The 70,971-nt window shown below is 50.1% G+C and overlaps 1 protein-coding gene across 5 annotated transcripts; it reads right to left on the bottom strand.

Moving 5' to 3' along the window:
• Positions 1–33,550: 33,550 nt before the first annotated feature.
• On the bottom strand, positions 33,551–36,362 carry LOC308478028 (uncharacterized protein; the record flags this gene model as incomplete). Of its 5 annotated transcripts, XM_081007258.1 has the most annotated exons (5): positions 33,551–35,180; positions 35,361–35,412; positions 35,714–35,778; positions 35,898–35,981; positions 36,076–36,171. In XM_081007258.1, the coding sequence occupies 4 exons, from the start codon at positions 36,169–36,171 to the stop codon at positions 35,409–35,411; spliced, it is 249 nt and encodes an 82-aa protein (XP_080863384.1). In that variant the 3' UTR covers positions 33,551–35,180; positions 35,361–35,408. The 5 variants fall into 5 exon arrangements, 4 of the variants coding, with proteins under 4 accessions (XP_080863384.1, XP_080863382.1, XP_080863383.1 ...); XM_081007256.1 differs by adding an exon at positions 36,332–36,362 and having other exon boundaries at positions 33,551–35,778; positions 36,076–36,175; XM_081007257.1 differs by having other exon boundaries at positions 33,551–35,412.
• Positions 36,363–70,971: the final 34,609 nt, after the last annotated feature.

The raw sequence follows: 70,971 nt of genomic DNA, 5'->3' as shown, positions 1-70,971 counted from the left end.
CTAGGAAGCTGTGGTGTGACAGCATCTGGAATCCTGTGTACAGTTCTGGTCGCCTTGCCTCAAAATGGATATCGCAGAGTTGGGAAAGGTTCAGAAAGGGCCACCAGAATGATCCGGGGGAACTGTTCCATGATCACTGCAGATGGTGACTGCAGTCAAGAAATGAAAAGACAGCCTCTTAAAAAGCAGAAACATCACCTTGCCAACAAAGGTCCGTATAGTTAAAGCTATGGTTTTCCCAGTAGTGATCTATGGAAGTGAGAGCTGGACTATAAAGAAGGCTGATTGCCAAAGAATTGATGCTTTTGAATTATGGTGCTGGAGAAGACTCTTGAGAGTCCCATGGACTGCAAGAAGATCCAACCTCTCCATTCTGAAGGAAATCAGCCCTGAGTGCTCACTGGAAGGACAGATCCTGAAGCTGAGGCTCCAAGACTTTGGCCACCTCATGAGAAGAGAAGACTCCCTGGAAAAGACCCTGATGTTGGGAAAGATGGAGGGCACAAGGAGAAGGGGACGACAGAGGACGAGATGGTGGGACAGTGTTCTCGAAGAGAGAGGCATTGGAAGACAGGAGTGCCTGGCGTGCTCTGGTCTGGGGGGTCATGAAGAGTCAGAAATGACTAAACGACTAAACAACAAAAAGGTTGGCAGCCATCCCTGTCTCCTGTAGCAGGGAGTTCCACAGTTTAACTGTGTGGTGAGGGAAGAAGGGCTTCCTCTGACCTGTCCTGAATCTTCCAACCCTCGGCTTCTTGGCATGCCCACGAGTCGGAGTTCTTCAGCGGAGGTGCCATCTCTTTCGACGTTCGCTAGCATTCTCCGCTTGTCTCTTTGTCCACTGCTTCAAGGGATGAGCTGGCAGCGGGCTCTGGCCGGGGGTGGCCTTTGGCTTCCTGGCCCCTCTTCACCCCACTGCTGCTGCTGCTGGGGCTACCTGAGCCGGGCGGCCTGTTGACCGAGAGGCTCTCCTTTCTCCCTGCAGATTGACACAGCTGTGCCCTGGGCAAACAGATCCCGAGCCCAGGCCCCTTTTGTCTGCATTGATCTTTCAGATTAATGTGGGGGGAAGAATCGGCTCCAATATTGCTAAGCCTGGGAGGAGAATGGGGCCAGGGCTGTTTGCCAGCATTCTCTGCCCCCCGGAATCTGTGCGGGTGTTTGCTTCTCCCGGGGGTGGCATTCCTCACAATGCTCCCCCCTCGGCTGAGCCCTGCAGTTAATTAGTGCAGTGGATAATGGGGGGATTCGCCCAGAGATTACAAGCGCTGATCCCTTTCTCCAGCACACCATCTCTGTCAGGGCACCTGGGAGATGGGTCTGGCGAAGGGGAGGAGGAGAGAGGAAGCAGAACTGCCAGGGGTGGCCCCCTGGTCAAGGAGGAGTGAGGGGGCGCTAAAGGCAGGGGGTGCCCCACCTTTTGAGCAGAACACTAACTGCAGCTTCTCATCCAATCTCAAGTCTCAATTATATCTTTCTTTATTTACAATAAGCCTGAAACTTATGCGCATTTAACTTGTGTGTATCCAGCTTTAAAAACGTGGCAAAAAATATTTTCAAAATTAAAGGGAATGGAAAGGGGGCTGATTCTTGGGGAAATGACTTGGACATTCCCACCCATCCCTGAACCAGGTGTGTTTTGACAATATGTGGTTTTGGCTTTAGGAACGACCCCCGGAACCTAACGCCCGTAGAAGTTGTGGGCCTATTGTATTTCATGATGATCACTTATAAGCAGGTGTCCAAGAAGACCAGAGAAGGCTGTGCTTGTAGAATCACAGGCCACACATCAGGGATGCGATTCCTGCATAGCCAGGGGGTGGGCTGGATAACCTTTGGGGATCCCTTCCAACCCTGCAACTCTCTGCCTCTATGAATTCCTGAAAGGAAGGAAGGAGAGTCCTGGAGCTCGCCACCCCCTTGTAGCCCCAACAGTCCTCCCCTCTCCTTTTCAGCACCATCTGCTCCCCCCCCAAAAAACCCCCTCCCTCGCAACCCCTTCCCCCCCAAGGACAAGATAAATGCTTGGGACAGTTAACAGTGAACAACTTGTTAATGATTTTATAGCAGGTTAAATAAAATGGCCTGTATAAAACTACAGGAGACCTTCTATCGCCCAACACAGCTGTAAATGTGTATTAGCCCAAATGAAGCCTAGCTGAGGCCGGGGAAGAAAAGGGCATTGTTATCCCTGTGATGAAAAGGGGTTTTCTCCTCTTAGCTAATGAGCCCGGGCAAAGGGAGGCAGGAGGGGACCCATTTGCCTCTAAATGGCTTTATGGCATTTGCAAAGCAGGGGGTATTTAAGGGAGGCATCTGTGAGGCTGGGGGGGGGGGGGGAGTAAATAGCTTTATTCCTGGGATTCCCTTAGCTCCTCTTCTTCCAAACAGGGTGGGGAGGGGGAGGCTGTTGAGGCGCAAAGAGGCTGGGCATCTTCCCCTGATATGGCTCTAAGATGAAGGAGGACAGCAAAACAGGCCGCAGACCAGCTTGGGCTGCACGGAATTAAATTATGACTATACTTAGGAATTCCCAACAGCAAGTGGGATTTAGAAGAATTGTTGACTTTTTAAAATAGCCAGCGTCTCTAGAAGATTGGGTGGGGGGGAGGCGGTGTGATGCCATATGACGTCCTGATGTCATGCATGCGATGTCACAAATAGCCAGGGGGTGGAGCTGAATGTCTCCTGGAAATTGAGGGGGGCCCAAACCCCTCAAAACATGCATTTGGGGTGCCAAAACTGCCTGAGCCCCTGGGAGTCGACGTCTGTGCTCTGGCTTTGGAGCCTCTGCCCAGCCAGCTCTCTGCTTCTCCAAAAATACTGAGCTCTCTGGACCCAGGGTGTGTCTTTGGGGGTTTCCTGGGTTCTTAAGGCTGAGGGTGTGGGTCACTTTCATGGCTAAGTCCCCCACAAGTGATCTGGGCAGCAGAGATAATAAGATCAATAATTTTATTATTTGTACCCCGCCTATCTGGCTGGGTTGCCCCAGCCACACTGGGCAGCTTCCAGCACATATAAAAACAGCAAAACATCAACAGTTTAAAACTACCCAATACAGGCCTGCCTTCCATTGTGTAGTTCTTTATCTCCTTGATGTCTGATGAGAGGGCGTTCCACAGGGCAGGCGCCACCACTGAGAAGGCCCTCTGCCTGGTTCTCTGTCGGGTGGAGATGCTCCACCTCAAAGCCATCTAGGGCTTTCAGGGTCAGTACTAACACCTTGAATTGTGCTTGGAGAGGGACTGGGAGCCAATGTAGGACTTTCAAGACCTGTCTTACACGGTCCCAGAAGCCACCCCAGTTCCCAGTCTGGCAGCCACATTCTGGATTAGTTGTAGCTTCTGAGTCACCTTCCAAGGTAGCCCCACGGAGAGCACATTGCAGTAGTCCAAGCGGGAGATAACTAGAGCATGCACCACTCTGGCATGCAAAGAGATCTTTTCTGAAAACAGTTTTGAGGAACTAGATGGTGCAGAGACCTGGGGTGTTGGAAGCAAAGCCCCCTCAGCTCTCTCTGGCACCTGGACCTGGGAGGAGAGAGCACCTTCCATTGACCTGCCATGGACGCTTGCTTGCTTTGGGGCCCAGAGGAAAGCTCCCTGCCTCTGAACATCTTCCTATCTCTGATTGTAGAGCAGAGGAAACAATCGGGAAGCCATCCGGATTTGATTAGAGCCCTCAGAGAGGCCTTGAAGTCCCTGGGAGCAGTTAACGCACCGTGAAGTTTGCTTGCTGTTAGAACACATCTGGGAGGCACATTTTCTGGGCCTGCCCAGATGTGCGCACTGCTCAGCTCCTGCATTCCTGGCCTGTCGTGGCGTGTGCGAATCTCGCTGCAGCCGCTCTCAGAAATGCCCTTTCGGAAAGACTCACCGGAGACCTCAGACCAGCCTCTGCGGAAAAGCTCCCCTTCGGGGGACAGGAGCTGGTCAAGCGCAACATGTGGGGTTCAGGAGCGAGTGCAGAAGTGCCCACCTCTCCTGCCCTCTTGGGTGCCCCTTCTGCCATTATTCCCATGGAGACGTTGGCATTAAGATAACAGTCACTCGCAATCTCATTGCTACAATGAGGAACACGTTGCCACGGATGGCTCCATGCCACACTCCCCCCCCCATCAAAGGAGGGTTGGTGGCGGGTCCAGCTGCTGCCACCTGCATGGGATGTGATCCACGAGAGGTAGTCAAGTACAACATTCCTTGCAATGCTAGAGAAGACATGCAGGGGAATGTTTGGTCCAGCCAGTCGAAACTTCTTCTCCCTCCGGGCTGGAGCATCCTTCCTTTTGCATGTGATAGAACAGGGCTCAGCAACCTGAGGCCCATGGGACATCATTTTCATATAGTTCCCAAGATGAAAATTAATATACCACCAGGCCCACACTTTCTAGGCACAAGGCAAGTGGAAGTGTGGGCGATTCTTGAGATGGGCTCCCTTTGGGCCTGATCCGGAGCTGGGCTCTTCTGATGCTCTCAGAAGGGTCCTCTACTCAGAAGCAATTGTCTAACTATTTAGTTCCCATGGCAACATATCTCAGAAGCCCTGGTACTGAAGCCCTGGTACACCCCCCCCCCCCCCCGCCCAGCAACTCTTCTGACAGCCCAACTTGCAGAGATCTGATAGGAAAGGCACGGAACAGCTTTGAAAGAAAGACAAGACAACCAATAAATGCAAATGATTAATAGGCTTCTGGGCTCCGTCTCCAGATATGAGGAGATGCACCAGGCCTCAAGCTGGGAAGGGAGCACCGTCTAAATTGGGGAGGGGGCTTCCAGTGTCTCCTGCTATAACCCTCCGCGACCCACACCTACCTGGCGGAGCTGGGGCTGGTCGCAGGAGGATTCCTGACTCTGCGGGTGCCAGGAGAGGGCGAAGCTAGAAGGGAGGGTGCCCACATTTGGCACGACAAAATGGCCTTGAATAATCCCCACATTGTTTCCGACACAAAACGGCTTTTCTTCGGCAACAAACAAGCAGGCCGTTGCATCGCAACTCTTTGATATTTATCATGGCTTTGGCCTGGAAAATGTGACGGGGTGGGGGGCGTCTATCCCTGCTGGCAGGAGGACAGACCACTTCCTCTGTGGCCAAGCATGCAAGCCCCAAAGGTCTGGGAGGTTATCTCCAGGTCTAGACAGAGGAGGCTCCCAAGATCTCTTCAGCTCTGTGGGTTCTTTCTCTCTTAGCTGAGACCAGAGCACAGGAGCCAAGCCAATGGGTTCAAGCAGCAGGGAAGGAGATTCCAACTAAGCTTTCTGACTGTTAAGAGCTGCTTGACCGTGGAATGGACTCCTTAGATGGTGGTGGACTCTCCTTCATGGGAGGTTTTTAGGCAGAGGTTGAATGGCTTTCTGCCAGCGGTGTGCAAGTTGTGATCCCTACACTGCAGGGGGTTGGACTAGATCATGGGTAGGCAAACTAAGGTCCAGGGGCTGGATCCGGCCCAATCGCCTTCTAAATCTGGCCCGCAGATGGTCCAGGAATCAGCGTGTTTTTACATGAGTAGAATGTGTTCTTTTATTTAAAATGCATCTCTGGGTTATTTGTGGGGCAAAGGAATTCATTCTTTTTTTCTTTTCAAAATATAGTCCCCCCCCCCACAAGGTCTGAGGGACAGTGGACCGGCCCCCTGCTGAAAAAGTTTGCTGACCCCTGGCCTAGATGATTCCCAGGGTATTTTCCAGCTCCATAAGTCTATGATCATCATCAAGAACACAATTACCTCAAGTTTCTAAGGATATGGACAGGCTTGCCAACAATAATGGTTTGGGCAGGTGCCGAAAAGGCCACAGTGAAGGCGCCTGCTTGGTGTCCATAGGCGGGGAGTTCCGAAGTGGAGGCGCTGCCACACTAAACAATTGAGTTCTTACAAGCGCAGAATGAGTGTGCTGAGGCTCCTGTAGCCGTGCCAATTTCGCCAGTCGAAGCGCTTGAGTGGGCACATGTGGGGCAAAGTGATCTCACAGGTTAACCGGCCACAAGTTGTCTAGGGCTTTGTATACTCACAGGAACACCTTGAAACCTGGCCCAGTAGCAAATCAGCAGGCAGTGCAGACCTCTGAGCACAGGTGCTGTATGCTGACAAGCCCCCCCCCCCCGCCAGCAATCTTGCTGCAGCATCCTGGATCAAGCCTGACTCGAGAGAAGCCCCAGACAATGCACATGGCAGTAATCCAGCCTGGAAGCAGCCATGATGGTGGTGGCGGTGATAAACTACCTCTAGGCAATTTACAAACATGCTATAAAAACAACTAGACATAGTTGTTAAAAAGGTAAAGAGACCCCTGACCATTAGGTCCAGTTACGGACGACTCTGGGGTTGCGGCGCTCATCTCGCTGTATTGGCCGAGGGAGCCGGCGTGCAGCTTCCAGGTCATGTGGCCAGCATGACTAAGCCGCTTCTGGCAAACCAGAGCAGCGCACGGAAATGCCGCTTACCTTCCCGCCGGAGCAGTACCTATTTATCTACTTGCACTTTGACGTGCTTTCAAACTGCTAGGTTGGCAGGAGCAGGGACCGAGCAACGGGAGCTCACCCCGTCGTGGGGATTCGAACTGCCAACCTTCTGATCGGCAAGCCCTAGGCTCTGTGGTTTAACCCACAGTGCCACCCACGTCCCTAAGACATAGTTGTTAAAACGTTACAAAAAAGCAACAATGCAATGCAAGATAAGCTGCACAAATCTCGAAGGTGACATCCGCCGGTACCCAAGGGGGTTGCAGGCTCCATGGTGCCCCTGGCCTGCAAGCTTTCCAAGAACTGAGACAGGCTTTTGGGGGAGGCGAGGATCTGAGGACAGGAGTGGCGTTTCCTCCTGAGCAAAACAAGCCCGTTTGGCTTGCAAGCCATGCCTTCCCCCTGCACCCCAAAGAGATATTAGCCAGAAGTCCCTGATGGTATCATTTAAAGGTTGCCTTTGAGCTGCGCTGGGCCTTTCAAGCCTTGTTTATTTGGAGGGGGTTAAGGAGAAGCCCCCTCTCTGATATTCTGATGTGGATTAAGAGGAGAACTCCAGGCCGCTCTGGCAGAGAAATGATGGATGGCTTTCTGGCTTTGTGGTGCAGGCTGTAAACTCAGGAGGGAGGGCTTGGAAATTCTGACACGGGGTGTGGGAGGCTGTTTGCCTCGCTCAGGCCTTAAATCCTGCTGTCAGAGGAGTCCGCAGAACGGAATCCTCCAGCAATTAAGAACCAAAGAAAAGAAAATCAATTCCAAACGGGAGACAATCGTAGCATTTACCACAAAAGGGACAGCGGGGACTCCTTGAGGATTCCCCTCCCCCCATCTTTGCTGATATTGTTCGAGGTGTAATTGTGTGTCTGCTGCTTGCTGCTCCCGGGTTTGTGGGTGCCCTTGCAAGTGGGGGTTTTGTTTTACGTTTCACGCAAATGGGCCCTGAGACAGAAGCCCAGCAGAACTGCCTTCCAAAGAAAGCAAACAGACTGGATAAGGCCGAAGGAAGGCACGGTCTCGTGTTTCGGCAAGAGGTCTGCCTCCTCCGCAGAGAAGGAGGCCGCTGCTGGAATCACAGCGGGTGTCTGTGCCACCCAGTGCCAGGCTCTGAATTATTGGCAGCTGCCCTGGGGTGGAGGTGGGAGCAGCAGTTTGCCCACCCAGCCCCCATCCACCTCCCCCTTTGCTCCTCCCTGTCAGCTTCCATTGCACGACCTGCATTTGCTGAATCCTGCCCACAAAACCGCTGCCCATCCGGAGGCATCCCAAGAGGAGGCAGCAGCGGCAAAAGAGGGGCGAGGGGATGCCAAGTGGACCTGCTGCTCTCGCTGGGGAAGAGGCACTTCTGCCGGCTGGCCAGGCCTCCTGCTCCTCGGCGGAGGGGAAGGGGCCACTGCGCCGAAGAGCAGGCTGTAAAAACTTAATGAGTTCAGAGGCAGACCTGCCCGATTCCGGTCCAGCTGCGTAACCAGGGAGATTCGGTCCAGCACGCCAGACGCTGACATCAGCCCCACGCCCTTGCAAAAGGCAGCCTGTTTGATCTCCGAAACAAGATCTGGCTCCTCAGGGCTGCACATCCTGCTTCCTACAGATGGGAAAGCGTTTTCTTGACGGGCAGGAGAGCTCCTTGGAACGGCTCTCGCTGAGCAGCCGCCGCCACCGGGGCCGGTGCAGAGAAGTCGTCCAGCTGGCTCCCGTTTCCAGGCGGATCCAGCCACTTGAGAGCAGCAGGAGCAGGAGGGAGGGCCCTCGTAGACTCATAAGAGTTGCAAGGAACCTCCAAAGGTCATCCAGTCCAACCGCCTGCAATCCTCTACTTAGAAACCTCTAAGTAAGGAGAGTTCACAACCTCACAAAGGAGTCTGTTCCCTTTGTGCTTTTTCTGTCAGAAGGTTCTTTCTGGTGTTTGGTTGGAGTCTCCTGTCTTGTAACTTGAAACCATTGGTTTGGATCCTACCCTCTGGAACAGGAGAGAACAAGCTTGTTCCCTCTTCCATGGGACAGTCCTTAAGATAGCTGGCTGCCTATCTCCCCCTGGTCTCCTCTTTTCCACGCTAAACATACCTCTACTCATAGAATAGAATCATAGAATCATAGAGTTGGAAGAGACCACAAGGGCCATCGAGTCCAACCCCCTGCCAAGCAGGAAACACCATCAGAGCACTCCTGACATATGGTTGTCAAGCCTCTGCTTAAAGACCTCCAAAGAAGGAGACTCCACCACACTCCTTGGCAGCAAATTCCACTGTCAAACAGCTCTTACTGTCAGGAAGTTCTTCCTAATGTTTAGGTGGAATCTTCTTTCTTGTAGTTTGGATCCATTGCTCCGTGTCCGCTTCTCTGGAGCAGCAGAAAACAACCTTTCTCCCTCCTCTATGTGACATCCTTTTATATATTGGAACATGGCTATCATATCACCCCTTAACCTCCTCTTCTCCAGGCTAAACATGCCCAGCTCCCTTAGCCGTTCCTCATAAGGCATCGTTTCCAGGCCTTTGACCATTTTGGGTGCCCTCCTCTGGACACGTTCCAGTTTGTCAGTGTCCTTCTTGAACTGTGGTGCAGACCCTTGAACTGTGGCTTGCAGACCCTTGGTCATTTTGGCCCATCCAGCTCCAGAGACTGGGAAAATGAAGCTATTCTTCATGCAGTTAAACTATGGCCCTTGCTCCCACAGGGGAAGTTGTGGCCTTCGACTTGGATGCCTTTAAAAGAGGATGGTGATGCTCTGAAACCGCAGGAGGGGAGCATGTTCTTGTGCTTGAATCCTCTCTGTAGGTTTGCCAGAGCCATAAGAACCTAAGAAAAATTTGCTGGGTGAGGCGAATAATAATAATAATAATAATAATAATAATAATAATAATAATAAATAATTTATTATTTGTACCTCGCCCGTCTGGCTGGGTTTCCCCAGCCATTCTGGGCAGCTTCCAACAAAATATTAAAATACAGTAATGCATCAAACATTTAAAGTTTGCCTAAACAGGGCTGCCTTCAGATGTCTTCTAAAAGTCTGGTAGTTGTTGTTCTCTTTGACATCTGGTGGGAGGGTGTTCCACAGGGAGGGCGCCACCACCGAGAAGGCCCTCTGCCTGGTTCCCTGTAACTTGGGAGGGAACTGCCAGAAGGCCCTCGGAGCGGGACCTCAGTGTCTGGGCAGAACAATGGGGGTGGAGAAGCTCCTTCAGGTATATTGGGCCAAGGCCGTTTAGGGCTTTCAAGGTCAACACCAACACCAATGGCTCATCTAGTCCAGCATCCTGTTCTCACAGGCGCCAACCAGATGCCCTAATGGGAAACCCGCAAGCGAGACTCAAGAACAAGAGCCCTGAGCCCTCTGCCCTCCAGAGACGAGAGCATCTTCTTGGCCCCAGTCAGAGCAGGATGTTGGAGAAGGTGACCCCCATTTTCCTCTGAGCCAGCAAGCACTTAGGTTCTTATATAAAGACAAGGGACAGTAAGTCCTTCTTCGGGTTGCCCAGGCCCCCTCTGCCCCCAGGCAGGATAGGACCCCTGGGCATTTCTCATTAGAGAGGCAGACAAAGTATCTTTATCTTAATGGCTCCCTATCATCCTTTGGAAGAAGAGGCTCATTTTAAAAAAATGTTTTATTAAGAAAAGCAGGAGGGGGCCCCCGCTGGACACAATGGGGGAGACTTTGTTAATAAATCCCAACAGCTGCGGAAAGCTTGATGCAGCGAGGGCACCCAGACAGAAAATTAAAAAGCTAATAAAGTCCTCAGTGTGGGGCCCTCTTGGCATCAGCCGCCTCCCCTCCCCAAAACACCTAATGAAAGAGGCATTCCAGGGGCAGCAGCTCATCGGGAGGAAGCTGGCAGGGGTCAGTCAGGAAGAGTACAGTCTGGAGGGGAGGGGGAGAAGGGGCAAGGGGGGGTCTCTCTCTTTCCCAGAAGCATCAAGGGAAAGGATGCCAGGCCAGCAAGTTTGAGCCGTTTGACAGTGGCACAGACTCCCTCCGAAAGTGGTGGGCTCTCCTTCTGAAATATATGTGGAGTCGAGAGTGGATTTCATGCTCTTTATTCGGCTCATAGTGGTGAGGAGGAATGGAAGTTCTCCCAGAATGTCGGCTTTATATACATTATTTACACAATGGGCCCCACGTGATTGGCTAATTCCGGGATTCTCCTGTAGGCCAATCAGGTTGTGGAATCACTTCCACCTGGAGCTGGATTGGGTGGCTCCTGTGGACCAATCATACTGCTGCATTCTGAATCCTATTCAACTCAGTACATAACACCTTTGTTGGAGGTTTCTAAGCAGAGGTTGGACGGCCGTCTGCCATGGATGCTTCCGTTGGATTCTTGCATTGAAGGGGGTTGGATGAGATGACCACAAGCTTGACATGAGCCCAGAGTGTGATGCAGCAGCAAAGAAAGCAAACGCTATTCTAGGCTGCATCTGCAGAAGTCGAGTGCCCGGGTCGAGGGAAGTCAGAGTCCCGCTCTCTTCTGCCTTGGTCAGGCCACACCTGGACTACTGTGTCCAATTCTGGGCACCACAGTTGAAGAAGATGTTCACATGTTGGAGGCGGCCAATGTGATCCAGGGTCTGGAAGCAGCAGATGCTTGTGAATGTCAGTCACCGGAAAACACAGGCGGGGAGGGAGCCCTCTGGGATTCCGCTGGGGGGGTTTCCCATCATGGTTGACCACAGTGAGAACAGGAGGCTGGACGCGATCCAGAGATCTCCTCTCAAGTTCTTATGTTCTCAAAGGAATGCAAGGCTTGGGAGTGACCTTCTCAGGCAGGCGGGTGACTCTGGGGGGGGGGGACTGGGGGGAAACCCGAGGCCAGCTTCGAAGGACCAGATCCTTCCTCCAAGGCTCAAAATTTGCCAGGAGCCCCTATAAGCAGCCACAGGGGTCACAAAAACCCAAAAGAGAGGCAGCTCTACTCGAATCCTCAGGCGTTTACTCAGAAGTAAGTCCCATGGAATCCAGAGGGAAAGCTTCCTGTTTGTTTCCCTATTTGCCTTTGCATCCTTTTTCTCCCCCAGAGATGCCATCACATCCAAACTGGGAACGGCCACAATCCCGTCATCTTCCTCTGGCCCCGCTCCTGAGTAGACAAGAGAGACGCGCCGCGAGGTGGTTTGGCTCCAACCTGCCTGGGCATAAATTCCATTATTTGGATGTCAGATGAACAATTTGTTCCTGTAATGAGGTGCTTTAACCTGACTTCATATTCATTGTTCCGTCCCCCTTTGATTTTACTGTAAGTGGCTGAACGTGCTTCTGATGCCTTGCCAAGGGTCCCATAAATTCTGACACGCCAAAGGCGGAAGAATGTTCTCTGCGGCTCAAGCAGTGCACTGGAAGGCTGACAGCTGCCATTGCTTCGGCAAATGGTTGTGCTCTTTAATGTGCTTCCAGATTTCGGGGCAGGAACGCACTCAGTTGGATCGATAAGGGAGAGAGGGAGAGGAGCTTGCTCCCTTTGCCCAATAAATATTTCCTGGAAGGAGGGATGGGGTGGGGGGGGGCAGAGCTGCATATTTGGGGAGAAAGGGCAAAGAACTATTCTGGGGAGCCATGAGCCAGAGTCCCCGGGCTTCTTGTGCATGATGCATGTTTTCCACAATGTCACTGAGGACATTAAATTGCTGTCTGCCAACCCACACCCCACTTCAGAACTGGGTTTGGGGACCCAAACTGCTTGGATTGCACTGTTGGGTGGGGTGGGGACTCTGCTTCGCATTTCTATCATGATACACTCATTTCTGGAGGTTTTCAAATGTTCCTGATGTTCTCACCAGGAATAATGGGAATGAATACAAATCTGGTTTCTCCTTTGCAAACTGGCAGTCTGGGAGCAGTTTGCACACCTGGCCTGAGCTTTGTATTGTTCTGGTTTTGCCCTTTTTAAAAAACAGCAACAATAGCGCTACCTTCCTTTGCAGTCAGCCTGGGACAAAAGGGCCTGGGCAGAAATTGTCCCAGGCAAGAAGAGAAGGCGTGGAAGAAGGTCTCCTTTCAACAATGGCCTCCATTGTTCCTGAAACTTTCTGGCTCTCTGGGCTTTGCCAGGGGAAGCTGGAGAGGGGAGGAGGCCCTTGAGCAGGTGAGGATGGAGAAAAGGGGGTGGACGGACCCCTAGGAAGAAAGAGGGCAGCATTTGGGACTTACTTTGTTGTTGTTTAGTCGTTTAGTCGTGTCCGCCTCTTTGTGACCCCCTGGACCAGAGCACGCCAGGCCCTCCTGTCTTCCACTGCCTCCCACAGTTTGGTCAAACTCATGCTGGTCTCTTCGAGAACACTGTCCCACCATCTCATCCTCTGTCGTCCCCTTCTTTCCCATCTTTCCCAACATCTTTCCCCTCCATCTTTCCCAACATCAGGGTCTTTTCCAGGGAGTCTTCTCTTCTCCTGAGGTGGCCAAAGTCTTGGAGCCACAGCTTCCACGATCTGTCCTTCCAGTGAGCACTCAGGGCTGATTTCTTTAGAATGGATAGTTTTGATCTTCTTGCAGTCTCAAGAGTCTTCTCCAGCACCATAATTCAAAAGCATCAATTCTTCGCCTTCTTTATGGCCCAGCTCTCACTTCCGTACATCACTACTGGGAAAACCATGGCTTTAACTATACGGATCTTTATTGGCAAGGTGATGTCTCTGCTTTTAAAGATGCTGTCTAGGTTTGTCATTGCTTTTTTCCCAAGAAGCAGGCGTCTTTTAATTTCGTGGCTGCTGTCACCATCTGCAGTGATCATGGAGCCCAAGAAAGTAAAATCTCTCACTGCCTCCATTTCCTCCCCCTTCTATTTGCCAGGAGGTGATGGGACCAGTGGCCATGATCTTTGTTTTTTTGATGTTGAGCTTCAGACCATATTTTGCGCTCTCCTCTTTCACCCTCATTAAACGGTTCTTTAATTCCTCCTCACTTTCTGCCATCAAGGTTGTGTCATCTGCATATCTGAGGTTGTTGATATTTCTTCCTGCAATCTTAATTCCGGGACTTACTACTTTAGAGGAAAGGCGAGGATGAGGCGATGTGAAAGGAGTTTGTAGAATTCTGCCTGGAGTGGGGAAAGTGGATGGAGGAACATTTTTCTCCCACTTGTGTAACACTGAAACTGGGGGACATCGAAGGAAGCTGAATGTTGGGAGATTCAAGACTTCCTCAGGCAGTGCAGGGTTAAACTTTGGAACTCCCTGCCACAGGAGTCAGGGGTGGCCACCAATCTGGAGGGCTTTGAAAGAGGATGGGACAAATTCATGGAGGAGAAAGAGAGGGACATCAGTGGGTCCTAGCCTAGCAAGGAAGGCAGCAATGCTTCTGGGTACCAGCTGCCTGAAGCCACGCGAGGGGAGACTCCTCTTGAGTTCGAATCCTGCTTGCTGGTTTCCCCTTGGGGCATCTGGCTGGCCACTTGGGAACAGTCTGCTGGATTAGATGGGCCATCGGCCTGATCCTGCAGGTGCTCTTCTGGTGTTCCTGTGAAAGGGAGAAGTTTTTGGAACGGAGAGACAGCCCTGACCAGAGAAGAATGGCAAATCAAGTTGATGGGACTATGCCCAAATAGCAAAATTAACTGGGAAGCTCAGGAATCAAGAAGGCATTTTTTAAAAAAAAGAATAGGAAATGTTTATAATGTATATTGAAAATCATCGTAAAGAGGTCAAAACATTAGCAGGATTTTAAACACATTTGTAAGGTAATGGAACGTATAGATAACTTAGGAAGATGAAAAATTGGAGAAGTACTGACATGCAGCTGAAAATAGAATTAAAAGGACCCATGCAAGGGATGGGGGATGTCAGGAGATTTAGAGTCATCTCAGTATTTGGATTTTGTACTGTTTTATGTTGCATAATTGAAAAACAACAAAAAGGATTATTTTAAAAAGGGAGAAGTCTTTATCCCTCTCTCCCAACACTAGACGCTGTGGACATCCATTGGAGTTGAGTGTTGGAAGATTCCCTTCTTCCTCGCCTCTTTCACTAAACTAAAACGTCCCAACCTTCCTTCATGGGGGGGGGGGTGTCGCTCCACCTCCGTTTGGGGGTCAGGCCTTGACTCCCCTTCTCCCTCCCTGGGACCCATCAGGGTTTGCTCTTCCTCTTGCTCTCTGCCCCCCCCCCCGGCCACGGGCCACGCTCCTCCAGCAGCCTTTCTTGGCAGGCCTTGATAGAGCGCTGCGATAAATCCTTATGAAAATAAACATCGTCTGCTAGCCGGGTCGGTGCTGAGCCGGGCGCTCAGTCGGTCGTTCCCACAGTGATTAAGATCTGGGCGGGATCCGGAGCTGGGAGAGTGACAGCAGCCGGCCATGGCAGCCACAGCCTGCCTGGCTCCATGCCCATCTCCGCCCGGCCCTCAAGGCCAGAGGGAAGCCGGCCAAGGAGGAAAGATTCAACCCGGCAGCTGGACCAGCGCCCAGGAGTCAGAGGAGGGCCTCTGACTGCTGCACAAGGGCCAGGAGACGAAGGCAGGGCAGGGGCAGCCGGATGATCATGGCTGGAGGGGGAGAAAGAGTCATAGAATCCCAGAACTGTAGGGCCAGAAGGGACACTCAAAGGGCATCCAGCCCACCCCCCTGCAACACAGGAATTGCAACTAGAGCAGCCCTGACATGTGACCATCCAAGTTCTTTTTAAAGATCTCCACTGAATCATATGACGCAAAATATGGTCTGAAGCTCAACACCAAAAAAACAAAGATCATGGCCACTGGTCCCATCACCTCTTGGCAAATAGAAGGGGAAGAAATGGAGGCAGTGAGAGATTTTACTTCCTTGGGCTCCATGATCACTGCAGATGGTGACAGCAGCCATGAAATTAAAAGACGCCTGCTTCTTGGGAGAAAAGCAATAATACCTAGACAGCATCTTAAAAAGCAGAGACACCACCTTGTCAAAAAAAGCCCGTATAGTTCAAGCTATGGTTTTCCCAGTAGTGATGTATGGAAGTGAGAGCTGGACCATAAAGAAGGCTGATTGCTGGAGAACTGATGCTTTTGAATTCTGGTGAGATACTAAGAAGCAGAGCTGGAGCTTCTCTAAGGGGGCTTGTGAACAGTAGAGGGATCCCTTGGGAGGGGGGCAGCTGTGGGATGTAACCCACTGGGAGCAGTCAAATACAACATTCCTTGTTTTGCTAGAGTGGACATGCAAGGGGATGTTCGGTCCAGCCAGTCAAAAACTTCCTGTTCCTCCTGGCCTGTGACTAGTGGGTGGGCGTGACCTTTCCAGACCTGGTCAAAGCACAAGGCGTGCTGCCTCTCTCTCTCTTTTCCATCTTCCTTTCGACCTGGGAAATTCCCAAACTGCTAGCCTGCATTCACTAGGTAAATCTCCCTTATGGGGTGAACCGGTTTTTATATGTTTGCAACTTTCAGCCTTAAGCCTGCCTTCAGGGACCACACTCTGCTCTGCCTGGTTGTGAGTAAACTTTCTTTTTATTGCTTATGAATAAGAGTGTGGTGTCTTTATTCTTTTAGGAGGGATTCAAGGGGTCTTACCAGGAAAATACTACAACACATTTCAATCTGGACAAGCCAGATGGAATTGCATATTGTCTTAAGAAACTCACACGGCTTTGCAGCTAGTTTTCTGCTGTGTAAAGGGGAATGCCTCAACATCAAAAAAACTAAGATCATGGCCACTGGTCCCATCACCGCCTGGCAAATAGAAGGGGAAGAAATGGAGGCAGTGACAGATTTTACTTTTTCGGGCTCCATGATCACTGCAGATGGTGACAGCAGCCATGAAATTAAAAGACGCCTGCTCCTTAGGAGAAAGGCGATGGCAAACCTAGACAGCATCTTAAAAAGCAGAGACATCACCTTGCCAACAAAGTCCGTATAGTAAAAGCCATGGTTTTCCCAGTAGTGATGTATGGAAGTGAAAGCTGGACTATAAAGAAGGCTGATCGCCGAATAATGGATGCTTTTGAATTCTGGTGCTGGAGGAGACTCTTGAGAGTCCCATGGACTGCAAGAAGATCCAACCTCTCCATTCTGAAGGAAATCAGCCCTGAGTGCTCGCTGGAAGGACAGATCCTGAAGCTGAGACTCCAATACTTTGGCCACCTCAGGAGAAGAGAAGACTGCCTGGAAAAGACCCTGATGTTGGGAAAGATGGAGGGCACAAGGAGAAGGGGACGACAGAGGACGAGATGGTGGGACAGTGTCATAGAAGCTACCAGAATGAGTTTGACCAAACTGCGGGAGGCAGTGGAAGACAGGAGGGCCTGGCATGCTCTGGTCCAGGGGGTCACGAAGAGGCGGACACAACTAAATGACTAAACAACAACAACAATGAATCATAGAATCCTAGCAGCTAACTGGTTGAGATCAGATGTTTCTGCGTGCGCAGTTAGCGCAGGACCATCTACCCCTCTCCCTGGAATGCCACTCTTCCCAGTAGGGAGTCCCTAATGTGATGTTTCCGTGGTGGGTGTTCTGACCACTCCCATCCCCCCCTCCACTACCTTCCCCCAGGGACACGGGTGTTTCTGGGCATTCACATTCTCCATTCACTATTCTTGTTTTCCTCACAGGAAGCTCTCAGGGGCACAAGCCCAAAGGTTGCCAGCCCGTCCATGGGCACAGCGGGGGTTGCTGTGTTTTGGGGTTTTGTTTCTTGGTGGGGGAGTGAGAGCAGACACCTGGCTCGCCAGCAGTACATGGGGGAAAGGATCTCAGGATCTTAGTTGTTCACAAGCTTCACATGAGTCAATAATGGGATGCAGCAGCAAAAAAGCTAATGCTCTTCTAGGATGTTGTTGTTATTGTCCATGGAGTTTTCTTGACAGGGATACTGGAGTGGCTTGCCGGTTCCTTCTCCAGGTGGATCACATTTAGTCTAAACTCTTGGCTATGACCTGTCCATCTTGGGTGGCTCTGCACGGCATAGCTCATAGCTTCTCTGAGTTATTCAAGCCCCTTCACCACGACAAGGCAGTGAGTAGTGATGCATGGAAGTGAGAGCTGGACCATAAAGAAGGCTGGTCGCTGAAGAATGGATGCTTTTGAATTCTGGTGCTGGAGGAGACTCTTGAGAGTCCCATGGACTGCAAGAAGATCAAACCTCTCCATTCTGAAGGAAATCAGCCCTGAGTGCTCACTGGAAGGACAGATCCTGAAGCTGAGGCTCCACGTCTTTGGCCATCTCATGAGAAGAGAAGACTCCCTGGAAAAGACCCTGAAGTTGGGAAAGATGGAGGGCACAAGGAGAAGGGGACGACAGAGGACGAGATGGTGGGACAGTGTTCTGGAAGCTACCAGCATAAGTTTGACCAAACTGCGGGAGGCAGTGGAAGACAGGAGTGCCTGGCATGCTCTGGTCCAGGGGGTCACAAAGAGTTGGACACGACTAAACGACTAAACAACAACAACAATTCTAGACTGCATTAACAGAAGTCGAGTGTTCAGATCAAGGGAAGTCCCACTCTCTCCTGCCTTGGTCAGACCACACCTGGAATACTGTTTTGTGTGCCACAATTTAAGAAGGATGTTGACAAGCTGGAAGGTGGGCAAAGGAGGGCAACCAAGATGGAAACTAAGACTTATGAGGAATGGTTGAAGGAGCTGGGGATGTTGAGCCTGGAAAAGAGGAGACTGAGAGGAGATAGAAGAGCCATCTCCAAATATCTCAAGGGCTGTCACATGGAAGAGGGAGCAAGCTTGTTTCCTCCTGCTCTGGAAGGCAGGACCCGATCCAATGGCTTCAAGTTACAAGAAAGGAGATTCTGATTAAACATGAGGAATAACTTTCTGTTTGACAGTGGAATGGACTCCCTTGGAAGGTGGTGGACTCTCCTTCCTAGGAGGTTTTTAAACAGAGGTTAGAGGGCCATCTGTCAGGGATCTTGAGCTGTGATTCTGGCATTGTAGGAGGTGGAACTAAATGACTCTCGAGGATCCCTTCCAACTCTACTGTTCTGTGATGTCCATGTGGCTTCTATAAAGCATTCACACCCAGGTCTTGCACAAGACTGACATTTAGCTCTGCTGACGTCCTGATAAAGAGGTCTTGTGCAAGATCTCTGTCACAAAAGCATTTAAAAACAATAATAATCCTGGCGTATGTACTGCGGTTACAGTCTCCAAGGTAATTAATCCCCAACCTGCATCGAGATCTGGAAAGAGTGACTCCTTGGAGCGGAGCTGTTGAAATTCCAGAGAGCCTCCCACACGGCTGCCGTTGGTGCTAAGAGGAAGAGCTGCTCTCCTTTGGCAATGAAACCGGCTGGGCTGGGCTGGGCTGAGGAGGGAACGGCAGCAGGAGAGTGACAACGGAGGGCACCCACAGAAGCGTCACCACAAACACAACAAACCGCTCACCCCCAAATGGAATAAGAATGCGCTTCGCAGCTTCCATGCCAGCAACGGTGGCATGCCGTATATATTATGAATCAGAGAATCCTAGAATTGTAGAGTTAGAAGGGACTCCCAGGGCCAACAAGGACAACCCACTGAGATGCGGGAATCACAGCAAAAGTATCCCTGACAGACAGCCACCCAAATCGTGGGTGATTTCTGCGTAACAGTTTTTCTGCTCTAAGAAGGAATCCAGATTTAATGTAGAACAAAAGAGAGCAAAGCCTGGCATTGTGGTGATGATGTCATCATGTGGGTGCTGTATGGATGAGAAGCACCAACCAAGAACATAATAAGAGACCCAGTGTGGTGTAGTGGTTAGAGCATCAAACTAGGATCTGGGAGATCCGGGTTCAAATCCCTACTCACCTATGGCGCTCCCTGGAAGAGCTTGGGGGACAGTCACTCTGTATATAACTTACTCTGCATTCTTGGGCACTTGAGGCCGGGAAACCCAGGATGCTTTGGCGTTCCTCCCAATGGAAAATGTAGTCTCTGAGGCCAACCCAAAAACTACTAAAGGGCTATTTCCACCACCCTAATAATCCTGAATTTACATTACAAAAGTTATGCCCAATTCATATCAGCTGAGCCTTTGTTTATCAGGGCTAAACTGGAGGTTGTGTATTCGGAGACAATGCAGTGAATCGCTGTCTATTCAAGAGTCACATCAGGAGGGAAGAATCCCAGACCCTCCAGGGGGCAGAACTGAGCCACATCAAAACACAAGGGGCATCTTTTCAATGGCAAAGGGGGCTAAAGCAGAGGATTCAGTCAGGACCAATTCTGAGGGCAGCAAGGGCACACATTTGAGAACACAGGAAGAGCCTGCTGGGTCAAGCCAATGGCCCATCTAGTCAGAGCAATGTCCTCTTCTCACAGGGGCCCAACAGTTGTTTTCTTCCAGGAGTTCAAATTATTCTGTTTTTGTGATGTACAGAGTCTAAAAACCACCAAAGAACCTTTCATGCCTCCTTCCAAGCAGCTGGTGCACACGCATCCCTTGGTCTGTGCTTGGACACAGTTTGACCAGGCCTTTGCTGAGAAGCTCCTGCAGCCTGGCTCTAGCCAAGGAGCCTCAGGTCTCCAGCCTTCCAGAGACCACAGCTGGCGGGATGAGTTTGTCCTTTGGCACCTCCTTGCACAGCTTGCCCTAAGTAGCTTTGTCAAACAGAACCAGATCGCTCAACTTGCCTCTTACTTTCCCTTTGGACCACTTTATCCTCTAGTCTTTGCCGCCGGACTTGTTGACGGGGTCCTGGTCCTTCTTGGCTGACTTGGCTGCCTCCTCCTCCTTCTTATCATCCTTTGGCGGCATGGTGCAGTCGGAGCGGCTACCGCAGCTGCTTCTCCCTCAGCGATTTCCAGCCAGAGAGCCAGTGGCCCAGCAGTTGCCTGTGTGGAACCAGCAAGCAGGATTTGAGCACAAGAGCAACATTCCTGTGGTTTCCAGCAACTGGTATTCAGAAGCGTTGCTACCTTTGACCTTGAAGGCAGAGCAGAGCCATCATGGCTAGCGGCCGCTGACAGCCCTCTCCTCCTCCATGAATTTGTCTCATCCTTGGTGGCCATCTCTTCCTCCTGCAGAAGGGAGTTCCACAGTTTAACTGCATGAAGAAGGATGCTATTGGGGTGACACTGAAGCTGCCAGGTGAAATCTGAGAGGTAGACCACAGGATGCAGGAAGCTAATAGGTCTTCATAGCTCCATCTTTGTGGAGAGGAACTTTGTGTTCAGAGGAACTGCCCTGCATCTACCTTCCTCCTCCTCCTCCTCCTCCTTCAAAATGAACTTTTGTTTAAGACCAGTCCAACTGAGAGACCAGTTCAGTTCAGGGCTTCTGAAAAGAGAGTCCCTGGAGAAGGACTGTCCACCTGGAGGCCAGGCTTCTGAGCATCTTGGGGCTCATCATAGTTACTACAGAGTGGCTGGGTAAACCCAGCTAGATGGGCAGGGTATAAAGAACAAAAATATTATTATTCCCCAGTAGCAATGGAAAGGCACTCTGCGCCAGGGGTCAGCAACCTTTTTCATCCATGGGCCGGTCCACCGTCCCTCAGACCATGTGGTGGGCCGGACTATATGGGGGGGGTGGGGAATGAATTCCTATGCCCCACAAATAACCCAGAGATGCATTTTAAATAAAAGGACACATTCTACTGCGGGCCGGATTGAGAAGGCGATTGGGCCGGATCCGGCCCCCGGGCCTTAGGTTGCCTACCCCTGCTCTTCATGTTCACCAAAACACGCGGTTTCCCCTGTGGTGCCCTGAAGAAATGCAGCCTTGCTTCTCCTTGGACCGAATGGTGCCTGCTCTGTGTTCCTGGTCTCAGCAAAGCCTTCCCACTCTTTGTGGATCCAGCCAGGCAGCCCCAGCCGATAAATATCCAGCAGATCAGGCTCTCTTTCAGCCACAGAGTGGGGGCCAGGGAGGAGAGAGGCTGTTCCTGAGCAGGGATATCAAATCCACATTGCTTCCAGGGAGTCACTGCAAGGGATATCTCTGTTTACAGCAGCCAGATCTGCAAAGAGGCCCAGCCGCTGCCACGTGGCAGCTTATCTCTCGGCCCAACTCCATGGCTGACTTTGTACCTTATCACTTCCACGGGGGGGGGGGGGGAGAAGGGGGGGTCTTTGCTCAGGGTCTGCATCCTGCTGATGGAAGCAGCTGATAGAGGGCTCCTCCCTGGAAAAAGGGGTCCATTCATGCTTTCCTAGGGAACATCAACAAAGGCCTCCATCTCTGCTCCGAAAAGTCCCACGGCCACGTTGGGTAGAGAGGGCTTTGGCAAAGGGAATAACAGATTTGGCAGCTGGCATCTTGTGGGGGTTTTGGGGAATGTGGGGTTCCTTTGAAAGAGAGAGAGGGAAGCAGGATGGGCTTGGTCCTCTCTGCTCATCGCTACTCTTTTAAGAAGAGCATCTCCTGGATCAGGCCCATGGCACACCTAGCTCAGCCTCTTGTTCTCCCTGTGACCAACCAGGTGTCCCCAGTGGAAACCGGCAAGCAATATTTGAGCACCAGAGCCCCCTCCCAGAAACTGATATTCAGGGGCTTTGACCACACAGGTGGACCATAGCCATTGTGGCTAGTAGCCATCAATAGCCTTTTAAAGCCCTCTGAGTCAGTGGTCATACCTGTCTCCTGTGGGAGTGAGTTCCAAAGGTTAACTAGGTGCATTAGGCACAGTTAGTAGCGCACGTTTGCCCAAGCTGCTAGGCCAGAAGGCCTTTACGAGATTTAAGAAAGGTCCGAGGTGTGGCTGAGCACCCATCAATGCCACAGGGCAATGCTTTGTGCCACTGGAGTCTGCCCAGGATGCGACCCTGCCACTCCCTCGCCTTCATCTGGGGCCTGATAAGGGAGGAAGCCCCACTTACCTGGTCCATGAGGAATGTTAATGGACTGGGAAGTGGGGGAGGCAGACAGGGCAGCGCCATAAACACAGGGAGATCGGGTAAAGGTGGAGTCAGACAAAGTCCACCAGCCTCTTATCTCAGTGGAAGAAGCCGCAGGACCCAGAGCATCAGATGAGCATCTGCCGGATCAGGCCTATGGCCCATCTCCTCCAGAATCCTGTTCTCACAGGAGCCAACCAGATGCCCAGGTTGGGGAACCTGGGAGCAAATCCCTTTTCTCCACCATTCTCCCCTTTTGGGTTTGCAATGAGAGCCAAGGCTCTTCCCGAAATCCGTCACACACCTGTGTCGAAATGCGCACACTCAGCCCCCAGGCAGTCCTGCTTGATGGTCCCTGAGCTATGGCTCTTTGGCTGCCCCCCCCGCCATCTTCCTTAAGCGCACCCACAACAGCCAGTTTGGAAAGCTGCAGGTCGTGTGAGTGGCAATACTGGGAATAGCCGTGACTCCTGCATAGAACTCTACTGTTCTATGATTCCCAAATGCTCAGAGCTGACTGCAGAACTGCCTGAAGGTATTTGGCTGATTCTCTTTCCTTCTTTCTCCTAAATAGTCCCCCGTCCCCCCCCCATCCGCCAAAGGCAGCTCCTTTCCTGGACAGCTAAAGGAGGATTCCAGTCAACGCTGCCATGGGATGATTAATACTCATGACTCATTGCAGTCCAGAGTGCTCTGAAATCGTCTCGCTCGTGGCTGTATTCCTGCTCCCTTGCTGGCTTGCTGTTGGCAGTCCTCCTGCCCAGATTTGGGAGACCAGCCCACACCTGGACCCTTGTTCACCATTCATGGAGCACCTGGGGCCACCAGGCAGGAGGCCCTGCCCTCGCAAGGGGTTGGACTGGATGAGCCTTCCAGCTCTAGGATTCTATGAATGAGAGCAGGGGGGAAAGGGGGTGGAGGAGGCGTGCCTGGGAATTTAGAAAGAGCCCAGGAAGGCCAGTCTCTGGGAGGCGGGAGCAGGGGGGGGGTCTCCCTCGTGATGTGCTTTTCACATTGATTGATTACGTGTACACGGTACACCCCACTTTTCCTCCAGGGAGCTTAAGGTGGCCTGCGTGCTTCTCCTACCAATTTTATTCCCACAACAACCCTGAGAGGTAGGTTAAGCTGAGAGGCGGTGACCAAGGTCGCCCAGTGGGCTCCACAGCCAAGTGAGGGATTTGAACCCGGGTCTCCCAGGTCCTATTCCAGAACTCTAACCACTAAATCACACTGGCTATTTTATTTTATTTTATTTATTTATTTATTTATTTTTTCTTTTCTTTTCTTTTCTTTTCTTTTCTTTTCTTTTATTGGCACACTGGCTCTTATTACTGGAATCTGGACTGTAAACCCTTTGGGGTGTCCGGGGCCAGCCCACCCCAAGGGACTTATTTGCTTGCAGCTGAGCTCTCTGCGGGGATCTACTCCGCAATCTGAACAAAGATTGGAGTCTCTGCCTTAAGTCGAATAGTTTCGGGATTTTTAATGTGGCAATTCTTATTTTATATTTTATATAACATATTATATTTCCTTGATGTGTGTCAGGGTGGTTTTCCTTTGGATTTTCTGCCTCTGCTGCTAAAGCACTTTGAACATAAAAACATTTATTATTATTATTATTATTATTATTATTATTATTATTATTATCTGAATTTATATATTGCCCTATACCTGGGGGTCTCAGGGAGGTTCCCATAATAAAATCAAGCTATATTATTATTATTATTATTACAGTATTATTATTGCTATTTTTCTACAAAAAGAGGTGCCAGAACTCACCATGAACCCCCCTCTTGATCTCTTATAACCGTATTCCAGCGAGTTCCAGCTAAAGAAAGGCCTGATTGTTATTATTATTTATTAAATTTATATACCGGCCTTCATCTAAAGGTGTCAGGGCAGTTCACAAGATAAAGACATAAGTAGATTCCTTCTTGATGAGGCCAAAGGCCCATCTAGTCCAGCCTCCAACCCCCAAACAGAATCTGAGCACAAGAGCAACTCTCCCTTCCTGTGTCTTCAGAAGCCTTGCTGCCTCATGAAGGAGGGCAGAGCCCAGACATCCTGGCTGGGAACCATCAATAGCTCTCTCCTCCTCTAGGAATGCACCTAATCCTCTTTTAAAACCATCCCAGTTGGTGGCCATCCCTGCCTCCTGTGGCAAGGAGTTCCAGAGTTTAACTCTGTGCCTTATGTTTAGTTATTTCCACATTCCTTCCCACAATTCCCAATATTTCTACACCAATCCAAAATTCCAAAATTCATTAACTAACAGACAATCCTACCACATATGACTGTATGTTCCCATCACTCCACATTTCCTCCAGCAATTCTTACTTCCAGATTTTGTAATATGATATAACCTTATCGGTGTATAATACCAGCTTCAACCCCTGTTCCTGGATTATCCTAGAGGTTCTTATTACCCTGAGTAGTACTGAGTTAAAAACAAAAGAGGAATGCAAATGGGTAAAATTGATGGTAATTTCAGCCAGACAGGTTATAGCGAGTAATTGGAAAAATGCAGAAGAGCGAGGGGTGAACCAATGAAGGAAAAAACTGAATAATATTATAATTTTAGAATACCTAACTGTGAAGATACATAGAATGAAAGGGCTTAAGGTCAGTGAGAAAGAGGAGGATTGGTTTGAGAATCATGGCAAGAAAAATTGATGGACTATGCAGAACTGGCAAAATTGACATATAAGTTACGGAACAAGGATAACTGTGACTTTAAGGATGAATGGGAACCTTTTACAAAGTATTTGAAGACGCAACAAAGTGAACTGGACTCCTTGGCAGGTTTTGAATAAACATTCACAATTTTTTTACTGATAATAATTAGCTAAACAGTTTGAAGATCTACACAACTCTGTAACATGCAGAAAATAGTGTTATTGGAGAAACCAAAGACTGGAACTGAGGGAAGTCGGGGAGGGGGGAGGATGGGTTCTGTGGGGGGAGGGAGGAAAAATGGGGGGGGGATAAGGATATGTTTTTGGAAAATATGTTTTGTTATAACTTTGAATAATTTTTTTTTTTTTAAAAAAAAGAGAAGGTATTGAATTATTTGAGTAGGTTTAAACAATTTGGGGCAATTAAAATGTTAAAAGTTAAATAAACCTTGTGGAGGGAGGAGTGTTAAGGTATATAGAATTGTACATATGGTTGATTTGAATATGTTATTATTGAATATGTATATTATTGAATACTGTATACCCAATGCGGCCGAAGAATGGATGCTTTTGAATTGTGGTGCTGGAGGAGACTCTTGAGAGTCCCATGGACTGCAAGAAGATCCAACCTCTCCATTCTGAAGGAAATCAGCCCTGAGTGCTCACTGGAAGGACAGATCCTGAAGCTGAGGCTCCAAGACTTGGGTCACCTCATGAGAAGAGAAGACTCCCTGGAAAAGACCCTGATGTTGGGAAAGATGGAGGGCCCAAGGAGAAGGGGACGACGGAGGACGAGATGGTTGGACAGTGTTCTTGAGTTTGACCAAACTGCGGGAGGCAGTGGAAGACAGGAGGGCCTGGCGTGCTCTGGTCCAGGGGGTCACGAAGAGGCGGACACAACTAAACGACTAAACAACAACAATACTCAATGTATCAGCCGCCTGCGGGGTTTCACTGTGTTTTGGTGGTTGGTAAAAAAATAAAATATTTAAATAATAATAATAAAAACCTTGTGCCTTGTGAAGAAGTCCTTCCTTTTCTCTGTCCTCCACCTTCCAGCATCCAGCTTCACTGGGCGTCTACCAGCCTCCCAACTGGAGCATCTGCAGGCCTGACTTCCAGAGAGCCCTTGGGAGCGGCCGGCACCCATCCTGTCCAGGCTGCTCAGGGTGCTGGGCGCCAGCAGCCGCTCAGCTGGGAAGCTGAGCTCCTTCCCTGAATGGGACCTGCCAGCTGCTTGCTGACCTCCCCACTGGCTTCGGGCAAGCGTGCCGGGCGGCTCCTGGGACAAGTTCCTTGGCCGCCTTGAGACAGCAGGTGCCTCGAACCCGAGACGGGCCGTCGGGGGCTCAGGGCGGCCGTGGCCATCTCAGCAATTTGCTCGGTAAGCAGGGATCAGCGGCAAGACGATACCCTGGGCAGCGTCAAGGCAGACGGGATTAGCAGCTGAGGGCAAGGCATTCCCCAGGCAGGGTGTCGGTTTCTAGGGGCCAGCCCCACGGGACGGAGACTCGAGCCTTTGGAGACCCCGGCATCTTGCACAGTCAGGGCCTCTGCTCCACAGAGGGAGCATGGAATCCTAGAACTGTAGAGGGGGAAGGGAACCCAAGGGTCATCTAGCCCAACCCCTGCAATGCAGGAATCTCAGCATGTGTGAACCATTCTGGGGTGGGGGGGGTGAGGAAAGGGGGACAAATCTTCTCCCAAGTGCTGCTGGGTGGGTAATGAATTTGAGTGAAAATGAAAGGATTGTGTTTTGATAAACCCCTTAGAAGTTTTCTGACAATCAAGCAGTACAAGGAAGGAAGGAAGGGAGGGAGGGAGGAAGGGAGGGAGGGAGGAAGGAAGGAAGGAAGGAAGGAAGGAAGGAAGGGAGATGAAAGAAAGAAAGAAAGAAAGAAAGAAAGAAAGAAAGAAAGAAAGAAAGAAGGAAGGAAGGAAGATGCTGGGAGAATTAAATCTGGAGAAATTAAATTAATTTGACTTGATCTAGACATGAATTTTGGGGTGGGGCGTAATGAATTAGGGGCACAGAAGGGGAACGCAGGATCTGCTGGGGATTTAGTGGGGGTCAAACAAAGGGAAGAGGAACCAATATGATTTCTTTTTCAAAAAAGAATTACCTGTGGATAATTGGATAAGGAAAGAGCTGCTTGGCCTTCCGTGACATTTGAAACCTACATTTGGATCTATGCGTATACTTTCGCAAATGCAAATTGTATGCAAATGCCTGCCTCAGTGCCCCCCACTGGACATTTGTCACTGTGACTGTTCAAAAAGCAAAGCCTCTTGGGCCCTGGTGGCTGCAGCCGGGAGAGGCGGCTCCTCCGGCCGTAGGGGAGTTTGCAGCCTCTTTATTCTGCAAAGGACCTGACGAGATGCGCCACCTAAGCACCGGGCAAAGGGCCTTTCCATGCCAGGGTCCTTCTCCCTGGCATCTTCACTTCCTTCCCACATCCAGAAAGCAGGGAGGAGGAGCTTTCAAGGAAGCCCCCACTGCCCCCTGGATTCTGCAGCAATGCAGCTGCCCCACCCCAGTGACCTGGTGCAAAAGGAAAACCAGTCCAGGGTTGGGGCTCTGTGAGCAGAGCACCCGCATTGCAGGCGGACAGTGGCAGAGGGTGGGGTGGGCCTCAGGGGTGGCTGCCCCAGGCACAAAATTCTCAGGGGCACAAAAATGTCAGGACCCAGGGCTGCGTGTTTCTGTTGCCGGGCGCCGTTGAAAATGACTTATCCATGCGAACCAGGAAGCGGCCTCTCCTGACAATGGAACAACTCGTCTTTCTCTGTGGCTGCAATCTCCTGGGTGACCCAGACACCATTAGACAGTTGAATGCTCATGCGCACTCTGTGGGTTTCCCTCCACCCCACCCACCTCCGCACGGCCCCGGGCGCTGGCAACCCATGCTATTTCACTGCATGCAGAAGGCTCCAGGCTGAATCTGGAGAGTTGGAAGGTGCCCTGGGGGTCATCTAGACCAACCCCCTGCAGTGCAGGACTCTTTTGCCCAACCCAGGTCTCTAACCCACAACCTTGAGATTGGGTCTCTTGTTCTGCTGATTGTGCTATCCCAGTATCCCTGGCAGTGTCTCCAGATAAGACTGGAAATCTCTCCTTCCTGAAACCCCAAGTCTAGGCCAGTGGATTCCAAAGGGAGTGGCACTTCTTCGGGGGGGGGATTCCTTTGGGGGGGCAGTACAAGGCAAGGGGGCAGCAGGGGGTTGCTGGAGGTGTAAATGACTAGCAGACTTTGAAAAGCTGTATTGCTGGATCAATTCCATTTTGTGGACTTAATTAAACTAAGCAGTCTTCTTCCTGCCCTGCAGGGGTGTCAGGCTAGTGGACTGGGATTCTATGGATTTTTAATAAATGTGCAATTATTGTTACCGTTCTGAATCGGTGGGTCATGCAAACCACTGTTCTGAATAATGCTTTTTATAGGTGGGGGAGTTTATGGAAGCCAAGGGTGTCCCCACAAAACCCTAGGCAGCCCTGAGGTGGGGGGCCCAGGGCCCCGACTCAGAATAAGGCAAAAACCTCCTCTGCTCCTCTCCAGGCTTCCTGCCTCTTGCCTCCCATTTTGGCTGGAGGCTCTCGGAGGATGGAAGGGAGAGTCCCTCCTTCTGCCCCTGCCCCCTGGGGGGCTTTCATGGGTGCGGGGGGGGGGGGGGAGAGGCAGGAGGGGAGCTCCTCTTCCCCCGCCCAGGAATGAATGTGCTGCCTCTGTCAGTGGGGCAGAAACCCGATAGGCGGGAAGGGAAGGCTTATAGCTTTCTCCGTGCCCCAGAGTGGTGAGGGGGCCCTGCCAAGGCTGCTTGGTAAATACCAAAGGAGACTCCAGGGACAGAACGTGGGCCACGTGGGCACCTGCTCCTGCCGCTGCCACATGGAGGACCTGGCACAAGGCAGGCAGCTGCTCCAGGGTTGCAAAGGCCACGCTTCTCCTCGGCACCCTCAAAAGCACTCGGGGCACTTTGGGCCGGAAAGGGAGCGTGCCAGGGGCAGGGGGGTGGCCGTCTGCCTCGGCCGCTGCCCACCAAGCCGTCTCCTGAGCGCAGCTGCAGGCCGTCACATCTTCCCAAATATAGGAGGGAAGTGTGTCTGAGAGCGAGCACCACTGGGCTGCACTTCGGCCGACACTGGCTCTGCGCCCAAAAAGTGCTGTTGAAGAACATGGGAAGAGGCCGCTGGATCATGCTAAAGGGGACTCATCTAGTCCAGCCGCCTCTTCTCCCAGTGGCCGACCAGATGCCCCAGTGGGAAACCCGCTAGCAGGATCTGAGCATGGAAGCAATGCTCTCCTCCTGTGGTTTCCAGCAACTGGGATTCAGAAGCACTGATGCCTCCAACTGTAAAGGCAGAACAGAGCCACCTTGGATAATAATAATAATAATAATAATAATAATATGCTCCAGGCCGCCATGTGCCAAACTCCACCCGGGATTGGGGCCTTCCTTAGCCAGAGCCCTGCATCAAGCATCCAAGGCCTTTTTCGTCTCCTGGGAGTCTCCATCCGTCGCCTGGCTGAAGGCAGCGCGTGACCCCAGAGTTCCCCGGAGGCTCATCCATCGATTCATGGGTCACCAGCGCAGGTCACAAATAAACAGGCAATTCATTAATAATGTGGGGCTGGCAGGCAGCGGAGGGGGGCAAGTCACTTGGGGGGCTGCTAGATTCCATTTGCCTCTCCATGGGGCTGAAGTTCCCTCTCCTGACAGGCCTCCTAGAGGGGACCTGGAAGGAAAGAGAGGGAGAAAAGGGTGGGAAGGGAAGGAGGAGGCCATGGGGAGGCCAGGACTGGTCTGTCAGCCCCCTCACCCACCCACCCACCCAAGCTTGGCTCCTGGGATTTTAGGCCCTTCATGAGGAGAAGGAGGAGGAGGAGGAAGAAGAAGAAGAAGAAGAAGAAGAAGAAGAAGAAGAAGAAGAAGAAGAAGAAGAAGAGGAGGAGGAGGAGGAGGAGGAGGAGGAGGAGGAGGAGGAGGAGGAGGAGGAGGAGAGAATCCTGTTCCCCATCCTAGGAAAAGCCCCATGTTCCGTTTGGCAGAGTGTTTGCTGGGCCTCCATGTGGGACATCTATCTTGCTTCAAGTCTTTCCTTTGCCAGAGGCTTCTTTTATGTTCTGGGGTGAGCCACCCCCCATCATCTCCTTACCTTCCCAAATCAGCCACTCTCTTTCTGGAGGGAGAGAGGGGTGTTCAGGTGTGCGGTGGAAGCGACCATGAATCGGAATCCTTCTGACAATAGCCGAGACTGACAGTTGCTGAGGCCGAACGTTCAGCCATCTAACTCCCCTCCTCCCCAGTGCTTTTGCCAAGCAATCCGAGACTGCGTGTCAGGGAGTGTTGATTACAAACGAGCGTGGTTAATTGGAAAGGAGATTTATTGTAAAAAACAAACAAACAGAGTTCGACTGGAGCGGCAAGCACAGCCGTCCATCTATAAATCAAAGATGTCCCTACCAAGGAGGCTTCTTCCAGTGGAGCCAAAAGCAGCCCAGTCCTCTCTTGTGACATGTTCTGTCTTGAAGACCCCCTATACTCCTAGACCTTGGACTAAGGGGGTCAGCTCCCTTCCCTTCCTCATTTCCGGACAATGAACTTCCGTGGTCGTTCCCGCACTCTGGGCTATGACTGATTTCAGTCTCTGTAGTTGGAACTTCACTGGTTGGCTGACAAACTGCTGGCTGGCTGCCATCAGAGCTGTTATCAGTTGGCATTCCTAAGGGTTGGGGAGCCGACTCGACTCGCAGCTATGCTCATCCAGTCTTGCATTTAACCCTCTCTTACTGCCTGCTTTTTCCAGCTGCCTGTAAATCTACCCTGGGAGCTGGTGCATTCAGGACACTCCGCCTACATCCAGTCTGCCTTTGCTCCTCCCATTTCATTCCTTTTCTGGTTCTTGGAGACCCAGTGGGAGGGAGCTTGCCGCAGCAGGAGAGGTGCGATGGCCTGGGATTCGGACTCAGATGCTGAACCTGAGGGATCCCAGCCTGCACAGGATTCCCTGCCTCCAGAACCAGCTGAGCCGGGGCTAGGGCATGAGCCTGAAGGGTCCTCACCTGTGCTGGGTCCTCAGGTGCAGGCATCAGCTGAGCCTGCTCTGGCTCCTGAGGTGATGGAGGACCCATTTCCTGCAGGTGCTCCCCTCTCAGCCCCGTCAGAGGAAGGTGAGGTTGCCTCTGGGTCCGGTAACCCTCCAGCCTCTCCTGAGCTGCAGAGGCTCAGGGCAGAGAGGCGGAGGGAACTAAGTTCTCACAGGAGGAGTGCTCGCCTCCAGGCCAGGAGAGGCGAGTCACCAGAGGATCAGGGCCGCCCTATGCCTCAGGGCAGATAAAAGCCAGCCAACCCCAGTCCCAAGTTGTGGGAGCAACATTGTTGGTTGCTAGTTCCTGCCTGAACCCTGTCCTGCTTTCCTGCCTGAGCTCCTGACCCGCCCTGGCTTCCTGCTTGCTTGCCTGTTCCTGACTTCACCCGACTCCCTGCCCTGCACCCAGCTTCAGCTACTACGGACTGCCTCCATGTTGCACCTTTGACCTTGGACCTCGCCTCTCGGGTAACCCCCGGGACCAGCACAAGGGGGAAGACACCATTGACTCCTCACAGCCAGACTCCTCTCTGCCTCCCTCCTCCCCTGCTTCAGCCTCTGAGTCTGCACTGCTCTCTGCCACAGCCTCTCCCTGCTCACTAAGCCCTGTTCCCTCTTCAGCTTCCAACACCTCCTCTTCCCAGTCCTTTCCCTCTTCTCCTTCTGACTACTGATCGTTGTCCCACCATTGCTTCCCAGGCTGTGAGCCTTCTTCCCTTGATGGTTCCCCAGCTGGTTCCCCCCCCCCATTCCTCTGTGTCCATGACAGGAGAGTCAGAGCCGCCCCCGGACTGGGCACAAGCAATAGGGCAGCCTGAGCTTGCTGGGGTGGTGCCCCATCTGCCCTGACAGACCAGCCTCCCCTGGGCCTGGCCTGACTCACCCCCTTTTGCTCAGCACCAGAATCAGGCCTCCCCCTTTTGGGTTGCAGGCTCCACATTCCTTGGGGAGGGAGCCTTTGTCTTCCATCCTTGGGACAAAGGAAAAGGCAGGGGAGGGCTGCTGAGAAGCAGAGCTGGAGCTTCTCTAAGGGGGCTTGTGAACAGTAGAGGGATCCCTTGGGAGGGGGGCAGCTGTGGGATGTAACCCACTGGGAGCAGTCAAATACAACATTCCTTGTTTTGCTAGAGTGGACATGCAAGGGAATGTTTGGTCCAGCCAGTCAAAACTTCCTGTTCCTCCTGGCCTGTGACTAGTGGGTGGGCGTGACCTTTCCAGACCTGGTCAAAGCACAAGGCGTGCTGCCTCTCTCTCTCTTTTCCATCTTCCTTTCGTCCTGAGAAATTCCCAAACTGCTAGCCTGCAGTCACTAGGTAAATCTCCCTTATGGGGTAAACCTGTTTTTATACGTTTGCAACTTTCAGCCTTAAGCCTGCCTTCAGGGACCACACTGTGCTCTGCCTGGTTGTGAGTAAACTTTCTTTTTATTGCTTATGAATAAGACTGTGGTGTCTTTATTCTTTTAGGAGGGATTCAAGGGGTCTTACCAGGAAAATACTACAACACATTTCAATCTGGACAAGCCAGATGGAATTGCATATTGTCTTAAGAAATTCACACGGCTTTGCAGCTAGTTTTCTGCTGTGTAAAGGGGAATGCCTCAACATCAAAAAAACGAAGATCATGGCCACTGGTCCCATCACCTCCTGGCAAATGGAAGGGGAAGAAATGGAGGCAGTGAGAGATTTTACTTTCTTGGGCTCCATGATCACTGGAGATGGTGACAGCAGCCATGAATTAAAAGACGCCTGCTTCTTGGGAGAAAAGCAATGACAAACCTAGACAGCATCTTAAAAAGCAGAGACATCACCTTGCCGACAAAGGTCTGTATAGTGAAAGCTCTGGTTTTCCCAGCAGTGACGTATGGAAGTGAGAGCTGGACCATAAAGAAGGCTGATCACCGAAGAATGGATGCTTTTGAATTCTGGTGCTGGAGGAGACTCTTGAGAGTCTCATGGACTGCAAGAAGATCAAACCTCTCCATTCTGAAGGAAATCAGCCCTGAGTGCTCACTGGAAGGACAGATCCTGAAGCTGAGGCTCCAATACTTTGGCCACCTCATGAGAAGAGAAGACTCCCTGCAAAAGACCCTGATGCTGGGAAAGATGGAGGGCACAAGGAGAAGGGGATGACAGAGGATGAGATGGTAGGACAGTGTTCTCAAAGCTACGAACATGAGTTTGACCAAACTGCTCTGGTCCAGGGGGTCACGAAGGGTTGGACATGACTAAACGACTAAACAACAACAAAAGGGGAATGCACTCTGCTAAGTGAAGGAACTTGCTAGCGCAAGTTAGGAAGGCTACTAAAAAACAATATATCCTCTCCTGCCGCCCTGAACATTCCAACAGTCTAGAATTCTCAGATGTCACCAGAAGAGTAAGCCGTTTTTTTCAGTTAGGTCCGTTATCAACTGCAGAGGATGAGTAGCCCTGGGAGCCTCTTGGGGAGATGGAAGTGTTCAAAGGACTGAATCCATGAGGGAGAGCTACTTGCTCTGAGATGGGGGAACCTTCGGGCAAAGGCCAGCAGTGAAGAGATGGTGCTGGATGCCAGGTTTTTTGGCTCCCCACTTCTTCTAGGGTGTAACATCGGAGGTCCTGCGGGAGGAAAGAGCGTCTCCAAGTCAGGGGCCAGTCTGGGCCAAAGTGGCCCTCCATTGCCCCCACCACAGAGTCCCTGACTCCCCTTTATCATCTCTCATTATCAAGTCAAGGATTAGGTGACACTTGTTAAAATCATCACGGAAGTCCTGGAAGAGAACGGAGGAGAAAAGTCAGGATGATGGCCCCAACCCCAAACTCCAAGCTTGGCTTGCCCATCCCTGACCCTCCCACCCACCCACCTCCCTGCGGGGGTCCCTCACACAACCAGAATGGCCTCTGCAGCCAGATGCTCGGAGGTCTGAATGGCCCTGAAGCCTCTCAGTGCAACTTCCTGGCAACTCTCAATGACCTGGGACAAGAAAAGTCAAGAGAAGTCAAGACTAAGTTCATACCTCCCTGTCCTCCTCATTCTTTTCTTCTAGGATGGCCTGGAAAGTTGTGTGGACGATTGCGCTGCCCATGTCCAAAGTGGAGACCCCCCAGCAGGCGCTGGAAGTGCCGCTTCAGTTCCTGTGGAAAAAGAAGAGAGAAGAGAGGTTGAGTCCTGGCTGGAATTCTGCAAGAGCCTTGCAAAGACAAGTCCAGACAAAGGACAGACCTCTCTGTGCTGATCCTCTTCAGGAACACCAGGTGGGAAAGGCCTGCCAGGCAGGGAGCAGGTCCTGCAGGACTCCCAGCAAGAAGACCTGAGAGGTGAGTCCTGGGTACAGACCATAAAGCAAACAAGGGACAAGTGAGTTCGCTGTCCCCAAGGTGTGGGGCTCACCTTCTTTTGGACTTGGACAGAAGCAGGCCAGCTCCGGCTGAACTACTGTCTTCTGCAGAGGAAAGAAAAATCCAGGTCAGATGATACAACGAAAGCCACTCTGGATGGGTGCCTCTTTGGCCAACTGGGATATCCAAATAGAGCCAGCAGGCTCCTTCAGCAATATTTTAGGGATAGTGTCCATATACCTGGGATTTTGCCGTTCTTCCTCCATTTCATATTCTCCCAACAGTCGCAGGGCTGTCTTCTCAGTGCCATCGAGGGTCTCCTTGCATTTCTGCTCTCCTCATTGTTCTTTATATTTGTAAAGCCCTCCTTTAGTCCGAGAGATTTCTTCTCCTTTCAACGAGGGAATCTTCTCAGGACCATCCTGTGGATCTTTGCATCTCTACACTTCCTCTTTAGCCAAAGAAATGCCTTCTCCTTCTAACAAGCGAGTTTCATCAGTCAAAGACGGCTGCTCTCCATCCTCTTGGATCCTCACCCACCAGAATGGCTTGGGCCATCTACTGCTTGGAGGACTCCAGTTCTTTTTCCTCTTTTCACCAATCGGTTCTCATTCCTCTGACCGGGCTCTAGATTTCCACTTTGAGTTCCAGGAGCTGCAGATTCAGAAGTCTTTGCAAGTGGACAATAATTTGGTGATCCTATACATCTCCCCTCCTCTGGACCCTTGCCCCTCCTCTGGTCCCGCCCCCCAAAAAGATGAAAAGAACCCAGAGATAGGTATGAAAACCAACCGAATGAGACCAAACGGAGAAAAACCACCTTCCTCCTTACCCAGTGGCCTCTCTCTGGTGTCCAGCGGAGCCCGAGGTCTGCACTGAATACATGTCTTCGATGATGATGTCATCTGGATGGAAGAGAATGAAAATGAGAGTCTGTCCAGGCGCTGCTCTCCCAGGCCAGGTGGGAAAGGCCTGCCAGGCAGGGAGCAGGTCCTGCAGGATCCCAGCAAGAAAACCTGGGAGGCACGGACCTTCAAGCAAAGAAGGGACAAGAGAGTTCTCTGTCTCTAAGGTGTGGGGCTCACCTTCTTTGGGTCTCCTCCGGAAGCAGGCCAGGTCTGGCCGAATTACTGTCATCTGCAAAGAAAAATCTGGGTCAGATGATACTATGAAATCCACCCTGAATGGGTGCAAGAGAGCACAGAAGCAGCCCCAAGCCAGGAAGGATGGGCCTCCCTCTGCCTTGGGCCCAATCCCTTGTCCCAGAGGACCTCCCCGGGCAGCAGCAGCAGGAAAGGGGGCAGGAAAAGCCTCTGGCCTCATCCTGGCCCCCAGGGACACACAGTGCATCATCTGCGATAAAGGTCACGGGGGGGGGGGTGCTCTTGCGGGGATGGAAGCAACCAGAGAAATGAAGAGAAGAAGGTGAGGTACTTACTCTGAGTTGGGGGAATCTCCGCGCCACGGCCAGAAGCAGAGAAATGCTGCGTATCCTCGGAGGTCCTGCGGGAGGAAAGAGCGTCACAGTTGGGGCCAGTTGGGGCCAAAGCAGCAGGGCAAGCTCAAGGGCCCAAGCCCCGAGCAAGTTGGGGGGAGCACACAAGAGCCATCGGGACATTTACACTGAGCAACTGGAGAAGGGTGCCAGGATTGGGGGCTTCCATCAGGAGACTCCCCAGCAGGAGCCAGAAGCGCCTCTTCAGTTCCTGCGGGAAAAGAGAGAAAAGAAGTTGAGTGCTGGGTTAGATTCTGCATGTGTGTGAAGAAGAAGAAGAAGGGAAGTCCAGACGAAGGACATACCTCTCTGTCCTCCTCCTTTTGGGGGCCCCCAAGAACAGCCTCCAGGGTCCCGTGAAGGATGGCGCTGAGCATCTCACCATTATACTTTGGCCTCATGATGCTGCAGAGATGAAGGGGAGAGGGTTAGACGCTGCCCCCTCCCCGTCTCCCTTGCCCCTTCTCCCTCCTGCCTGCTCTTCCCCACCCGGAGCTCCCCCTGGAGTTCTGCCCCCCACCCACCCCCCACAACCCCGTCCATCCCAAGGACCCCACTCACCTCAGCTGGAGGAGGACCTCCAAGTCCAGGTCAAGGGTCAAGCGGCAATCCCCCAATGCTCCAAGGGCCCCAAGATGTCCTGGAAGAGAACAGAGGAGGAAAGTCAGCTCTTTCTGGGGGCCTCCAGAGGATGGCTCTGACCCCCAAGACCAGGCTTGGCTTTCCCGGGGAATAGCAGCCCCATGCCCTAAGCTGGCAGACTCCTCCTCTCTGGGGGATGCATAACCCCTTCCCCAAAGCCCCTCCCTCCCCGTGGGGGTCCCTCACACCACCCATCACTCACCAGAATGGCTTGGGCCATCTATTACTTGGAGTACTTGAGAGTTCAGAGCCCCCTGAGCTCAGCTGCCTGGCAGTTCTGGATGACCCCCAGGAGGTAGAGCTGTTCATCCCCCAGCAGCTGAAGTGCAAAAGTCAGGCTGTCAGTTCCTCGTGAGGAGAGGGCTTCTCTGCATCCGAGAGTGCAGAGTGGGGGGCAAAGAGCCCGGGCAGCGGGGGGCAGGTCTGAGGGATCCAGTCCCTGCTCTTGTTTTCTCCAATACTCACCCCTGGGGAAGGGATGTGGAACCGCAGCAGAACTGCAAAGAAAAGGACACGGGAAGAGGGGAGTTCATCCCGGAGCCCCTGGCAAGGCTATTCCAAGAGCTTTCTCCTGGATTCCAAGTCCTACTAGACAGGTGGGACACCCCAGGCCTTGGGGGCCAATCCCGGCCTCCTTCCCCCAGAATGTGGCTCCCCAGGGAAGGTGCCCCTCCCACTGACAACTGCCCCCCCCAGCCCAGCCCCCTGCTTCCTCCATCGGGCTCCAACAAAACGGGTTGGCCGCCAGGGGGGTGGCTTTCCAGGCGCTGGCCCAGATGGACCTTGGGTCGGATCCAGCCATCTGGCTCTTTGCATCTTTTGACTAGCTGCCCCCCATGCCCATCCCTGCCCTCCTCTGTCCCAAAAAGGAGGGCCACTTGCTCACCTGGCACCACGGGCTGCTCCGGGCCTTGCTGGGGGGCCACCCTGTTGCAGCGTCTGAACAGGCGCCTTAAGCACCTGATCCCCTTGTCACCGTGGCAACCCCCCCCCCACACACACACCTGGACCTGGGCCCACCTGGCCATTCCTGAGAGGTGATGCTCCTCTCTCAGAACTCGGAGGCCCCTGCTGTTCCACCTGCAGCTGGGCTGCATCCTCCTTTCACCTCCTTCTTCCTGCAGCCCCATTCCCAAAAGGAGACCATCCCCACATCCTTGTTGGAATTCTGCCTGGGTCAGAGGAATGTGCCACAGCGTAGGCACCGGCAGATATTCCTGTCGACCTCCCCGCGTCTCCACTCTGCTGATAAGCAGGCGAGGTCCGGCGATTCTTCTCAGATGTATGAGAGGAACACACCGTTCTTCCTCTCCTCCCCTTTGGTGTCCCCAGGGAGGGGAAAGAAGCAGACAGAAAACTATTTACATCATTTATTTCTGCCTCTTACATCAGTACAGAGAATCATGTCTGCACTCAACAACAGCAAGAAGAAACTCCTCCCAAGTACATCCAGTACGGGTCATATGACACACACACACACTGAGCTAACATCCGGTGCTCAGTACAGAATGGACTGCCCCTTTGTTCCCATGGCAACAGTCACAAACATCCTGTCTGGCTTTCCAGCCACAAGCAGCTGGCTGAGCTGCTAGAGCCTTTGCTTGCTGCAGCATTGGTGCTTTATGGTAACATACTCCCCCTAAAGTATCAATGTGTGCTGCGAGCAAAGCGTCATCCAGAGAAGAAAACAAACAGTTGTTATATTTATAACATTCCCCTGTTGTTTCAGTTCCACCCTTGGAACTACCCGCCACTGGTTTAACCAATGTACCTCTCTGGTTGTGTGACTTCGCATTACCTCGGTTAACAACTCTCTGTTGTGCCTTTGTCTCTGACTCAGACACAGCTTCAATCTGTCCTTGGTCGTTTACAATAGCAACATATGCAAGGTTAGCAAACTCCTTTGAATACCTCTTGGGTGGTACACCCTTCGTTGCTCTCTCAGACCTACGTAAAAGTTGCTGCTCTTCTCTGCTTTCTGGTTCAGCCTCTGAACTCTCTGGAGAACCAGTACTATGCTTAATCAATGGTTCATCCTCCTCTTCTGAGGGTCTAGTCATTATGTGAGATTTCCTCTCAATGACTGTGACAACTGAGCTGTCTGAGCTATCGCTGTCATCATCAGTACTACTGAACTCTATAAGATCAAACTCATCATCATCATTATCATCAGAATCCTCTGTGGGAAATGCGTGAACAATCAACCTCTCCTGTTCAGGAGCACTCTCTAGAAACTTTGTGAGAATCACCTGACCAGATTCAGACAAAATTACTCTGTAGAGACCCTTTTCATAACCCACAAAAATGCCTCTGGCATTCTTTACTCCACCTGGAGCTTCTGTTCTCACATGAGACCCGAAAACCTTAAAATAGGCAACAGAAGGTTTTCTATTGAACAGCTTCTCAAAAGGAGAACATCCCAACTCTGTTGAGACCTTTCTCAACCACACATGAAGATAGGACGCTAGCGATTCGGCCCAATATTCATGTGGCAAATGTGAACTCAGCAATTGTGCATTCATTCCCTTTTGCAATTCTTTGTTCACTTTTACACAGACCCCCCTGTTCCACGCTTCTTGCGAAACTGCCACTTTGTGGTCTATCCCTTTTCCATCCAGGAACTTCTGAAACTTCTGTAACAGAAAAACTTGTTTGTCATCTGTGAAAAGACAATCAATGTTAGCATCATGCATACTTTTAACCTTGTCACAAAACTCCTGAAACTTTTCTAAAGTTTCTTGCGGTTTCTCCATCATATAAACCCAAGAATAATTAGTGAAACAATCCACACACAAAAGGTAAAATCGTGCACCGCCTCTAGATGGTTCTAGAGGACCAATCACATCAGCATACACCCGCTGAAATGCTCTGTCGACCTTCTTGGTCTTAGTCACCTTCCTGGTGCTCACACTGGTCTTGGTCACCCCTGCAAGAGAGATTTCGTTAGAAACAGAAGAATTACATTTCATGTAATCACTTTGATCAAAAGTCAACAAATACAGTCCATCTTTCTCTTTGGCAGTAAGAAACAGTTCTCCATCTTTGTAGATCTTGCAGCTTTTAGCATCATAGGACAGTTTCAGTCCTTTCTTTGCAATCTGCGACACACTCAGCAGATTAAATCTCAGTTCTGGAACCAGGAAAACATCACTTATAATCAAGTTCAGACTCTCAAGATACACAGTCCCAATTCCAGTCGCTTCCAACTCTTGACCGTTGGCCTGTTTCACAGTGAAGCTTTGCTTCTTCAACGTCGAAAACAGTCCTCTGTGCGGGCACATGTGAACCGTTGCGCCCGTGTCAATTATGAACGAGTTCCCAACATCTGGCGTGGTTCCTTTCGCCATCATAGCCTTTGCAGGTTTCACCTGGCACTTGGTACGGCTTTTGCCTGACGCCTGAGGCTTCGTAGAGCTGCTCTTTGCTCCTCTTGACTGGCGCGGCTTCTTACAGTTTCGCTGTAGATGCCCAGTCTGTCCACAATTGTAGCATCGGACAGCACTCAATGCTACACCATGCTCTCCAGTAGCATCAGCAGTGGGGGAATTAGAACTCTGTTCTTCCCTCCCCCTGTCTTTTTCTTCCAGTGCAGCAAGTCTGTCGTGTTCATTCAGGACCACAGCACAAACTCTCTCCGCGGTCAGCTGCGCGGCCGGTAGGGAACCAAGCTGACTGGCAACAACCTTGTAGGTGCGGCTAAGGCTGTTTATCATCATGAAGCAAAACACTTCCTCCTGAAGACGAAAATTGCGTTCCACCATCTGTTGACGCAGAAACTTCATTTCTGTCAGGTGCGCTTGAACATCTCCATCAGGCGCAAGTCTCAGATTGGTCAATTTCTCAAAATACAGCAACGCTGAAGAACCAGCATCTCTCTGATGCGTTGTACGCAGCGTGTCCCATACCTCTTTCGCATTTTCTAAATGCTGAACATGCACCAACTGATCATCTGAGACACACAGAATTATAGCAGTCCTGGCCCTTACATTCTGTGACTCCCAACCTCTGGTTGGTGCTGCAGGGATGGGGTTTTCAATTACATCAAAAAGCCTCTGATTCTGCAGCAGGGCCTTCATCTTTACAGACCAAGATGAATAATTGTCATTGGTTAAGGGAGGTGGGCAAGGCAAACCTCCCCCTTTCTTGGCATCCATCTTGAAGCCAAGCCTCCAGCTCACAATGTCAAACAAACTGTAAAATCCAACAGTTGTTTTTTTCCTTTCTCACGCAGCAAACTGCAAATTGTTTACGCTCTTTGCACCTGGCAGCTAAACTCAGGCTGCTATTGAAAAGTCCCTTCCAAGGGCACGTAAACTTGTAGCCGAAACATTCTCTGATTTTGTTTCGCTTTCCCAGGCTTACACTCACAGTCCAGCCCCTTTGCCAGTAACTTTCCGTTACCTAGCAACAATGCATTTCAATAGGACATCTTATCTTTACCACAAGAATTTGTGGAATGCAGGCCTCTTCTCCCGGAGCTGTATTTTTCCAAGACGCAGCTCCCCCCGTGAACCAGAGAATCAATCATTCTGCGTTCACACTTTTAGCCCGAAATGCAGCAGCATACCTTGAGCTCCATTGCTTGGAAAACACTTCTTCTTTCCACCAGCTGTCTGTGGAGCCTCTGGCTTCTTTCAGACGCTTCTCTTCCTCCTTGGAGCAGAGGAGGACAATCCACCAGCCTCTCATGCAGATGTCCGATGAATCGCAACCATCCTCTGCTACCACTGTTGGAATTCTGCCTGGGTCAGAGGAATGTGCCACAGCGTAGGCACCGGCAGATATTCCTGTCGACCTCCCCGCGTCTCCACTCTGCTGATAAGCAGGCGAGGTCCGGCGATTCTTCTCAGATGTATGAGAGGAACACACCGTTCTTCCTCTCCTCCCCTTTGGTGTCCCCAGGGAGGGGAAAGAAGCAGACAGAAAACTATTTACATCATTTATTTCTGCCTCTTACATCAGTACAGAGAATCATGTCTGCACTCAACAACAGCAAGAAGAAACTCCTCCCAAGTACATCCAGTACGGGTCATATGACACACACACACACTGAGCTAACATCCGGTGCTCAGTACAGAATGGACTGCCCCTTTGTTCCCATGGCAACAGTCACAAACATCCTGTCTGGCTTTCCAGCCACAAGCAGCTGGCTGAGCTGCTAGAGCCTTTGCTTGCTGCAGCATTGGTGCTTTATGGTAACAATCCTTCCAGGCAGGCTAGGGGGTTTCCATAGCGCAGGATTGGACCATCTGCTTTGCATGCAGGTCTTCTGTCCTGGGCAGCATCTCCGGGGGGGCCTAGCGATGTGTGTCCGCCCCCCATCCGAACCCCTGGAGAGCTGCTGATGGTCAGTGCAGGCGATGCTGAGGTCAATGGGTCACCGGACTGGCTCTGTCCATGGCAGCTTCCTAGGAATATTCCTCTTCAGTTCTGTGGCTGAAGAGGAGCAGGCTAACGTCTGCACCAGACCCACCATCATTTCCTTTCTTTAAGAGAGAATCTGGAAAAGTCCCTGTTTAATAGACAACAGTGCAAGGGCCGAAATCCTGAATGGGAGAGGAAGCAGAATTCTTCCCTCCTGCTGCATGAAAGCCATAGGTTTTAAATTTAATATATTTACAGAGACTATTCAGAAATTATTAGAGGAATCGGCCTCAATTCGCCAGATTGCTGAAGAGGCTAAAGAAATTGCTACAACTTCTGCTACGGAAGTTAAAGAGGTTCAAGAGGAATTACCAACACTGCACAAACAATTGGAAGACCACAAACTAACCCTGTCTATGATAGATTTGAAGGAAAAGCAAGTGAATCTTCGGGTCAGATCGGTACCTGAGGTGGAAAAGGACAATCTAGCGGAATTTCTCACGCAGGAATTTTTGGACTTTTGGGATCCAGAATTGGCAAAAGACAGTTTCAGAATAGTAAATGCTTTCAGACTCGGGAGAAGAGGAGAGAAGAAGGTGAGAGACTGTCTGATTACTTTTCGAACAAAAGAAGAGAGGGATAAGATTTTGGGTCTACATTTCAAGAAGACACTGGAAATCCATCGGACAAGGGTGGAAATATTCAAAGATATTCCGAAATATCTTCTGGATCTCAGATCAAAATATAAAGACTTGGTTACCCTGCTGAGAAGGAACAATATCAATTTCCTCAAGGCCTGTCTTTTAGCTACAAAGGAAATAAGAGGAAAATAAGATCGGAAGACGACAAAGACAAATTTTGTAGAGACCACGGAGAAGACCTACAAAAAGAACTATCTCCGGAACCAAAAGACCTTTCGAAAGAAGGGATACCACCGACGGATGAGGAACAGGCACTAGGTGCAGTAGGAGGAGAACTAAAACAATAACATCATGGCCCTGCAACTTTTAACATGGAACTGTCGGGGTTTGAATTCCCCTCAGAAGAGGAAGTCAGTATTTCATACATTAAAAAAGGAACAATTGGACCTAATTTGTTTACAAGAAACACATATAACAAGATTACACAGGAAATTGTTGATAAATAAAAGACTTGGTCAGGAATTTATTTCATCAGATAAAGTTAAAAAGAGAGGGGTTGTGATTTACGCAAAAGACAATTTATCACCAAAATTTGTTTTTAAAGATGACCAAGGAAGATTTGTGGCAATTGAAATTCAAACACAAGGAGAAAAATTTTTGATTGTAGGAGTTTACGCACCAAATGACGGGAAATCTGATTTTTTTAAGAAGTTGCATGAGACCTTGATGGACCATATGGATTACAACATGATTTTGATGGGAGATATGAATGGAGTGGTATCTACTTATATGGACAAGGCACAAAGACAGGTAGTCACCAAAGATGGTAGACTACCGAAAACCTTTTTTGACATGACAGACAACTTGGACTTAGTGGATATTTGGAGAATTAGAAACCCCTTGGCAAAAGAGGGAACCTTCTTCTCTGAAGCCAAAATGACTTGGACAAGAATTGACCAAATTTGGATAACTAGAGGAATGGCACCAAAGGCAAGAAAGGTGGAAATCTGCCCGAAAATTTGCTCCGACCATAATGCTGTTAAGATGGAAATGAGACTAACACCAACTGGCTCCTTCAGATGGAAGGTGAATGACACCTTATTTAGAGATGAAGAATTTCTTAAGAAGGCCCAAAAAGCTCTAAGAGACTATTTCGAGATAAATCTTAGTTCCAACGTGGAGAAAAGAGTAATCTGGGACGCAAGTAAAGCTGTTATGAGAGGGTTCTTAATACAACAGAATGCGATAAAGAAAAAAACTCAAAATGAAAAGAAGGATAAAATTATGAACAAAATGAATGAATGTGAGAAAAGACTGAGAGTAAATCCCAAATCTCAAGAGATTCTGAGAGAGTTAAAGTTATATCAAGTACAATATATGAAAATAATGAATCAGGAAATAGAATGGAAAATTAAACAAATGAGACAAAAGACTTTTGAATCGGCCAATAAATGTGGTAAGTTGTTGGCATGGCAAATGAAAAAGAGACAAAAACTAAATACGATTACGAATTTAGAAGTGGAAGGAAGGAATATACAGAACCCTGCAGAGATTAGAAGTTGTTTCCAGAAGTATTTTAAAAGACTATATACTCAAGGGCCAGTGAAAGAAACAGATTTAGATCAATTTTTGAAAACAAATGGACTACAAAAAATATCTCAAGAAAAGAGACTAATTTTGAATGACAGAATAACTGAACAGGAAATAGAAGGTGCCATTCAAAACATGCAACTGGGTAAATCTCCAGGACCAGACGGCTTGACCTCTAGATACTACAGATCTTTAAAAGAATGGTTAATTCAACCATTGAAAGAGGTCTGCAATGAAATTATGGAGGGGAAGAGGGCACCAGAGTCGTGGAAAGAAGCATATATTACACTTGTACCAAAAACAGAGACTGAAAAGACACAACTTAAGAACTACCGCCCTATATCATTACTTAATGTGGATTACAAAATTTTTGCAGATATTTTGGCGAAGAGATTTAAAAAAGTGTTGATGGAAGAGATTCATAAAGACCAAGCGGGCTTTCTCCCAGGAAGACATTTGTCTGACAATTTGAGGAATATAATTGATATCTTGGAAAAATTAGAAGTGAATATAAACACTAAAGCAGTGTTGATATTTGTAGACGCGGAGAAAGCCTTTGACAATATTTCTTGGAATTTTATGAAGAAGAATCTACAGGGTATGGGGGTAGGCCAAGGTTTTGAGAATGGTATAAGTGCAATTTATTCAGAACAAAAGGCTAAACTAATTGTAAATAATGTTGTGACGGAAGAACTTAAAATTGAAAAAGGGACACGACAAGGTTGCCCAATTTCCCCACTTCTTTTTATCTCGGTCCTGGAGGTTCTGCTGAATATGATTAGAAAGGCCCAGATGGTTAAAGGTATACAGGTCGGAATTAAACATTATAAATTGAGAGCATTTGCAGATGACTTAGTATTGACGTTACAGGAGCCAGAATCTAGTACAAAAAGGGTTTTAGAACTGATTCAAGAATTTGGTCAAGTGGCAGGATTTAAATTGAACAAGTCAAAAACCAAGGTTTTAGAGAAAAATTTAACACCGTTAGAAAGAGAGAGGTTTCAGAATGAGACAGGTTTTGAAGCCTTATTGCCCCAGGGAATCGTTTGCCCGCGTCCCCAGGACCAAAGAAAGAGTAAAATAACACCAGGAAAGTTTCTTCTTTGGAGAAAAGAATTTAATCTGTGCACAGAGACAGCCAGCAGAATAGTTTCTGAAATCTGGCTGCAAAGCAATACACATCAGCAAACTTTCTTATACTTTGAGAACATTCACCCACCTCCCAGACCTCCCCCAAACTTCCCCAATCAGCTGGCAAGTTTTCACTTATTCCCTTTTAGGGCATATCTATATTGCTGGCTAAGCACTGCTGGCTAAGCACCCCCTCCTCTTACCCCTGTACGTGTGCCTTTCTGCTGGCTAAGCACTCCCTCCCCTCTCCTTCGTACACGTGTCTTTTTGCTAGCTAAGCACTCCCTTGTACGTGTCTTTTTTTTATCTTGCATTACTGAAGCAGGAAGCGCAAGGCAGGAAATGGCCCCTCAGCCTGTCTGGTAGCTGGCTTGACCACAATTGCAGAAGTAAGCTTAGTGCAAAGACTCACTATGTACAGATAATATGAAGATTAACCCTTCACTCCCTACTCTTCTTCTGAACAACCTAATACTTAGGTTCGTTCTGGGGTATGGGTCTATAATCTCTCATTAAAGCAATCACGCGGGGTCCCATCATGCTAGACATCATTCTCTGTAACATGTTTTGCATGCACCGCACCAAGCAGGGGATACAGAAGCAAAGAAGCAAAAGGATTAATAAAGGTCCTGCCACTAGGACCAGGAGATGGCGCAGCCAGCTTCCATCCGGTAACCATGAATATAACCAGGCCCAGGGGTCCCCAGGTGTACTAGCCAGGGGGTTGTGGGTCACCATGCTCTCCCTATGGCAAGGGCGGTTGAGATAACTCCCACCCACCAACCCCAAGAATGCCAGGGCTCTTCCCACCAATATTCAGGGGTCATTTCTGATATTCCTTTACTGCTGAAGGGCCCACTGATATTCGTATTCAATTATTTGCCGGGCCTCAGGGGTGCCTCTCCACCTTACTTCGGAAGCTCCTACCACGTGGAGCAACTTCCCAACTATTCCCGATGGGTGGGGACCCCTGTGGTTTCTCAGGAGAGTATTATACCCAAAAGGGGCCCCTCCCTCTACGTATGATGTTACACCCACAAGAATATATCCACCCCTGCAACGGCCTGACACACGGGGTGACTATATCAAGGGGTTCTGGTCCCAATATCAAAAGTCCTGGTGGTGCCTCTAAGTTGGCTGGAGAACAAGTGTCTACGTTGGGGGTGCTGCCCGCGGGCGCCCCTCCCATCCAATTCTTCAGCGTGCGTAGAGATATCAGCCTCTGGAGTGATATCCGCAAGGCGGTCATCCGCTAGGCGCCTGGAGATGGTCAACTGGAGGGGATCTTCAGGATGCTGAGACACAGTCCAATCTGAAGCAGCTTTCTTCACTCGAATGTGGTGGACCCAAGGGGTGACGCCAGCGACCTTCACAGCTGTGGGTGTGGAGAGCAGATGGGCCCTTCCAGCACGGTTGCAGTGGTGCCTGGGACCAGTCTTATCCACACCTCGTCACCTGGCTCAAACTGGTCACGCAAGGAGTTCGGGCCTGGGTCCACCTGTTGAGAGAGAAAATCTCGAGAGAGAGACTGTACATAATTGTTCAATTCCACATCTTGAACAGGGATAGGTGAAAGCATGCGCACATAAGGAACCGGTCTCCCAAACATCACTTCAAAGGGTGACAAGTGAATACGTTTCGATGGGAGACTACGGACTCTAAGCAAAGCCAAGGGCAACATGGACACCCAATTAGACCCTGTTTCTTGGGTCAATTTGGACAACTGGTTTTTCAAAGTCCTGTTCATCCTTTCCACTTTTCCAGAACTTTGGGGCCTATATGCGGTACCCACCATCTTCCTTCTTCACTGGCAACAGTGGGGTGTTCCACTGTGACTGGCATTGTTTCAAGATTCCATGTTGAAGCAATCGCTCCAGATGCACCCACACTCCTTCAGCTGCCCATCGTGGGATGGGGTATTGGTTTTTATCCTCCGCCCATAGTCCAGGGTCAACATCATGAAGCAGGCTAACAGGGAGGATTCCCTCCTCTTCTTTTACCATCATCAAGCGCCAATGGTCTCTCAGGGGCATTTCTAAAGAAAACTCTCCTGCTGGTCCAGTTGTCATCATTACTTCCCCCGTTGGTTGGAAGGAAATCTGGGCTTGTAATTTTGTTAACAAGTCTCGGCCCAAGAAAGGAATGGGACACTCTGGTATATACAAAAATTTGTGCTGGACTACTTGGCCACCTAGGCGGCAGGTAACAGACTGCAAAAAGGGGGCCTTTTGTGATTTACCTGTGGCCCCAATTATATTAACCACTTGGTTTGTGGGTTTTGTTACAGGCACAGGTAAGACTGAGTGGGCGGCTCCCTTGTCCACCTTCTCCTACCGGTAATAAGGTAGCTGGGTTAAGGGCTGTGGTAACCTGAAACTTCAGGCGTGAATGTAATAACAGCATCTGGCACTTCCTCATTTTCGCTTGTGATAGGAAATAGGTGCCTTTCATGTCAAATAAGGCTGGGACTGCGTGTGGAGTCACACAGGTGGTGTCCTGTCCAAACGTGAATTTATCTGCCTTTGTGAGTAGGGTGGCCATTGCCACAACCTCTCTCATACGGGGGGGGGGGGGCAACCTCTGTTCTGGTGGGGTTAGCTTCTCTGACAAGTATGCGACGGGTTGCTGCCAATTTTCCAGTTTCTGGCATAAGACTCCCTTGGCTACCCCCTGGTCTTCATCTATGAACAGGGTAAAAGGATGCCAAGCACTGGGGCTTGTTGTAATGCCACTTTGAGATCCTGAAAAGCCTGCTGCTGTTCCCTGCCCCATATAGAAGGATCCTTCTCTATTCCCCTAATTGACTCATGCAGGGGCCGAGCAATGCTTCTGTAGTTAGTAGTGAGTCCAGGAGATATTGTACATCATCATAAGTGGGATTATAGGTTTTTTAAAAAAATCCCTTCAAACAATTTTATGATCTTCGCTGGATTCTCCTCAAAAGAGGGGTTCTGATTACGCCAATTACAAACATCTGCACTTGTGAACAGAACGTGCTGTACCGTGTAGGTCCGTGGTGCCTCCGCTTGTCCAGCTGGGACAGGGGCTGGCAGATCATAAACCCTCCGAAGGGGCATTACTCCGGCTGCCTGATCCTTCCTGGTTTTTCTCATACTGTCTATGAGACATAACTCTCTTCGCCGCCTGTCCCCACTTACGTTGCCATCTCTTCCTCTTTTCAGGGGTGCAGCATTCTGCTGCCTCAACTAACAAGGGGCTCACATCCAACTTCTCCCTCAAATGGCTTTACAAACTCCTTTAGTCTCTCTTTCTGTTTTTCTGTCCACATTTTCTTTCCTTGATTCATATCATCTAGTGTCTTCCTAAACTCCTCGTCATCTTCCTCTTCTTCCATCTCACTATCCTCCTTCGCAGGTCCTCCTCCCCCTACACCAGCGCCTCCCTGTGCTTCTTGATTTTGGCCTGGGGGGTTTGTTGGAGGGGCTGTCGGTGGAGTATAAGGTGGTGGCTTAATCACTCCCCCCTCCTCATCTTCTGGGTCTTCTAACACCAGAGGCTTCACTGTACAAATCCTGTTCTGTGTGTTGCTGTCACAGCAAGACTTTAGCCATGGTAGATTCTTTTCTACATTGGTCTTCCATGCAGAGATATAGGGGATCTGGTCTGGGTGGACATTTAATATATTTTGCCACAGGGGGTTGATTCGCCACAGGGGGTTGATTAATTGCAAATCAAAGCCACGCAGTTCCCTGGGTTGGCCAGTCCACCTCACATAAAGTTCTGAGTCTCCTTTTTTTCAATTTGGATCCCAATCATCACTCTTCGTGGCCGTTTTCCAGTTATTTAAAAAACATTCCAGAGGAATGCATTGGCTTGCTCCAGACCCCATTTTTCAGATACTCCGCTCCTAACTGGGTTTCAAAATTCTCTCACACTCCACATGCTACAGATTGTCAGAAAATGCACAACCCTACAATCGCTCGGCCAAGGGGACACTAAGCCCTGGCCCTCATTCAATAATTCATCCACCGGAGTATCTGACACACAACATGCCAACAAAACACTCAGTTCCCTCTGCCCCATTCCCTTTCCCAAACCTTACTGGCGGCACTTTACTGCATGGCCAGTTCCTTTCCTGGCGGCACTCTACTGCAACGACCAGGTGAGGCTGATCAGGCCTCTGGCCCTTTCCCTCGGGCCCCTAGCCCTTTCCTTCGGGCTTACCTTTTTTTCTCCGCTGCGGATTCCCTCTTTCGGCCGTCCTCTTTTCTCCCTCGACCAGGTGTCTCCACTCCAGGACGGTGTGGCAATCTCCCCCTACAAGCTGGCAGGGTGTGCACTGGAAATGCGAACGCCGATCTGAGCTGTTCACCTGAGGTCGAGCCTGGCTCTCCTTGGTCCTCTGGGGTGGGGCGATTTCCCGGCCAATGCACCAAAAATCTGAAGCCTTATTGCCCCAGGGAATCGTTTGCCCGCGTCCCCAGGACCAAAGAAAGAGTAAAATAACACCAGGAAAGTTTCTTCTTTGGAGAAAAGAATTTAATCTGTGCACAGAGACAGCCAGCAGAATAGTTTCTGAAATCTGGCTGCAAAGCAATACACATCAGCAAACTTTCTTATACTTTGAGAACATTCACCCACCTCCCAGACCTCCCCCAAACTTCCCCAATCAGCTGGCAAGTTTTCACTTATTCCCTTTTAGGGCATATCTATATTGCTGGCTAAGCACTGCTGGCTAAGCACCCCCTCCTCTTACCCCTGTACGTGTGCCTTTCTGCTGGCTAAGCACTCCCTCCCCTCTCCTTCGTACACGTGTCTTTTTGCTAGCTAAGCACTCCCTTGTACGTGTCTTTTTTTTATCTTGCATTACTGAAGCAGGAAGCGCAAGGCAGGAAATGGCCCCTCAGCCTGTCTGGTAGCTGGCTTGACCACAATTGCAGAAGTAAGCTTAGTGCAAAGACTCACTATGTACAGATAATATGAAGATTAACCCTTCAGTTTAACAGTGGTTAAGAAAGTTAAATACTTGGGGATTAACATGACAGCAAAAAATGGGAATTTATTTAAAGATAATTATGAAAAATGTTGGTCAGAAGTGAAAAAAGATTTAGAAATTTGGTCAAATTTGAAGCTTTCACTGCTAGGCCGTATTGCTGCAATAAAGATGAATGTATTGCCCAGAATGTTGTTTTTGTTTCAAACTTTGCAGATCGTGGACAGAATGGATTGTTTCAAGAAGTGGCAGAAAGATATTTCTAAATTTGTCTGGCAGGGCAAGAAACCCAGAATAAAATTTAAAATATTAACGGATGCAAAGGAAAGAGGTGGATTTGCCCTGCCAGACCTTAAACTGTACTATGAATCAGCAGCCTTTTGCTGGTTGAAAGAATGGCTACTTCTTGAAAACACTGACATTTTGGATCTAGAAGGTTTTAATAATGTATTTGGATGGCATGCATATTTATGGTATGATAAGGTCAAAGCACATAAAGCATTTAAAAACCACATTGTCAGGAAAGTGCTGTTTAATGTCTGGATAAGATATAAGGATTTGCTAGAAAATAAAACTCCAAGGTGGCTGTCACCAATGGAAGCGAAAGCCTTGAAAAAGGTCAATATGGAGGTCAAATGGCCGAAATATTGGGAAATTTTGGAACAAGACGGAGATAGACTGAAATTGCAGAGTTTTGAAAAACTAAAAAACAAAGTGCGAGACTGGCTTCATTATTATCAAATAATGGAGGTATTTAAATTGGACAGGAAAATTGGCTTCCAGGTGGAAAGATCCAAATTAGAAACAGAATTGTTAGAACCCAAAACTAAGAATTTGTCAAGAATGTATAACTTGCTGCTGAAATGGAATACTCAAGATGAAACGGTAAAATCGGCTATGATTAAATGGGCACAGGACGTAGGACATAACATTATGTTTGCTGACTGGGAACAGTTATGGACCACAGGTATGAAATTTACGGCATGTAATGCCTTAAGAGAGAATATTATGAAAATGATATACAGGTGGTACATAACCCCAGTCAAGCTTGCGAAAATCTATCACTTGCCCGATAACAAATGTTGGAAATGTAAAGAAATTGAAGGTACATTTTTTCACCTTTGGTGGACGTGCCCAAAGATTAAGGCTTTCTGGGAAATGATATATAATGAACTAAAAAAGGTATTTAAGTATACCTTCCCCAAGAAACCAGAGGCCTTTCTCCTGGGCATAGTGGGCCAAATGGTGTTAAAAAAGGACAGAACTTTCTTTATGTATGCAACAACAGCAGCAAGAATACTCATCGCAAAGTATTGGAAGACACAAGAACTTCCCACGCTGGAGGAATGGCAGATGAAACTTGTGGACTATATGGAATTGGTGGAAATGACTGGTAGAATCCGTGACCAGGGAGAAGAGTCGATGGAGGAAGACTGGAAGAAATTCAAAGACTATCTTCAGAAACACTGCAAAATTAAGGAATGTTAGAGTGATGTTGGACTGAAAACAAGTGGTTTCCAGCTGTACAGGTTAAAGTTAAGGATAGATTAAGATTAAAGATCAAGATTAAAGATGTTTTAAGAAATGGAAATTTGATAATAAAAGGGAAAAATTTAAAGCTATATGACATTAAGATCAAGGATTAGGTTTAAAAAAGTTGAGGTTATATATTTTAACGTTTTATTAAATTAAAGATTGGGATTAAAAAAGTGGAAAAGAAACTGCTGGACAAATAATGTGGATTGGAATACAAAAGAGGGAGGTATGAGGAAGTCCAGAAAATAAGTAATTTAAAATTGGAAATGGAAAAGAGAGTTTGTTTTTAATTGTTATGTTTTGTGTTTTTATTGTTAAGTTATGTATTGTTTTTTATGTGTGTTGTTTTTCTTTTTTGTTTGTTTAAAACCTTAATAAAAAATTATTAAAAAAAAAAATAAAGCTATATATTCCAAAGTAAAAAAATAAAATAAATAAATTTAATATATTTATATAAAATGTGCTATAAGAATTCTAAAGTCTCGGATCTATAAAATACCATGTTCATAAATGTACAAGGCAAAAACATACCGTACATGAGTACATATAAACCACGTGTCTGAAATAGCACAGGAGAAGAATCCTGAAGCCATTCTGACTCTCCCAATGACCTCAAATATTCCTCTGCAGTAAGGGAGGCAAATGGCAGCCTCCCCATTGTCTATGTGCTTACAGGTCCTGTCTGAAGGGTGTATTTGTGTATGAATGGGGTGAGCCTGTGACCTGCATTCAGGAAACTAAAGTACTGACCATCACAAAAGAATGGCCAGGCTGCCCAGGTAATGCAACCAGTGACCATTATCAGGTATCCTGGCAGGCAGGATATCTGCTGGAGACTGTCTCCTTCTGTGGTGATGTTCTGGGGGGTGGTGGTCTTGGGCCACAGGGGGGGCAATTTCAAAAGTCTATATAAGGGCTTGTGCACCATTGTTCAGGGTTCTTCCTCCTGTGTGTGGTGAGTGGGGAAACTGTTGCAACAGTTCAATAAAGATCAGGATTACTAGCCACTTTGCTTCTCAATATTCTCTGGTTGGCCTCTGTTATTTTCTCCTACCAATAGGGAACCTACTTAAGGACTCTAGACGGGCTCTTGGGTACCCTGTAAGTGAAAAGGAGCAGTTTTTTTTCTTATAACAAAGATAAAGGTAAAAAGTAAAGGACCCCTGGATGGTTAAGACCAGTCAAAGGCGACTCTGGGGTTGCGGCGCTCATCTCGCTTTCAGGCCGAGGGAGCCGGCATTTGTCCACAGACAGTTTTCTGGGTCATGTGGCCAGCAGAACTAAACCGCTTCTGGTGCAACAGGACACCATGATGGAAGCCAGAGCGCATGGAAATGCCGTTTACCTTCCCACCACAGCGGTACCTATTTATCTACTTGCACTGGCGTGCTTTTGAACTTCTAGGTGGGCAGGAGCTGGGACAGAGCAAGGGGAGCTCACTTCGTTGTGGGGATTTGAACTGCTGACCTTCTGAGCGGCAAGCCCAAGAGGCTGGGGGTTTAGACCACAGTGCAACCCGTGTTACCTGACCTTATACCACCTTGATCTTCCAATGATCTCAAAGTGGCTTTCATGGTTTTCCTCCTCCCCATTTCCTCTTCACAACAACCTTGCGAGGTAGGTGAGGCTGACTCCAAGGGCACCCAGTGAGCTTCATGGCTGAGTGGGAATTCGAACCCAGAGGGCATCAGAGGAAAGAGGGACAGAGGCCAGTGTTGCCCACGGCACCCCTGAGCATCAGTCAAGGCACCCCAGGGGGCCACAGCAACCCGGTTGAAACCACTGGCTTAGATAATTCTTGAACAGCAGAGTTGGAAGGGACCTCGGGGGCACCTGGCCCAACCTCCTGCTACTGTGCCTCCAACCTTGATCCTATAACCTATATCCTTTGCAGGGGTTGGACTAGATGGCCCCTGGGGTCCCTTCCTGTGTAAAGGGGAATGCACTCTGCTAAGTAAAGGAACTTGCTAATGCAAGTTAGGAAGGATATTAATAAACAATATATCCTCTCCTGCCGCCCTGAACATTCCCACGGCAGCATCAACGTCACAGCCCCCACCGGCACCCAAGAGAGGGGGGGTCTCAGCAGCCCTTTTGCCAGGAAGAGGAGCAAGAACGGGAGGAGGAGGAAGAGAGTCCCTGTGGGAAGACCCCCCCCAAAAAAAAACACATTCGTCTTTTGATCTTCCTTATTTGCACTATATATCATTGCAAAACAGCAGCTGATATACAGCTGATTTTTTTGTTATTACAGTCCCCACCCCCTCACCTAGAGAAACACCACCTATCAATTAAAATTATTATTATTATTATTATTATTATTAGTCATTATTATTATTATTCCAATTTAAAGCCCTTCAAAGCTTCCTTCTGCCACTCTCTGTGAATTACCTGCCCGGAGCGGGTTTCGGGGGGTGGGCGCTGCTGCCGGTGTCCTCCCCGTCGAGTCTCGCCTTGCCCGGCGCGTGGCGGCCGCCCTTTCCCACACTCTGCCGGCTGCGCTGCCAAGCCCCGCGGCTCGGCCTGTCAGCGTTAGCGGGCTCGGCGGGCGGTAATTCCCGAAGAAAGCCGGCGGCGCTTGAAGAGCTGGCAAGCCCCCATTTGCATGTCTGTTTTCCGCAGCCCTTGGAGAGAATTAAGTTCCCCCCTCCCTTGCCTTCTCCGCTTCCCCGGAAAACATTCCTGGCATAACTCCATGAAAGAGGCTCCAGCCCCACATGGGCGGGGAGGGGGGAGAAAGTGCATCCCCCAGGCCCAGTCTTGGCTCTGGGGAGCTGGGAGGGACCCCCCACCTTCACCGGCCCTGGGAAAGCCCCGGGGAAAACAATTCACAGAACTGTAGAGTTGGCAGGGACCCCAAGAGTCATCTAGTCCAAGCCCCCGACAGCGCAGGAATCACAGCTAAAAAGTCCCTGGCACATGGCCACCCAATCTCTGCTTAAGAACCTCCAAGGAAGGGGAGTCCACCACCTCCCATTTGCCCCCCCCCCGAAGGCAGGACCTGCTCCAAGGACCCCTAATTCCGAGGTGCCCCTTCCTGCTCTCTGACTGGCACGTAATAATAATAATAATAATAATAATAATAATAATAATAATAATTTATTATTTATACCCCGCCCATCTGGCTGGGTTTCCTCAGCCACTCTGGGCGGCTTCCAACTGAATATTAAAAACAGTACAGCATCAGACATTAAAAACTTCATTTGGGGTTTAACCACACTTACCTTTCCAGAGCTGCTCCGCCGAAACCTGCTCTTTTAAGCTCATTTGGAGCAAACGTCCATCTGCAGAAAGCACAAATGGACGTTTGCTCTGATTCAGCTGCAGAGAGCAGGTTTTCCTGGGGAGGGAGCAAAAAACACACGCAGAACGCCATGAAGCGTTAAGAGTGGGCCTCTGCCTGGAAAGAGGGGGACAAAAGTTGGTGCGTTGTGAAAGAGGGAGAAAAACTTTTTTCAATCCACTTCTTCACGCCAGGCACAATTTTATGAATTATTCTCACAGTGGCCAAACAGAAGTCTCTCTTGGGAAGCCCCCAAGCAGTAAATCATGAGCACAGCAGCCCCCGCCGCTCTTACCCCTTGTGGTTCCCAGCATTTGGTATTCAGAGGTGGGCACAGCCGTTATGCGTAGTAGCCATCCTTTGTGGTTTCTCTGATTTTGAGGCTCTCCAAGTCCGTGGGCTTCACTGCGTCCTGCAGCCATGAGTTCCACAGGTTAACAGTGCTGCCTTACGTCACTGACAAACCAGGTCAGCCAAAGAGCACCAATTATTATTATTATTATTATTATTATTATTATTATTATTGCCATTTAATCCAGCCTGCCATCATTCTGTAGACTTGCACCCTGCTGGAGTGCCTGGCAGCTCAGCCGGGGGGCGTGGAGCAGGGCACCCTCTTCAAATGCCTGGCACAGCAGAGCCTGCCAGACTGGCCCCGTTCCGGAGTGTCAGAAACTGGAACACAATAATGAGCCCATGTGGTTCAGGGAAGGTCGAGATGAAAAGACCCGCTGACAGGCCTTGCAAACCGACACCCTGAGAACAGCTCCAGGCCTGAGGTCATTCTCGGCAGCACCAGGTAAGGGGGCGGCGAGGGGGGGAGACGCCTCCTTGGGCCTCCTTTCATCCTTCACACTTGGCACTTTGAGAGCCAGGAGTTGGTCGCAGGAGAGGGGGCTCCCCCAACGACAAGCGAGGGGGGGGGGGCGTTGGGAGCGGTGCCTGCAGCAAGACGCAGCCGCCTTGGCCCCAGGAAAGGGACTTCCCTCTGCTGGATGCAGCTGAGTAAACCTCCAGGGCAGGGGAAAGCCGTTCTCTCTCCACTCCACTAAAAGGAGCCCCCTGGATGAGGCCAAAGGGGCCCGGCTCCCTGTTCTCACTGGGGCCACGCAGCTGGGGCCATTCTGCGAAACCCGCAGGCAGGATTCGAGCGCAAAAACAGCACTCTCCCCTCATGCAGTTTCCAGCAACGGATATTATTCAGTTGCACTTCTCAGTTGGTGAGAGCGTGGAGCCGATATCCCCCAGGTTGCAGGTTCGGTCCCTGTAGGGGACAGCTGCATATTCCTGCATTGCAGGGGGTCAGACTGAATGACCCTCAGGGTCCCTTCCACCTCTGCAATTCTATGATTCTGACCATGGAGGCAGAGCCCAGGCCTGCTGGCTGGGGGCCCTCGGAAGCCCCCTCCTCCATGAACTTGCCTCCTCCTCCTCTTGTTGGCCAGCCACTGCAAGAACAGGATACTAAACCAGGTGGGTCTTGGGCCTGATCCTGCAGCCTCTTTTCCCACCTTTGGGTTCTTGCGCTCAATGCAAATGGGGGTCCAGAAGATCCCACAGCTTTGTCCATGCAACACTTGGGAGCTCCCAGTGGGACTCGAGCGCACTGAAAACGGAAGTGGCCCCATCACACACACACACAGAGTGGTCAGGAATGCGATTCCGGCAGAAAGGAGGCTGGCGCTGCTGGGGGGGGGAGAGACAGAGAGAAAATGACCCTGGGAATCCGTTTTTCCTCCAGGAAGGAAGGGCTAATCCTGTTTGGCTCAGAGGCCACCATGTCTGTCAGGAGGCTAAGTGCTGCCCTCCTGGCTGAGCCCCAAACGCCCCTTCTTAAGTCTCCTGGGAAACATGGATGATGATGGAGGCGGGAGAAGGAGGAGGAGAGAGAGACGCCTGCAAGGGAAGAAGCCCCTTCTCTCTCCTTCCCTCCCTGCATTAAAAGAAGCAGCGCTGTGCTTGAGAGGGACCCCTGGGGTCATCCAGTCCAACCCCCTGCAATGCAGGAATCTCGGCTAAAGCATCCCTCGCACATTGGCAGCCCATAAAGCAGTCTCTGCCTGAAGCCCACCCTCCCCATCCTGGGACCCCCTCCACTCAAGGGTGTGTCTGTGATGGACTGGGGAGGGGAGGTTCCCAGAGAGATTTCTGAAGTGTGTGGGGAGGGCATTTACAGTGTCGGGGCCACATTCTCTTCTGGGCGACCTTTTTGGGGTCCGGTGCCAGTGGTGGGCGGAGCCAGAGGCAGAACTGGGCGGAGGAACAGGAACAGAGCTGACCAACCGATGAGCAGCCTCCTCCTTTTACGCCAAACTCCTTCCCTCTCCTCCTCCACCAGCAGGAAGCATGAGGCTCTCAGGGGTTCAAGGGCGCCTCCCAGCCAGGCAGCCTCACACACAAGGAGGGTGCGGGTCAGGGCTAGTAGGGGTGGTGCTGGGTGGCAAGAGCAGGTGTAGCTGCAGAGGCTCCCAAGGGCCAGGCAGAGAGGCATGGAGGGCCGTATTCAGCTCCTGCGCCTGAGGTTCTCAACTCCTCCTGGCCTAGGGCAAGAGGCCTCCCCAGGACTGATTCCCTCCAGGTGTTTGGACATCTGCAGCGCCACAAATCCAACTCAATGGTGTAACGTTGGAAAATGTCCATCACTTCTCCTACCTGGGCAGTTATCTTTCCACAAGGGCCAACATTGATGCCAAAATCCAGCATCACCTGAGCTCTGTGAGTGCAGCTTTCTCCCGATTGAAGTGCAGAGGGTTTGAGGGACATTCACAGATAAAGCTATTCTACTACCAACCTTACCATATGCGTGTGAAACATGGACCACTTCTAAATGCCATCTCCAACTCCTCGAAAGATTCCATCAATGGTGTCTCCAAAATTTTTTACACATCACTTGGGAAGACAGGCGAACTAATGCCAGTGTGCTGGAAGAAGCAAAGATCCCCAGTGTTGAAGCAATGATTCTCCAACATCAACTTCGTTGGACTGGTCATGTTGTGCGGATGCCTGATGATCGTCTTCCAAAGCAACTACTCTATTCTCAACTCAAGATTGGAAAGCAAAATACCAGTGGACAACAAAAGAGGTTTAAAGACTGTCTCAAGGCAAATCTTTAAAAAATGTAGTATAAACACGAGCAATTGGGAAATACTGGCCTGCAAGCGCTCCAGTTGGAGAACAGCCTTGACCAAAGGTGTCGTGGGCTTTGAAGACACTCAAACTCGGATGCAAGGGAGAAATGTGCTAAGAGGAAGGCACACTTGGCAAATCCACTCCGTGATCAGCTCTCACCTGGAAACCAATGTCCCCACTGTGGAAGGACGTGTGGATCCAGAATTGGCCTCCACAGTCAGTTACGGACTCGCTTTTAAAATCTTGTTTATGGAAGACAAAAGCAACTACTCTACTCCAAACTTAAGAAATGCGCTAAGAGGAAGGCACACTTGGCAAACCCTCACCATGATCAAATCCTGCCCAGAAACCAATGTCCCCACTGTGGAAGGATGTGTGGATCCAGAATTGGCCTCCACAGTCACTTATGGACTCATTGTTAAACCGTGTTCATGGAAGACGATCTTACTCGGCTACAAGGGATCACCAAAGAAGAAGGACACCTTAAACAGCTGGAGGGCACAAGGTTGGGGAAGACTGGTCAAATGCCCCTCCGTTATAAACACTCAAAGTTAAACACAGCCGACGGTGCTGGGCTCCCCTTCCTTGGTGGTTTTTAAAGAGCTCAGATGGCTGTCTGTCAGGGATACGTTGCCTGTGAGTCCTGCACTGCAGGGGGGGGTTGTCTGGAGGACCTTGCAGGGTCCCTTCCAAGTCTATAATTATTTGATTCTGTGATTTTAAGAGTGGCCTTTTGACATTGCCTAGTAACTATAGCCATACGATTAACCAAAGCCACACCTGCCTTTCTCTTTAAAAAATCAAAATCAAAGGATTGTGCTTTGGGTAGGCACTCTTAATACATCAGAACATTTAATTGGCAAGGCACGGTGCTCACAAGCAAAGATGCTTAACCCTGTGCTGCATGAGGAGCTGAGAAAGCCTCAAGGCTGGGGAGACGGTTGTCCCAATTCTCTCCTGGGGGGCTGGAACTGAGCCCCACATGAGACTTGCTTGCCGGGCCTGTGTGAGCTGCGCCAGGGAGGAGCAGGCAGAGGCCGCAGGTGAGGTTCCTCTTCCTCTGTGGCCCCCCTTCCCCACCCCACAACTCCCCTCTCGCAACTTCATCCCCCTCAGCCTCCTTCCCTGGAGTTTTTATCCCCGCACAAATATTTGCGCTTTTCAAGTTCCTCCCCGGGACTCTTGATGCTCTTGAACAAACCCAGACAGACCACATCAAACGCTCCCCGTGCGCCTTGCTCCGTCTTGTGTTAATCATTAATGCGGAGAACAGGAGCAGGTCAGGGAGCCCTTCCCTGGCAGCAGCGGTGGCCCCGACCCTGGACTGTCTGCCCGGGACAGATCAGGAGCTCTGCCCCAAAGGGTCTCCAGTTGGGGGTGGGGAATGTGCAATGGCTGGGGTGAAAGCCCAGAGCTGGCTGCAAGGGCCATGGGGACCAGGGAAGCTGCCTTGGGGTGAGTCAAGCCCTCAGCCCATCTAGTGCATAGTGCGTGCTCTGGCTGGCAGCAGTGGCTTCCCAAGGTCCCAGGCAGGGAGGCGTCTACCAGTCCTGCCCAGAGATGTCCCTGAGTTGCAGCCTTTCCTCATCAGGCTGCCCCCAAATTGACCAATGAGCAACCCAGAGCAGGGGGCTGACGGGTTCTGTCCTCCATCAAACGGTGCAATGAACCCCTCAACCCTCTTTGCCAGAAGTCGGCAACCTGAGGCCCTTGGGCCACAAGCGGCCTGCGGGGGTGTTTAACCGGCCCATGAGCCACCCCCAAACCGAGCCGCCTGCTGGGCGAGCCCCCACACGCTGTGCTAAACCAGCACGGCCTGGCGCAGGGACTCGCTTCTGTGGCACCGAAAATTGTGTCTGCGCAAACACAGACACTGGAAATCGTTGGCGGGAGCAGGATCCAGCCCACAGAGGGATCTCCGCTGGAGTGAACAAGCCCAGGCAACCTTGCCAACCCCTGCTCTTTGCCTTCCAGATACAGCTTTCTGCTCTTCCATACGCATGAGCCCAGATCTCCTTCTCCCTGTGTTACTGGAGGATGAAGGAAAAAAATCTCATGAAAATGGCATTTGGGGGCAGAAGAAAACACAATGGTTACATTCTGATTGTGTTTGTGTGTGTGATATTATGAATATTGATGGATTTAGGATCATTACAGATAATGTACAAGTAAATGGACATTATGGACATTATAGACATATGGCTGATTGCCGAAGAATTGATGCTTTTAAATTATGGTGCTGGAGGAGACTTTTGAGAGTCCCATGGACTGCAAGAAGATCAAACCTCTCCATTCTGATGGAAATCAGCCCTGAGTGCTCACTGGAAGGACAGATCCTGAAGCTGAGGCTCCAAGACTTTGGCCACCTCATGAGAAGAGAAGACTCCCTGGAAAAGACCCTGATGCTGGGAAAGATGGAGGGCACAAGGAGAAGGGGACGACAGAGGATGAGATGGTGGGACAGTGTTATCGAAGCTACACACATGAGTTTGACCAAACTGCGGGAGGCAGTGGAAGACAGAAGGGCCTGGCATGCTCTGGTCCAGGGGGTCACGAAGAGGCAGACACAACTAAACGACTAAACAACAACAACAAATGGACATTTAAATCAATTGAGAGCATGCGTATTGCTTTGATGGATCAAACCAAGACCCATGCAATCCCATATTCTGTTTTCACCTAAAAAAGGGCGTTAAACTGGTCATAGCTTGAGAAGGGGAAGGCTCTTGACTCAGTCGCTGAGCACGTTTTGCATGCAGACAGTGTCAGGTTCAATCCCGGGGTAGAGCTGGGAATGCCTGCAGCCTGAAACCTTGCACAGGTGCTGCCAGTTGGTGAGGACATTACTCAGCTAGATGCACCAAAGGGTTTGACTCGGTAAAGGACAAATATTGATGGATTTAGGATCATTACAGGTCATGGGTGACAAGTATTAAGAAATATGCAAAGTAACTCCAAGTCTCAAAATTCAAAGTTTTGCATTCAGTTTTCAAAAATGTGGCCAGGTGTTGAATCGTACAGAATTGCATTCTTCTGCTTCTCCTGCTCTCCTTCATAGTTTCTCTGGCGCTTTTCAGAACATAGGAAGAGCCTCTGCTGGATGAGGCCCATGGCCCATCTAGCCCAGCACCCTGTTCTCACAGCAGCTGGCCAGATGCCTTAAAAGGGAGTCTGCAAGCAGGATTGGAACTCTCTCCTCCTGGGTTTCCAGCGTTCAGAAGCATCGCTGCCTCCAACCTGGCTAGTGGCCATCAGTGGTGGACTCTTCCTTCACTGGAAGTTTTTCAACGGCGGCTGGATGGTGGTCTGTCATCTGATAGCTGGGCTTTCAACTCAACAATTCTCTGTTTCTGTGCTGCTGTGGCTTCCGATCGTGTTGAGTTGACTCAATATTTGTATCCCACTTTCCCAGCAATAAATGCCCAGCTCAAAGCAGCTCTGAATAACCACAACAGCATGAAAATGCATCAAACACTGCAGTCGCTATAATATCAAACACAACAGCTTAGAAAGCAAACAGAGACAGCAAATTCACCAAAACAACTGTTCAAAAAAGTCCTGGTAACTCATAGCATTACTTCCCTGCTGCTGCCGCCTTCCCTTGGGGAAACAATCCCTGGAGATGATCTAGGGTTCATTTCGCCACTGAAATCTGGCCCCCAAAGCAGCCCCCGTTTTGCCCACTGAAGCCGGAGAGGCTGTTTCCCGGCAGGGCGGTTTGTGCCAGGCGCGCGGAGGTGGTGCCAAGGAGGTGCCCGTGACTTTGGCTCCCAGAGCACCTGAAGCCTGACTTATTAACTTTATGAAAAGAGGCTGAGGCTTTGATGGCCCCGGAATTGCCTGGGACTGCAGGGACTGCCTTGTTCCCACGTACTTTCCTCTCCAAAGGGCTTTGTCTTGGCACTCGGTGCTGTTGTGGGGCTTGGCTTTAACAGCCTCCCATAAAGATAGTGGCCAGAGAGAGAGAGAGAGAGAGAGAGAGAGAGAGAGCGCCAGGTTGTTGTGGGACAGCAGAGGAGGAGCAGCTGGCCTGGGCAAAGGGGCTCCTGCAGCTCAGGGCAAACAGGGCTTTTTTGAGGAGGGGGGTGGTTCTTTTTAAAATATATATATATATTATTTAATTTTCTGTTTTACAATTTAGAATACTTATTTAAACATCCTTAAAATATCAACGACTTCTTCTCTTTCCATGGTTCATTTTGCATATCATAAATCCCCACATATTTTACAAAAACTATACCATTCAGTATTCCATTATTGCATCCATCAAAACTTATTTTCACTGTTGAATTTATCTTTATGCTGCCAATGTTTTCAGCTGTACACAATTATTTCCCATATATTCAATAAGCGTTTTCCAAACGTCTCTAGACGTATGTTCTTCTTGTTCTCTTATTCTATATTTTATTTATTTATTTATTTTTTTCCCGTTCCTCTTTTTTTTTTATAATGATATTTATTAAAGTTTCACAAAAATACATAAAAATACAAAACAAAGAAAAAAGTATAAAGTTTTAAGATACAACAAAAAAGTAGAAAATAAGAAAAAGCGTACAAAATAAAACAGTTAAGAACACAATAATATTCCATAACCTATCTTCCTTACTCTTATTTCCCCGGACCTCCTCATACCTCCCTTCTTTGTATTCCAATTCAATTTGTTGGTTCAGCAAATCCTTACCATTAGTCTTTTACCCAATTGTTAACCTTTTTTCCATGTCTCTTAAAGCATTACAGCCAAAAACCTCTTAGTTTCTATCCAACATCCTTCTAAAGTTCCTTAATTTTGCAATATTTCTGTAAATAGTCCTTAAATTTCTTCCATTCTTCTTTCACCGACTCTTCTCCCTGGTCTCGGATTCTATATTTTAAGTCTGCAAGCTGCGCGTATTCCATCAACTTAAGTTGCCATTCTTCTGTGGTTGGGACCTCACTTGTTTTCCATTTTGGGACTAACAAAACAAGGGCCGCAGCAGTGGCACACATAAATAACCTTTTTTGACAGCTGGGAATTTCAGTAGAATGATCCCCAACAGAAAGGACTCTGGGTTTGGGGGGGAAGTACTTTTAAACACTTTTTTTGAATTCATGATGGATCATTTCCCAAAACTCTTTTACCCTTTTACAAGTCCACCAGCACCTCCTTAATCTCCTACCTTCAGGCAGGAGATGCAGAAGTACAAGCTGCAGCAACAGGTTAAAGAAGAGTTTTTATCCGTGGGCTGCTGGATGGGGGAAAATAGTGGTGCAACTGACTTCTGACAAACACACAGAGTGCGAACAAGAATGAGTGTACGGGGGGGAGGGGCTCATTTAATTTCACTGCACACAGGTGGTGTAGTGACAATAAAGGTTTATTATTATTATTATTCTTATGTAGAACATTCAGGAGGGGGCTGGCTCAAGAGAGCTGGGCACCTGGCACCCATAAAAAGAGCCTAGTGAATAAGGCCAAAGGGGGGAAACCCGCAAGCAGGATCCGAGCGCAAGAGTGTCTCTCCCCTTCTGCAGTTCCCAGCAATGCTTCTGACTGTGGAGGGCAGAACAGAGCCATCTTGCAAGGAACCACCGATAGCCCTCTCCTCCTCTACCCAGGGCTTGCTGTTGGTTTTGTGCAGTGGCTCCCAAGCACTTTCTGAGCTCCCATTGCTCTGTCCCTGCTCCTGCCAACCTAGCAGTTCAAAAGCACACCAGTGCAAGTAGATAAATAGGCACCGCTGCGGTGGGAAGATAAGCGGCGTTTCCATGCGCTGCTCTGGTTTCCACCACAGTGTCCCGTCGTACCAGAAGTGGTTTAGTCCTGCTGGCCACATGACCCGGAAAACTCTCTGTGGACAAACACCGGCTCCCTCGGCCTGAAAGCGAGATGAGCGAAGCAACCCCAGAGTCGCCTTTGACCGGACTTAACCGTCCAGGGGTTCTTTACCTTTTGGTTCCTTCAACTCATTCCCAGTATCCCCTACCGTATAAAAAGCATTATTCAGAATAACAGTTTCCGTGACCCAACGAAATAGCACAAGAAGATTCCAAAGAGCAGCAATGAATTGCACATTTATTCAGGATGAAATTTAGTTTACTTTACTTAATTCAGTAACACCGATGAGCTTGATCTGGTGATAGCAGCTTTTCAAACACTGACAGTCCCTTACGCCTCTGGCGTCCCCCTGCCACCCCCTCGCCCCTTAGCAGCCTCCAGGGAATCCCGCTGCCCACTTGCGGAAGCACTGATTGAGTTTCTCATCCTTTTTATCTCACTGGCCAGGGCAGGCACCCAGCTGGGACCCCACCATCACGCAGAGGCTTGACTCCAGGAAGCAGACTTGGGTCCGCCCAGCTCAGCAATGCTTAGGGCTTTCTGGAGGCTGGTTCTGGCACACAAACACTCTCTGCACATGTTCAGGGGCTATTCTACATCGCAGACCTGATTGCTGTGAATCCAAAGAAGGTAAAGAGGAGGAAGTGGGTGCAGAAGGACCCACAAGATTCACTGGAGGTCCCCCCCACCTAAAGGAGATAGATGACCAATTGTCAGGGTTTCTTTAGCAGTGATTCCTGCATTTCGGGGGGTTGGACTAGATGACCCTCGGGGTCCCTTCCAACTCAAGGCTTCTGCAGTTCTCTGATCCTCCCTGTTGATGAAAAGGACTTAGCCAAGAAACCCTTTCCCAAGGATACAAGGGAAGAAAAACAAAACCCTCCTGGCCTCTTGACTCCCTCGGGCTTAAAGGAAGAACACAGAGGCTCTCTCTAGGCAGCCGTGCAAAAGCATGTTCACTCTTGAATGGAGAATGATTTTGAGTAAGTGGGAGATGGGGGGGGGCTGAGCTGGAGGGAGGAGGAGGAGGATGCAGCAGGAAGAATTGAGCCTGGGACGGGATCTGTTCTTAGAAGTGTGGGATGTGACTGGCCAGCCGGTCTCTGCCCTGAAAACTTTTTCTTAAAAAAAATTTTTTTATTGTTTTTTTCACAATTTTATACATTTTAACTTAACCATTTCAAACATTAACATACAAGGTTTTTTTGAACCTTCAGACCTCCTTCCCTCCCTCCATGGGTTGCATATTTAAGATTAAATTTACTGCATCTTTTACCCTTGTCCATCTGTTATATATCCATAATTAGTTCCACATTACAAGTGTCATTACATCCCTGCCAATGATTTTAACTGTTTACAGTGGTCTTTTAAATAAATTACAAATTTGCGCCAGTCTTTAGAAAATACTTGATCCTCCTGGTTTTGGATCTTCCCCGTCAATTTCACCATCTCTGCATACTCCATCAGTTTCGTCTGCTATTCTTCTTTTGTTGGTACTTCTCCTTCCTTCCATCTCTGGGCTAGCAGCATTCACTAGCAGCTGCCAGGGGTTGCTCAGCCGTGTGAAAGAGCACTCTGCACACGCTCAGGGTGCTGTTTTCTGTGTGTTGCCAGGCTGAGCCACAGTCTCCAAAACAGGGGAGGTCCCTGTTTCTTTCGGAAGGCTGGCCAGACAGAAGACCTTAAGAACAGAAGGAGAAGCCTTGAAGCAGCAGCCAAGAATTCCCTCCTCACAGTGGCCCAAAACTGACGCTTAGTAAATCGAATGGGTCATTCTACAATGCTCCACGTGAAATCATAACAGGATTTATTATAATAATAATAATAATAATAATAATAATAATAATAATAATAATAATACAGAATGGACACCCCTGATAGGGACCTATTCGCCCAGCGAATGTCTTCTCTAGTTTCTGAAAAATGCAGGTATTTTCCTGCAGGTGTGTGTATTTTCCTGCATTTTATTTTCTTCCGCACCGCTTACCGTTTTGCCCAGCTCCCAACCCCAAGTAGAATACCTGAAGCTCAGGGTTGTTCTTCTGAAGGAGGAGGAGGCTGCAGCAGTCAAACGCTGATGCCATGACCAATCTGTCAGTCTTGCTGTTGTTTTCAAGTGGCGGGTGGCATGTGATTGCTGCCGGCTCAGAGGTCTTCCCTGTGAAACCCAGATGGATGTCCCACTGGGCTTGGCTTCTCCAGCACCACATCCACTCTTAAACCCCTTGCAACCACCCAGACGGCCTTTTATCTGCTTCTCCATCTCGGAGCAGTTACCTTACGCCCTCCATAAAGCAATCACAAATAAAGCAATCACAGTCCTTGTGACAGATTTGTGCCTCTCTGCCCTGGAGACTTGGCAGGGTCATCTGGCTCCCCAGAAGAGAACTTGGCAGGCTCTGCAAGCTGCCTGGGGAGGCTCCTGCGAGAAAGGGGGGGGAGCTTCCAGGCTGGGATCAGCTCATGACCCTGGCAGCCCTGGCATGGTGTAACCCACAGGAGCAAGAGATCAGGGACCCCCACTCCCTCTTCCCTTTCCCCAGGCACCTACTTAAGGTGGGAAGCTGACCGGGCAGACCCTGAGACCCTTTCTGAGGTAGGAGACAACTGGGGTTTCTGGAGGCAGGTTCTGGAGTATGTGGTTCATGAGAAGCTGATGATGGTAATGAATTATTGCATCTATATATCCTGCCTTTTCTTCAAGGAGTTCATATATGGCATAGGGGTCTCCTCCTCCCCATTCTGCCCCCACAACAACCCTCTGAGGTAGATTGGGCTGAGAGGCCTGTTGTTTTTGTCCATGTATAGTGAAAGCTCTGGTTTTCCCAGTAGTGATGTGTGGAAGTGAGAGCTGGACCATAAAGAAGGCTGATCGCCAAAGAATGGATGCTTTTGAATGATGGTGCTGGAGGAGACTCTTGAGAGTCCCATGGACTGCAAGAAGATCAAACCTCTCCATTCTTAAGAAAATCAGCCCTGAGTGCTGATCCTGAAGCTGAGTCTCCAAGACTTTGGCCACCTCATGAGAAGAGAAAAGACCCTGATGTTGGGAAAGATGGAGGGCGCAAGGAGAAGGGGACGACAGAGGACGAGATGGTGGGACAGTGTTCTCGAAGCTACGAACATGAGTTTGACCAAACTGCGGGAGGCAGTGGAAGACAGGAGTGCCTGGCGTGCTCTGGTCCAGGGGGTCACGAAGAGTCGGACACGACTAAATGACTAAACAACAACAACAGGCTGAGAGGCAGCGACTAGTCCACTTCATTGCTGAGTGGGGATTCAAACCCCGGTCTCTCCCAAGTCATAGTCCTGCACTCTAACCATTATGCCACATGGCAGCAACAAGGGTCAGCCTGGGAATAAGTTTGCAAAAAGAGGAAAGCAAACCTCTTCGTCCCCACTTCCACATCACGCAAGTCCCTTGCCAGGCCCCTCCCCAGGAATGGGTTCCCTGCAAATGCTCAAAATCTAGGAAGTGGGTAGGGGTCTTCATGTTTTCCCAGTGATAACCTCTGGGTATTTTAAAGGGATAACCTTTAAAACCCTCGGGAGGTTGTGGGCTCTCCTTCCTTGGAGGTTTTTAAGCATTGATTGGTTGGCCATCTGTCATGGATGCTTGAGCTGAGATTCCTGCATTGCCGGGGTTGGACTGGATGACCCCCAGGGTCCCTTACAATCAGGCACGCCGAGCCGGGCCCCACATGGGGAGGGCTGTCTCACCTGCATGATGTCACACCCCTGATGCCCCCTCCCCATCGGGCCACGCCTGTCCGAGCCCTCTGGTGATTGCTGGGGGGGGGGGGCAAAGAGAGCAGAAATCACCCTCCAATCCGCCCTACTGGCCCTCACCCAGAGGTGGCGGGGAATGGCGGCCCCCTCAATATTGGGTGGGGACTCTTCCCCCTGCCTCAAAATATTGAGGAGACTGAATCCCCTTGCACCCCATATAACCTGTCTACAATTCTGTGATTCTATGATCAGGGCATTTTTGTTACTCCTTTGCAGGTGGGGAAGATCTCTGGCAGGGGTCAGCAAACTTTTTCAGGAGGGGGCCGGTCCATTGTCCCTCAGACCTTGTTGGGGGCCTTACTAGATTTTGAAGAAAAAATATGAATGAATTCCTGTGCCCCACAAATAACCCAGGGATGCATTTTAAATAAAAGGACACATTCTTCTCATGTAAAAGGGCGCTGATTCCCAGACCGTCCGCGGGCCGGATTGAGAAGGCAATTGGGCCGGATCCAGCCCCCGGGGAGCATCCCATTCAAAAACCAGCTGGGGAAAAGACTGGGAGAGCCATTGAACAAAGCCAAAAGGAGCAGCCCCCCCCCCCGCCAGGTTCCCACTTTGGCTGCCTGTCTGGGTGTGTGTGTTGCGTCTCAGGAGGTGTCGGGATGGGAGCTCTCTGGCTCTGGGAGCTCTGCAAACATGTCTCTTCTTTCCTGGACTTTATTTTTCTCACGGTCTATGAAAAGGCGAGATCAGGTGATATGTGTGGGACTGGCCCCAGCCAGGTGCGGATCAGGTGGGGAAGGAGGAGGAGGAGGAGGAGGAAGCGGGTGGTGGACTTGTGCCTCCGTCGCTGCTGCGCGTACTTGCAGCAAAGGAGGGGGAGAGAGAGAGAGAGAGAGAGAGAGAGAGCGCTTTTGATGAGAGCAGCTCAGTCCTTGGCAGGCGAGTGAGTCAGCCTAAAGCCGGCAGAGCAGACTGTGGGAATCCAAGTGTGAGAAAGTCAGTCAAGCGGGGGGGGGGGAGAGAGAAGGGAAAGAAGGGGGGGTGAGACACCTCCTAGGCCTCCGGCAAAATACTCCACTTCCCCCACTGCCTCCCTCCACAGAATGCCAGGGCTGGAGCCAGGTAGCAGGCAGAGCAGAGAGAGCCTGGCGAGGCCCAGCCAGGAGCCTCTTCCTCCTCCAGCAACGGGGGCAGGCTTGGCCCCTGCAGCTTTGAAGGGCCACCTTGGCAGCTGTAAAGCAGAGGAGCAGCGAGGAGCCGCCCCGATGGCAAGAGGGGAACACTTGCCCCACTCCCAGCCCCTAACAGGACCCCCAGGGAGGTGATCCAGAGCGCCGCAGGCAGGCTCTGGGTGGCAGCTGGCCAGAGAGGACATGCCGTGCCTGTTCCCAAGGATGAGGCACAGAGGAGCCTGCCAGATCCTGGGCCAGTCCATCTCCCTCAGTGCAGCCAACACTGGCTGGCAGCAGCAGCTCTCCAGCTTTCAGCCCTGCCTGGAGTCGCTGCCAGGGAATAGCTGCCAGGATTCCTGCATTGCGGGGGGGGGGGGTTGGGCTAGATGACTGCTTGGAGTCCCTTCCTCCTCTCTGATTATATGATTGAACTTGCACCCTTCGGCTCCTGAGTTAGGGCCCCTTCCAAGCCAGCTTCTGGGCAGAGAGTTCCAAGGCCTGGTCTCTAAACATCAGGGGAAGCCCTTCTCCAGGGGCACACCCCCCCCCCCAGTCCATGGTCAGGCAGAAGTTTGTCACGGAAGGCCCCACCAGATATGGACCCCTGGCCTTGTTCAGCAGCTGCTTAAAACCTTTAGAATATCCGGAGCCTTCCGTTGAATTTAAGGGTTGTGGTGGTGTTTTAATGATATTGCTAAACACCTCAAGATCCTGCAGGCTTTTCTCCTTGACTGTGTGGGTGCCAGCCAGCCCCGCCCCCCCGCCCCCTGGAGTTGGCTTCTGTGTCAGGGAATGAATATGAAAGAAAGCAATTTATGTCGCTGAATGGAGCCATCATTACTGAGCAGTGAGAGTGGCCTCTTGCAGCCAAAGATGCCTCGCTTAAAAGCAAAGGAGTGTGTGTGTGTGTGTGTGTGTGTGTGTGTGTGTGTGTGTGAAAAAAGGCTGCAGAGATGCTCCTTGCATCAATGCTGCTGTGCTGTGCAGTAATGAGGCAGCCCAGGGGCTGCCACTGTCTCCCCCCCCCCCAAATTCTCATGACTGTCAAGCCAATTTCATGGGAAGGAAGCGAGAGGATTACCGCCCCCCCAACTTGTAGGTGAGATTCCAAAGCTCCCTTCGGCTTCTTCTACCATCAGGCAGCCAATCCTGTCCAGGAAGGGCCCCCCCCCATGTGGGAGGAGGAAGCAGGCTCCGGAGACACCCCACCCCAATTTCAGGGTGCCTGGGAAACCCTTCCAGAAATGGAGCCAAATTATTGTTATCATGATTATATAATCACAGTATTTATACCCGCTTTTCCCCCTGACAACGAGTCAAGGTGGCTTACAGATAAAAATAAAAACAAGTAAAAACACAAGGGGAAAAGCACCACCAGAGAAAGGGCACAGCACCCTTGAGAGTGCCCTGGGGCTGCCAAGCTGCCCCCTTTGCCCAGCCCTTCATTGTGGCTCTTATTTTAGCTGTCTTGGAGCAAAGGAATTGCATGTCATCTCTGGCCAACCCTTAAGTTCTAAATTCCCCCAAATCCTGGGAGATGCAGCTGTGTGGCTGTGTGCCTGCCTTGTGGGTCTTTCATCCCCTGCAAGAGAAAGCCCTCCTCATCGAGCCAAAGGGCAACCCTTTTGCTGGGGGCTCCTGCTGGAGCTCTGAAACCTGCTCTCCAAATAAAGCCCCTCTCTCACTCCCTCTTGGGCAGCCACAGAGAGACCCCCGTGAAGAGGAACCTGCTGCCACGGCTGCCCCCAGCCCAACCTCTTCCCCAACCCCAGACGCTGAGCTTTCATTTTAAAAAAGGCCTCTAGTCCTCCCAGAGAACTTTGGAACTCCCTGCCTAGGGAAGCTAGATGGGCTGCCTCCTTGCTGGCAGATGGGAACTGACTGTGTTTTGAAGAATGGGCTGGCACTGTGGCATTTGTATTGTTGCTGTTATCTGTCTTTCTAATGTTGTGATGTTTAGTCTTTTAATCGTGTCCGCCTCTTTGTGACCCCTGGACCAGAGCATGCCAGGCACTCCTGTCTTCCACTGCCTCCTGCAGTTTGGTCAAACTCATGCTGGTCGCTTCAGGAACACTGTACCATCATCTCGTCCTCTGTCGTCCCCTTCTCCTTGTGCCCTCCATCTTTCCCAACATCAGGGTCTTTTCCAGGGAGTCTTCTTTTCTCGTGAGGTGGCCAAAGTATTGGAGCCTCAGCTTCAGGATCTGTC

This window comes from Podarcis pityusensis, assembly GCF_964106645.2.
Source record: "Podarcis pityusensis genome assembly, chromosome: 5".
Lineage (NCBI taxonomy): Eukaryota > Metazoa > Chordata > Lepidosauria > Squamata > Lacertidae > Podarcis > Podarcis pityusensis.
The sequence above is the reverse complement of the archived record's forward strand: the minus strand, read 5'-3'. Positions and strand labels throughout refer to the sequence as shown.